General features: G+C 32.7%; 4 protein-coding genes across 9 annotated transcripts; all 4 read right to left on the reverse strand.

The window, feature by feature from the left end:
• Nucleotides 1-7,341: 7,341 nt before the first annotated feature.
• LOC101221531 (glucan endo-1,3-beta-glucosidase 4) lies at nt 7,342-9,610 on the reverse strand. Of its 2 annotated transcripts, none has more exons than XM_031886740.1 (3): nt 9,458-9,610; nt 8,600-8,851; nt 7,342-7,693 (listed from the first exon to the last, which is right to left on the reverse strand). In XM_031886740.1, exons 1-3 carry the CDS (start codon nt 9,495-9,497, stop codon nt 7,659-7,661), a joined length of 327 nt encoding a protein of 108 aa, XP_031742600.1. In that variant the 5' UTR covers nt 9,498-9,610; the 3' UTR covers nt 7,342-7,658. The 2 variants fall into 2 exon arrangements, with proteins under 2 accessions (XP_031742600.1, XP_004140010.1); XM_004139962.3 differs by lacking the exon at nt 9,458-9,610 and adding an exon at nt 9,029-9,292.
• Nucleotides 9,611-12,114: 2,504 nt separating this feature from the next.
• Nucleotides 12,115-22,580, reverse strand: LOC101221294 (histidine kinase 2). 3 transcript variants are annotated; one of them, XM_011658580.2, is made up of 16 exons: nt 21,427-22,580; nt 20,620-20,895; nt 19,813-20,298; nt 18,905-19,180; nt 17,747-17,916; nt 17,428-17,640; nt 17,125-17,311; nt 16,959-17,010; nt 16,642-16,871; nt 16,435-16,533; nt 15,042-15,709; nt 14,020-14,526; nt 13,284-13,702; nt 13,059-13,200; nt 12,673-12,807; nt 12,115-12,594 (listed from the first exon to the last, which is right to left on the reverse strand). In XM_011658580.2, the coding sequence occupies exons 1-13, from the start codon at nt 21,802-21,804 to the stop codon at nt 13,459-13,461; spliced, it is 3,786 nt and encodes a 1,261-aa protein (XP_011656882.1). In that variant the 5' UTR covers nt 21,805-22,580; the 3' UTR covers nt 12,115-12,594; nt 12,673-12,807; nt 13,059-13,200; nt 13,284-13,458. The 3 variants fall into 3 exon arrangements, with proteins under 3 accessions (XP_011656882.1, XP_004140009.2, XP_031742471.1); XM_004139961.3 differs by lacking the exon at nt 13,059-13,200 and having other exon boundaries at nt 21,427-22,579; XM_031886611.1 differs by lacking the exons at nt 13,059-13,200; nt 20,620-20,895 and having other exon boundaries at nt 21,427-22,579.
• A 28,988-nt stretch (nt 22,581-51,568) lies between these two features.
• Nucleotides 51,569-55,319, reverse strand: LOC101221056 (OBERON-like protein). Of its 3 annotated transcripts, none has more exons than XM_011658581.2 (3): nt 54,281-54,465; nt 53,108-54,199; nt 51,569-52,398 (listed from the first exon to the last, which is right to left on the reverse strand). In XM_011658581.2, exons 1-3 carry the CDS (start codon nt 54,342-54,344, stop codon nt 51,884-51,886), a joined length of 1,671 nt encoding a protein of 556 aa, XP_011656883.2. In that variant the 5' UTR covers nt 54,345-54,465; the 3' UTR covers nt 51,569-51,883. The 3 variants fall into 3 exon arrangements, with proteins under 3 accessions (XP_011656883.2, XP_031743548.1, XP_004140008.1); XM_031887688.1 differs by lacking the exon at nt 54,281-54,465 and adding an exon at nt 55,077-55,319 and having other exon boundaries at nt 51,884-52,398; nt 53,108-54,212; XM_004139960.3 differs by lacking the exon at nt 54,281-54,465 and adding an exon at nt 55,077-55,315 and having other exon boundaries at nt 51,884-52,398.
• Nucleotides 55,320-60,704: 5,385 nt separating this feature from the next.
• LOC101220822 (heat shock protein 90-6, mitochondrial) lies at nt 60,705-68,099 on the reverse strand. Its single transcript, XM_004139959.3, has 20 exons — nt 67,811-68,099; nt 67,055-67,240; nt 66,877-66,950; nt 65,731-65,856; nt 65,544-65,637; nt 65,374-65,457; nt 65,143-65,286; nt 64,960-65,073; nt 64,805-64,864; nt 64,610-64,684; nt 64,420-64,524; nt 64,006-64,146; nt 63,817-63,909; nt 63,614-63,691; nt 62,834-63,088; nt 62,569-62,671; nt 61,916-62,090; nt 61,732-61,837; nt 61,566-61,655; nt 60,705-61,088 (listed from the first exon to the last, which is right to left on the reverse strand). Exons 1-20 carry the CDS (start codon nt 67,928-67,930, stop codon nt 60,936-60,938), a joined length of 2,376 nt encoding a protein of 791 aa, XP_004140007.1. The 5' UTR covers nt 67,931-68,099; the 3' UTR covers nt 60,705-60,935.
• Nucleotides 68,100-72,089: the final 3,990 nt, after the last annotated feature.

Genomic DNA, 72,089 nt, shown 5'->3' on the forward strand with positions numbered 1-72,089 from the left:
CTAGATTTATGTGGTATAATCTATACAATATTGATATGAACAATATATTTTTCCTAAATATTTATACTAAGATGCCTTTGGCGGTGCAAAGGTGATCATGGTGATGGAGTGAGATGAAAAATGAACTCAATTAGCAGACATGTGACATGAGAGAATGCTTAATTAACTAATCACAACGTATTGTGCATTAATAGTTCCAAGCGATACGACACATTTATTAACTTCATAATTAAGGTGAGCATTTTTTCAGCATCTTTACCATACTTTCGGGATCCAAATACTTGAAGTTAAGCTATGATTTGTATCCAATCAGTTTGCATGTGTTACAAGTAATTCATCCTAGATTAAGGCAAGCAATCTTTCGGTGCTTTTGCTACACACCTTAACATCTTCGTAACGTATGCGAATGATAAATTTGGTGATGAGATTGTATTAAATACTACAATCTCTTCGACATTTGTTCAGCTAACTATGTGCTTTCACTTGTCACGCAATTGCTAACTCCACGATTGTTCTTTTCTCGAATAAATAATGCTTTGATTCCCGCGTTTAGCTAAACAAAACTTATAAAACGTACAATCAGACTTTCTAATATTAATAACACATTGCATTGTTTCATAACTAATCAAATAGAGTAAACGTGGATATTAGAAGAGAAATGATGGAATGATAGAAGAAATGCATCACTATATAAACAAATCCTTAGACCTCTCGGCCATAAAGTACATTACAAAGCAATACAATAAAAACAGAAAATGAAAATAAAAAAAAAGTGTCAAGCCTCAGAGTTTGATTTCTCTTACCCTTGGCTCTCATTTTTGCCTATTTGTGAGGGAAAAAATGGTAGGGGAGAAACTTGATCCAATCTCTCACCTGAAACTTAGAAAGAAATAATGGAAGACAATGAACTTACTCTCCCGCCAAAAATTGCACACTTGTTATGAAGTAGAGTTCTCGATTTATAGGTGGGGAGTAATGTTAACATAATGTCCACATCTCACTAATTTTTTTTTATAAAGTTGCATCGGTACTGCGCTAGGCTATGAATGATGTGACATCCATGCCTTCTGAATGCTTCTGATACAGTTGCACCAACGCTATGCAAACGTCCTGTCGTCCTTTCTTTGACATTCGTGCCAACCAAATTTGTCTGCTAGTCCATTAAATCGTTTAACTTGATTGCTTGTTACCGCTTGGTTAGACACGTCTCCCTGTGTTATGCTCTATCACCAGATCTACTTCTTTTTGCCTATTATTCTGTGATAAAACATGTAAAGTAAGATAAAACAAGGATGAAGTTCTTTTGTAAAACGCGATAGACAAGTTAATCAAATTATTTACTTTTTCCCATGTTTTCTTTTATTCTTATGTGATAAGGCTTCATTTTTTTTTTACATAAATTAAATGCAGTAATTAATAACTTGTATTTCTACAAGTTATCAACCAAAATGAGAGATCCAACTGAGCTAAAACCACCCAACTAATCCTCCCAACCTCATCAACATCATTCCACGAGGCATTAGAGTTAAACTTCCAAAATGAAGCAGCAAGCGATACCTATAATTCATGACTCTCCAGGCTCTCCCTCCTCCGCTAGGAATGGATAACCTCATCCCCATCCACAAACTCCACGACATAGAGGGAGAATCTATTAAGTAAAACATTGAGCTTTGGCCCATAACCGCTATGCTTGAGAGATCTTTTATAGTTCCAAACATCCCATAGAAGGATGGCAACAATGACCAGATCCTCAACAATATGATGTATACACACTCTAATGCTTCAGTTAGAGAGTCTGAAGATTCATTGTAGAATTAGATTTTCCTAATGAAGAGTTCATTTACCTCTCATGTTTCCTTCCTTCATTATTTATAGAGTTAGGGCGTGGTTGAGTCCTTCTTTCCTTAGATTCTTTCCTCGATCTCCCTATGTTACCTAAGGGAACATTTTTCGAAATAGGTTTCATTTAGTGGCCTTTGACCTTAGCCGTCACTCTAAGAATTTTAGTCTTAGCCGACACTTGACATGTCTTTGGAAAAATGTGGGCAAAGCCTTTGTCAACACTATTCGTGGACATGCATAGTTGTCAAAACTTCATCGTCTTTTCATCTGCCCACATTTGTTGACGTTTCGTTGGTAGAAATGCCCAAACAAATGACGTCGACAGAAAATATATATTTTTTACCCATGAACATCATCGCATCAACATAACTTACATTTCTATCCACGTTAATTTTTTTAAGTAGAAATTGTATCTACCAACAGTCAATGTTTTCGTTGGTAAAACAAAACTTCTTCTCACATTAAATTTGCCAGCGTATATGAATATCTTTCCATGTAAAAAACTCTCAGATAGAAATTGCGCTTTTGGCCATGCATGGTACATCGACAGATGGTGTTTATTTCATGTTTTTCCACGCAAAAAAATGTTATTAGAGCTTTATAAGAAACTAACTTATTCTTTCATGCTACTAAAAGACCAACTAACTTCTTAGTACAAGCCTTTGCAAATGCTGACTGGAAATCAGATTCCAATGATAGACGATCTACCTCAAGCATACGTGTATACTTTGGTGGCAAATTAATTTCTTGGCAGTCAAAAAACCAACACATTGTATCCAAATCAAGTACAGAAGCATAATTTTGTTGCCTTACAAATGCAGTCACATAACTAGTTTAGTTAGCATCTCTCTTTAAAGAACTAAAGATCCATCTACCAAAACCACCAATACTTTGGTGTGACAATCTTGGAGTTGTTCATCTAAATGCAAACCCCATTCTACACTCTAATACTAATTAAACATGTGGAGCTGCTATACAACTATATATTTTGTAAGAGATCTTGTCTTTCAACAACGAATTATAGTTCAACACCTTTTGACATCAGCTCAAGTTGCAGACATTCCAACCAAGCCACTATGTGCACATTCCATCATTCCTCTTAAAACAAAATTATGTGTTGTTAATGTTATGCAGACGTTGGCTTGAGGGAGATATTAAGGCATCCCATTCAACCCTTACAAAAAGACCATTATGTAAAATTATTTTCTTGTTATTCAGTTTATTTGTTAAAACTGTTTCGTGATCCTCTTTCTATTATATAAAGGAAAGGTCTCTTGATCAATACACACGTACAAAAATCCCATAAAGGAAAGGTCCCTTGATCAATAAACACACATAAAAAAAATCCATTTTAATCATTTCTTTCTACTTCCCTTTCATTCTTCACCTTGTTCTGTATTAGTTTCCTTTATATTCTGTACTTCGTCGAATTAAGTACATCCAACCATAGACAGGATATAATCAAGTAAACTTTTTGTAACCATAGTTTTACAAGATATCGACTTAAATTCTATGAAAAAAGCTCGTTAAATCCATTAAAATCCTAGATAAGCATGCATTTTTATCTTTCTTATAGATTTTAGATGTATAAATTATTTTATAGCACTTATAACTTAAACGTTAAACCTATAACATACATCTAGCAGGCTTTATATAACATTTATGTAACCATACATATCATGAGAGATGATATAACAAATTATACAACTATATCACGATCTACTTTACATCCATAATATATATTATAACATACATCTAATGCATGAACCATGTTAATCTTGTGGTGAGATTTTAAATATAGATTACATACATTATCCACAAACAATGATTAAAATAATAGAACACACATACACAATGCATAGTACACACTAAAATGAACTAGTTTTGGTAGCTAAACTAAACTTAAAGCCATGATTATTACGTTAATAATTCAGATCCAGCCTAGAACCTGGATTTTTTGAAATCGCTTGAAGCTTGAATTGGCCTCAAAAGCTTCAAAATAAGTCAAATTTGCCTTCATCCAACCGAGCTAGATCAGTTAGAGCCCTCTTGACCAGCCAAAGCAAGTGCGCGCATCACCATTGCGTAAACCTGGAAGCACCGTGGCACTTATCTATTTTTTAAGGTATCAAAATGAAAGGCGTTGCGGTGCCCTTGAGCAGCATGCATCGTGGCACCTGGTCTCGGGTCTGCACTCAATGTTTTTGCTTCCTTTGCTGTTTGCTCAAAAATCCAAAGCTGGGCAATGCATGAAAATCACCGTCTCTATGGATGATAAGTCAAAAACTTCTTTCTCTACAGATACTCAAATCTAACTTGTATTTTGGTATCGAAACACGGAAATTTAACAGATTGATTGAAGATCACATCATTAGAGAAGGAAGTCTTAGAGGTTTAATTTAGGTAAGCTCCTTGTTCAAAAATTGGTTCATTTTAAATATTACATCTAAAGACTAAACTCCATTTTGTTTTACGATTAGAAAAATGCTGTGCTTTCTACTCTCTATCCAATATTTCTTTTCCTTGCAATTATTCTTTCACCATGAAATTTGAAAATTAAGCATAAAGCTGCATCTACTTCATTTAGGGATCATCATCTGTAAGTCCAAAATGATCTTGTTTTCCAATGCTTTTTTTGTGTATATGCATTCTCTTATTTCAATCTAGGATTTATTTTATGCTGATTTTGAAGATTTTCTTAGAATTCTTGACAGGTTGACGTCGAAGTTATTAGTGTTCTTGGAGGCACATAAATTGAAATGGATACAGCCATATTTTGTGGTTGAGATATGGAAATAAAACAGGGAACACAAGGGCTGTAGTTTTAGTTAAGAAAGGTGATTTTCATGTCCTTGTATTGATACTAAAATAGTATTTTAAGTGTGAGAAGCAAGTAATTAAAGGCAGTGATTAAGAAGGTAAAAGAAAGCATCGGTTTCTCCCTTGTAGATTGCTTTAGTACATATTTTAATTCACTATTATTTATGTCCTATATTGATATATATATATATATATATATATATATATATATATATATATATATATATATATATATATATATATGTTTATTTAGGTGAATCAAATGACATCTTACCAAACCAAAACAGAACCAACAATGACTAACCAATCACGTTACAATATAATCTTGAACAGTACATTGATGATTGTTGGCTTAAGTTTGTAATTACATGTAGGGAATACTTTTAGTATTCATGCAAGCTTTTATCTTTTGAGTTGGACAAGATTATTATTGAATACTCTATTTTATAATGTTGATAGATATTATGGATGGAAAGTTATAGTATTTAACCAACTATCTAAATGTTTGGTCGAATACAAAGTTGAATATCATTAATCCACATCGCTTTAGAAGAGCACAAGGTAGACCAAAAAAGTTAAAAAGAAGAGAGTATGTTTGGTCGAATACAAAGTTCAATATCATATTCTTTATTATTATAAGGTAGTGGTTATCTTTTTTATATTTTTACAATGTTGGAGAAACAAAGCAAGTTCATTATTTGAGACTTTTATTTTGATTTTCAAAATCCTAATTGCTTTATATATTTTGTAGAACTTAAAGATAACCTCATTCCTTCAGCCCCTAAATCATACAGCCAACAAATTTACTAAAAATGATATATATATATTTTTTTTAACTAATTAAACTAAGCAATTGAAGGTGCAATCAGCCACGTAATTAAAATAAATTAATTAAGGTGATTAGGATTTGTAAGAGCACAGAAAGTAAGAAATTGAATGAATGGTTTAACAGAATCACTGTGTTGGAAAGCATATGAATAATATATTTTTAAGAAAAAGATAAAGTATAGAAATAACTTTATAAAAGTTAATTAATTATTAGAAGTTATGGTTATTTATTTAGAATAGCATTATAATTTGTCTCCGACATCAACTGGATTCTAAGAAGATTAAAAGAAAAAAAAAAGATCTTTTGAATATCATATACAGCCCTTTTCATTTATTTGTTTTACAATCACCATCAAAATAATTAAACAAAAACAAAAGTGTTTAGAAAATGCAGAGAAATAGAATATTTGACAAATAAAAAGTTTGTCAATTTCTTCTATTTTTTAAAAAATCCAAACAATCTACTTGTTTATGTCATTATATTTTATTTTTTAAAGAATTTGGGTGAAAATTTAAGTGTTTAGCAAAGAAAAGAAAAAAAAGTGAAAAGAACTCAATGTTATTACTGTTATTAGGTGCATGGTAATATTTGGTTGTTTTTCTTAGCAATTTGTTTGAGTAAATTTCATGGAGTAATTAAACATCTTTTGGGGGTAAAGTTAAAAAGTAAAGAAAAGCTGTCTCTAAATTCAAACCATGATAATTTCTTAATAGTTTCATACATATTTCAACTGTTCTGCACATCTGATAACCATAAAGATCCAGAAAAATTATATAAGATAAAGTAGGTAACATCTAATCCTAACCTATATACACATTAACAAAAGATACAATCTCATCTTATCTTAAGAGGAAAATAGGTAAAGCTACATTTTCATTTCATTATTGCAAATACATCACTTTTAAAAGCATCATAGTCTGGGATCTAAGATCTGGATGCTAATTTGGGATCGGAGATCTAAAACTTTATCAACTTTTAACATAAGAGCTATTTTCTTTTGTTTTGTTATTGACATGTGAAGGGCAGACATATATTCACTTCATTTCATTGGATTTTGACACCAACAATTTTAAAAATCAAGTTTATTACAAAACTTTGACCTCTAATATAATATAGGGTAATTATAATGGTTGGTACTAATCAATGGTATAATAACATTTTTAAAAGGTTACAAAACTAACAAAGTGACTTCTAGGGATGGACCAATCTTTGTATTATATCTAGTGATAAACTTTTATTATTAATACACTAACGTATATTATTTTATATTTTATATTTACAATTTATTTAAATGTTGTTATATATATTAGTACTTTGAATCTATTTGCTATTTCCAATGAAGAAGTCAATCATCCATATATTCTTACACTAAACAAATACTGAAAAACATAAAATAATTATTTTTTACATGTTTTCAAAATTCAAGTGAATTCTTAAAATATCATTGGGTTATCATTTGGTTTTTTAATTCTCTTTTTAAAGTTATATTTTCTTAAAACTATATTTTTTGGATTTATAACTTTTAAAAACTAAGCTATTTCTTACATACTTCTAAAACCAACCCAAAAATTTAGAACTAAAAAAAAAAAAAAAAAAGTAGATTTTTGAAAACTTGTTTTTATATTCACTAATTAATTCAATTTTCTTCAACGTTATACTGTTTTAGTCAAAATAGAAATTTAAAGCAAAGATTAATTAAGCACATAGTTAAAATAGAAATAATAATTGTCATGATCTTTTATATTTTTAGGTGGAAGGTTCCAATTTCCAACTTCCCATTGTTATACTAGAAAAGAAAAGAATCTCAGACACTTTTATATGTATTCTCTTTTAGCTTGCATTCTTAAAACAAAACAACCAAATACCAAGAACGTTGAGCACCAGAGAATCATCAGTAAGAAAATCAATTATATCTTACAAGAATCTACCAGAAAAGGCAAACATAAACACAAAGAAAAGAATATAATGAAGTAAAAAAATTAAAAGAAATAAATGGTGGCTTAGGCAAAGACAAAAGTCTTATTGTGCTATGGTTCAAAGTACAATGAAACAAGGTAAAGAACTTAGATAACAATCTTCCATGGGATTTAATCTCCTTAGTCCTTACTTTCAAACCAATCTCTTTCCTCTGATTTTATTCCCTGATCTCTTCTCATTCTCATTCTCACTATGGAATAAACTCATACTGGCAAGACCCATGACCTGCACCAAAATATTTCCTTTTTAACAACTTCCCTTTGTTCTTCCAAATTTGTTAAATGTTTACTCATGAGATATCATGACTTTTTTTTAAAAAAAACTAAATGATTATCAAACAAGATCTAAATAAATAAATAATCTCAAGTTTACATAGATTTCTTTTCTATTTGTCACAGTGAGAACATACTTGTACGATACCAACCAAAAATAAGTTTAGAGGATCATCTTATGATTTGGAGAGGTGAATAAAAAGATGGATTGTCTCCATTAACTACTTTTTAGTTTTTTCCATCTACTGTTTAGAAACAACTAATTTTCATTTCAATTATAAATGAGGATGAGTCTAGGGAAGAATTCATCTTGAAATAAATGGAAATGAGGATAAGATTTTCAGATTTTCAGAATTTCATGTTTATTTTCTGTGTATTTTTGCGACTTGCTAACTAAATAATAACAATACATTAAACTAATAAAGGTTCAGCTGAACAATGTTTGAGGCACTCGAGGTGATAAAGGATCAAAGTGGTTCTTTTGCCATAAAGCTTACTTTCTTATTATTTTAGTTGAGAATCAACATTGTTGATAAAAAAAATGAAGGAAATGGGATGATTCTCTCCATTGCTCGACAGACATCCAATCTTATTAACCTTTGAATCTTTTTATAATGATCTTTAACCTCTTTTCCCTTGAGTAAATAAGTATCACACAACATGCTGCTTCATGGCATGCACATGGGTTCAAAGTATTGTCTCAATAATGTAAGAAAAAGACAAATGCATGCAATGATGGCAAATCCCTTTGGAGCATTTTCTAGATAGTATAATCCAAAATAAACAGCAGCTGGGTAACTTTTGCAAGAAAGGAAGAGAATCATAAATTAGATATGGTAGACAGTAAAATGTAGCTTACTAGGATCAAGCTCTGTAATGATGGCAGCTCCTTTGAAGAAACAGGATCCACCTTGGTGCTTGAAACTCTGAAAGTAGTTATTGAAGGCAAATGAAGCATGGTCTTTCACTGTATTTGGGTTAAAGCAAGGCTGGTTTGGTTGGATGCTGCTGCAGTTAGCACCTCCTCTTCCACATGCCCAATCCAAAGCCATTTGTAATTCATCATCTGGGGTCTGCTCATCTGCTACACACCATTGCTCAAATTCCCCACCTAGACATTTTAACAAACGCTTGGTGGCCATATTCACATAAATAAATAATTTGGATTGGAAAAAATGGGAAACAAACTTCTCTGATGCCCCCCATCCATTGGTTGTGAAGAGAAAAGTTCATTAATTGGAAGTAAGCAATTATTTAGCTGCAATTTCAAATGGGTATTGGTTGTTACCTGTGTTTTGGTGAATTGTTGACAGTAACAGCAGAACGAGAAGTGTTTTAGTCAACAGAGCAACCATGGCAGAGAAAAAGAGAGGAAGACAGAGATCTATCTAAGTACAGAAAGTATAATGGCCACAAAATAGTGCGTTTTTAGACGCATCTGTCGACGAGCTAGCACATGGGATAATGTTTCAACTTATTGGATTTAATTACAATTAAAGTAAAATAATTGACTCCATATAAATATGAATTTGCTTCAAAGTAGGATTATGATAGGGTTATAGGTGGCTTAAATAGTTATGTTCATCGTGATTTGTAAGTGAAAACAAAATCCAAAAGAAATGCTTACAAACCTAAACAAAGGACAGATAAAGATGAATATAATATTGGCGAAATGAGGATTGGCAAATGGCATTGTTGGATGATATAATAAATTTACCTTCCACAGATGAGGGGGAGACTTTTAGTTTGACACTCATAAAAACATGGTCTATTCACCAGCTTGATGTGAAGAATTCTTTCCCACATGGAGATTCGAAGAAAAACTGTATATATGCATCAACCCATGAGTTTTTGGGATCTAAATCGTCCTAACATGTGTGCTTGTTGAAGTAGTCTCTTTATGGCTCAAGCAGGGTCCGGTGCATGATGCAACCTGTTGCTTATTTTGTTTCATCTCGTGGTTTTCAGCACAGCAGGTCTTATGGTTCTTTTTTTTGTTTATCACCATGATCAAATGTTATGTGAGACCCGTACCTAAGAAAAAATTTGACTAAGTGTTTAAGAGAAAGCGTTCTAGATAGGGTAAGGCGATAAGAAGTAGGCGTTTGGAGCTCCTAGCGAGATAAAGAGGAGGCGAGAAAGCTCAAGTCGCGACTAAGTTTCACAAACTAAAGACTAAGCGAGAAGGAGCAAGGAAACTTCTCGAAAATTTGCTAAATTTACTCACTGGGTCATGTGTAAGCTACGCTTCCACGTGCACCACTAAGAGTAGAAGCTGACAAATTATTAAGAGTTTAAGAATGACTAATAAATTTTGTAATTAGTATAAATTGGGGGTAAAGGTAGCTTATTAGGTGATGTTAGTATGAAAAATTGAAGAGAAAGCTAAGTGTTGAGGTGTTGCTGAAGTGGCTACGCTAGAAGAAGAGATGAAAAAAACAAATGAAGCTTAAGGAAACTAAATTTCCAAGTTTGTGTGTGTTTTCTTTGAAAGTATTTCGTATGTTGAAAGGTTTTCATTAAAGTCTTCGTTCATTTGAAAGGATGATTTTAAATATGAATGTTTCTAATGATATTAATATGAAAACCTTATGCAATGTTTCAAAGCATGCTTTATATGACATAAATGATTATGAAATGATGTTTAAATCATTAATATTATGTGCACATATGTTTAAACCATGCAATCCTTTTCTACATGGCTGCATTTACCTCTTTATGTGCACATAAGAGTTAGCTTAATAAAAGGAATGAGATTATGACTAATGTATGTTTATGTGAAATTAAATGACTATGCGATTTGGTTTGAACAAATGATGCTTATGAAAGGTATTTCATGAAAATGTTTCTTAAAACCTCACTAAATCTTTTAAATTTATGTTTTTAAGTTTCGCTTTCCAGATTTCAGACGTTTAAGGCTAAGGAAATAAAGATGAGAAGCTTGGTAGGCAAGAAGGGCTGGCAAGGTGTTTAGTTTGAAGTTGAAGTGTTCTTCTTATTCAAATTTTGGTTGAAGTGTTGTAAAGTTGGTTGTAGAATGCATAGTGTTAATAATAAAAGTTTAAGTCCTATTACTCCAATGTGTTAAAGTGTTATTATTGCTTAAAGTTTTTTTTTAAAAAAAGTTATAAGTTAAGTTAAAGATGTTGGAATAAATGGTAATGGTTTGTGTTTCTTCATGAGTACATGTATCATGAGTGGATACATCACTTCATAAAAATTAACAACTAAATTATAGAAAAAAGAAGATTTTTCAAATGGTCACGAATAAGTCTATAAATAAGTCATTTTCTATTTGGTTAAAAAAACATATCTTTTCTGTTATCCACAATCTTAACGTTCGGTTGATCCATAAAGTTTTAGACAGGGTGCTACTCTTAGAAGAAAGTTGATCTATTGTATATTGAGAGACAATTACTCTCAAAACTCAAGCACTATGGTAAATAAATTTGTTTTAAGAAGACAACGCAAATTTGTTGAAGTCAGATCTATAATGCATATATGAATTTATGTTTGTTGTGATGATAATATTGCTAACAAAAGAAGCAAAGTCTAAGGACCTCAATCTGAGTTTTTTGATGCTTAACGCGTTAAAATGCTCAAAGTCATACCTCTCTCGCATTGCCAATAAGAACGCGGGCGAAGCAAGGTGTGACATGTTATATGTGGATGGTATCATTGTGATAGCTTCCTCTAATGAGCTACGTCAATCAATTATGTCTCTTCTTAGCTTTGAGTTCGCAAAGAAAAACTTGGGTCGTGTAAATTACTTTTAGGTATTGTGGTTACTTGTGAACTATCGAACATAAGTACATCTGAGATTATTCAACGTGCTGCTATGTCTTCTTGAAAGTCTTCACGCACATCCCTCAACACTAAATCCAAGCTGAGTGCTGATAACAGTCCCAACTTTTGACAATCTATCTCAATATCCCAGCCTTGTGGAAGCTTTACATAGTACATTACCTTCAGACGTCCCAATATTAACTATATACTCCAACTTGTGCGTCTATCCACACATCATCCTCATGTTTTAATCACAAATTTGTGTTTTTTATGTTTTAGAGAAAGTTAAAATTTAGTATCTATAATTTGATAAAATCTTAAAAAACTATTTACGAAAATTTTATCAAATCATAAAAACTTGAGAGCACGATAACTCAACTCCAAGGCCAAATTTGTAACTTGGCATACTTTTTTATTTTTTAATCTGAGCAAGAATCTTAAACTTATGTGGTTCTCATCCTCAGAACTAAAAAGTAGACTAAGAGGCACATTCTCATGTAACAACCCTTTCAAGTGTTACCTGCATCCTGGATCTAAATCTCTATATACACCAAACCTCAACATTAGGTTTTAAACTGCACATAAAAGTACAACCAGTAAAGATAATCGAAGATGCAATAACAGTGATAAAGATGTGAATAGAGGATTTACAAAATATCAACTACCCCTTTACGAAACTGCAGCCTTACAGAAATGATTTACAAATATACATCAGAATATTACAGAAGTGACAACTACATAATTTAAGACAAATTCTTGTATACATAGGAATATACAATACTCTTCAAATATCAATGCTTGGAAACAGCAGCAGACATCTCTTCAAATATGAATTTTTCTGGTGTTTCTGATTATTAGAAGATATCATTAGCGTTCTGTTAAATCTGTCAGAGTGCATACAGCTAGTGAAAAATGTCAAATCATTTGGAGTCAGCTTGGAAAATGGTGATGATTCTATTATCCCCTATACACGACAAAGGAGGATTTCCATAAGCCATATCGGAGGAGACGAGAGCCATCAGGGTTCATAAATGAGTGATGTTGGCAAATCATAACATTTGAGTTTACCTACGTCAAATAAGGAATAGTGTAAATCATGCAGCCTTTCTTGTTTGGCAAATGGAAAATGAAAGGGCAGGTACTTACTGACAAGAGGTCAGGGTCATCTAGGAAGCCATTTGTTAGTTAATGGCCGTTGGAGCCATGAACCATGCATCGTTTGCACGACTTCCCTTTCGGCTTACACCTGCTGCTAAGACTACCCACTCATGGTTGTCATTCCTGAAACAAATAACAAAGAAGAGATCATTTAGGTGGTGAAAGAATAATGGAGAAGTTTCGAAGAACATGAAATGATGGTTTTGAACAAATAGGATAACTTTTAGGTGCCTATAATAACACAGAAGAAAAGGAACTTGCGGCGAAGTGCCATGGAAATAAATCTCGATTTCTCCACAAGATGAATTGCCCTTAATCTTAGAACTCAATGACACTGTACAACGTATAGAACAACGATTCATGAAAGGTCATACATGAATTGTCCTTAATCTGCTACTGGCGGTTGAATATATGTTGAAAAGAGTAGGAAGATTCATGAATAACTGAACTACAAAGTAAATTTTCAATCATACAGCAACGACATTGATGGTGCAGAAGGATGATTGCACTGGCACCCTACCCAAAAAAGACCAAAATTACGAATGAAATTTTGCACCTCTCATCAAGAAATAATATGTAGAGAAAACATGGACATTTACCACAAACTAAAAGATGAGAAGGACACGACCAGATTAACTCCATCCACCATCTGATAGCTGGAAAGAGTAGTCAGAAGATGGGCAGCCATGATCTGGAGCCACCCATCCTAGCATGAGAGTGACCTTTGGGTCAGAGAGGTAAGAAACAGTTATTGCTGCTGCATGCAATACCGTGTCAAGCAGTCTCAAAAAAACGTGCTACAGCCGAATAAAGTTGCTCCTCTTCAAATGGCTTAGCTACATAACCATCCATCCCACACTTCAGGCACTCCTCATTCATATCCTGAATTAAATCTGCCGTCATAGCAAATATTGGTGTGTGCCAATGGATCTTATTGTTCTCAATTGACACTTCTCCAGAGGTAATTTTCGCATTCACCCCACATTCTACAGCACGGACCTGTCTTGTAGCTTCATACCTGCATAATATTTGGTACACATCATGATATTACAGTCAACATGTTATATGGAAATTTAATTCTTTTTAAACAATGAAGTGCTCATTTGTTATTTTAAGTGAACGTCCCCTTATCAAACTACCCCGGAAAAACGAATGTTGGGGACTACATTGATCAAACTAGGTAGCTGAAAAAAGAAGCAATATGATAACACTAGTTCTAGCACCATATTGTAGTATTGATTGACAAGGCCACGTCGAAGAATATAACATCTGTTACTACTCCCAGGCAATATGGTGAGTCATAAAGAAAATACATAAAGGGCAGGAAGATATTACCCATCCATCTCAGGCATCTGGAGGTCCATGAAGCAAGCATCAAAGTTATGTGGAGGATTGAGGAGAGCCACAGCATCCTTTCCACATTTTACACAAGTTACAATGGCTCCATATTTTTTGAGTGCACCTTCTGCCACCCTTATGTTTACTGCATTGTCATCAACAACCAAAATATGCTTTTCTTTCAGCAGATTCCTAAGAGTAGATGGTTTTTTAATAATTACTTGATTCCTCTTCTCAATCCCAAAGGCTTCGCGGAAGCAACTGACCAATGCGTCTAACTGAAGTGGTTTACTTAAGACATTATTTACATGACCAGAAGATTTAAGTTCATTGTGCTCATTGGAGCTTTTGGGGGTTGCCAAGACAAAGAGCTTTGGACCATTCATCTGGACATCTGTCCCACTTCTATCCACATGCTCTTTAAACAAATGATGGAACTTGAGACCCATTTTCTTGTCCCAAATGTCTCTATCTATGAGAATCATGGCCAATTGTGTTGATGCTCTGTTGATTTTGAAAATCAAAATGCATTAGAATGACAATTAATTAACATGATATGGGAACAATACATCTGTTTTAGCCCTTTTTTAAATGTATTTTGACTGCAATATATTTTGTTAAGCCTTAGGATAACATTACGATAAATATACATACTTCCCAATGTGGAAATGGGACTTTAAAGTTGAACAACTACATGATGCCACATGCTCGTTAATCATTTATAAGATTTATAGAAGAAATATGCTGATCAAATCCGAAGCCCGGAGAAAATGGTTTAAATAGTAACCAACTAACCATGACCATAGCTAGACATAAAAAGCATTCTTAATAGATTCAGTGGATGTAATAGAATATTTATATCTAGTGAGTTGATCACCCAGGTTGCATTAAAAAATAAATCTTATTGAGCCTCCAATTGACCTATAGTGCCTCTTCCTACCCAAGAGTCAAGTTGGACACTCAATTTGAAAATTTTTCTTTGATGACATCATAAGATGAACAAAACTAATAAAACTTACCTTGTGTGGGAGGTATTGGATAGGTATTGATAAGCAGATTGTGCACTCAGAGTTATATCAACAGAAATCCCCAGCCTCTGCAGATGATATCTTGTGACCTCTGCTCGAATGCAGCTATTATCAATTATTAGTGCTCTTAGCCCCTGGAACTCTCTAACACCCACGTCATACTGTGGCTGCCTGGTATCCAAAATACTTGTTTCCCCTTTCTGGAAAGATACCGTAAATGAAAATGTGCTACCTATACCAGGCTCACTCACAAACCCAATCTCCCCATCCATGAGATCCACCAAACGTTTGCTAATACTCAATCCTATTCCAGTGCCACCATATGTCCGAGAAGTGGAACTATCAGCTTGCATGAAAGGAGTGAAAATTCGGCTTTGTGCATTTTGGGGAATCCCTACACCTGTATCCTCAACAGTCACGAGTATTCTAATCATTTTGGATTCTTCCACCACATCTGTCCTGCCGAACTTTTTGAAATCTTCCCAGCTTTTCCATCTATCCACCACAGGTAACCCACTGAATGTAGTGCAACTATTGTTTGATGTATCTCCAACAATATATGAGCCTTGTTTGAGCACAATGTCCATGAAATCAACTGTGGCTCTCACTTCATCAGCCAGATGCACTGAGACTAGTATGTGTCCCTTATTATGAGTAAACTGCATTAAAATCAGGATAAATTTGGCATCATTAAATTTAAGTTAAATCCGCAATCTAAAAGGATAAACTCAGCATCATGCTTTTGAACAGCATACATGGTTGAGTAATGGACTTCATGTCGAGCATCAATTTAAGGTGACTGTTAACCCTTGAATCAAAATCCCATTTAAGAAAACGTACCAATGCAGCATTTTAGTACACTGTAGTTTCAGTTGAAAAAGAAATATGGAACGTTTTGCAAGCAAAGGTTACAAGGGTTACAAGGTTCTATGAGTACATGTCCCAACAGTGGAAAAGGTAAAATTGGTCAAAAGGAAAGGTCAACCGATCACAACTAGCTTACAAATCTAATAGAAAATGGGATCTTGAAAATGCCAAATTTTGCCACTGCTAACATTATTACACAAGGGATCCTTAAAATATCAGGATAACAACCTAGCTCTACGTGTGTGTGTCTACCAAAGGGCCGCATACACTCCATGTTCGTGTAATGAGTAATATGTAGAACACTGGTAAGTTTAAGAACTAGAAACATCAAAATTGGTCATGGGAGCTAACATCACAAATTACAAAAGATAAATAAACAAAAAACGGAGTTACAAAAATGAGAAAAAAGAATGATCTACTATTTTTCTTTTTTCCATCTCAAATATGAGATGGCAGTCATCCAGCGTCATGGCATACTAATGATAACATTGGTAAGTAGTTGTAAGTAAAATCTGACCTTGAGTGAGTTTCCAACAAGATGAGTAATTATTTGACGGAAGCGTCCGTGGTCACCAATGACAACTTCAGGCACCAAGTCAGAAACATAAACAGCCAACTTCACATGCAAGGGAGGACAAAACAATTTAACGTAATGTATGATACCCCAAAAATCACATGAAGAAATCAACAAAATGAAATAAAAGAAATAAATTTACCAATTTACCTCAATTCCCTTTTCGTTGGATTTAAGTGAAAAAGGTGAGACCACTTTATCAACTATATCACGCAGATCAAAGGGTACAGATTCAAGTTCAAGACTTCCTGACTCTATCTTAGCTTGATCAAGAACCTTATTTATGAGCGATATCAAATCTTTTCCGCTCTCGTGGGCAGTTTGGGCAAAATCCAGTTGTTTTGAATCAAGGTTAGTGTCCATCAGTAATTTTAGCATGCCTAAATAGAGGAATTAAGCATTGTTATGCAAGATATAAATGTGAGATTCATAGTATTTACTTATCGATTTAGTAGCATTCATATTACCTAAAACACCATTCATTGGTGTTCTGATCTCATGGGATACTGTTGCCAGAAACTGCAAAAGACACTACTTTAGCGAACTTGAGAAACTCACTGTCTCAAAATAATGCAGTGGAATATTGAAAATACTGAGAGAAAGCACGTTCTATAATATTTGCAGTTTATGCACCTGTGATTTTGCCACATCAGCAGCTTCGGCAAGGCTTTTAAGATCCATCATCTTGTGATAATCATTCTCCACTTTTGCAATCCGACTTATAGCTGCATGAAAAATATGGCCAACCAGCAATGTAATGATTAGGACGCCTACAGATGAATTGATAGCTGTCCAAGGAGGTGGAGGTTTATGCTTGAATCTGTAACCAAAGGATATGCTTTAAGCTCATGAGAAGTCAAAAGTGATTTCGTGAAATTGGATCCACAGATAAACAACCATACAGACATGAAGTCAACACAGCAGGTGGGGACTTACCTACAATGCATCTCATGCCTTCTCAAAGGATCCCCAAAATCAAGTTTACTAATATGAAGTAGCCCAGTATCGGTAAAATCAGAACCATACATGTTAATGGGAGCAGATTCATTGGTTGTATCATATACATTCACAACAATTGTCTGCTTGCTAGCAAGCTGATGCAGAAGCTTTTCCACCAGTGAGGGGATATCATATGAGGCACCTAGATAGCTTTGAAGACATGAATCAAAGAAAAATAATTAGGTTCAGCTTGTTAACTATGATATGAAATTTTTAGGAACAGGTGCAGCAACAAGTTTCAAAGAAATAAAAGTACCCAACAGTAGCTTCAATACGCTGCTCAGGAGTAGCATCTAGTGGGAGGTCAGTGCTATAGACAGCAAATGTGAGGACCACTCCAAGGTGATTAGATTTCAAAAGTTTAAAAGGAGATGTCAGCACACCCTTTCCAGAAGCCCTAGCTCGCAAGATGTTCTCACGATCTTCCTGCATGACACGAGCATTATGTTAGTTAATCATTCAAGTGACTGAAATAGACACAGAAACTGTGCTCCAATCTTATACTATGCCCTCATTGCTCAGATAAGAAGGGTTGAGGGGACTCCATAAGGATTAACATATCAATGTCGATATTGACCAATCCTTAATATCAATGTCAGACTCTCCAAGTTTTGGATATATTGTGTTAGTATACCGCCTAACAAGAGGACTCAAGAACACAATAAACAACAGGAACACTAAAAGATAAGATTGTATGGAAATATATTGAAAACATGCTATAATATCATAAGAAAAATTAACAAGGCAACCCATACCTTTCAAGAGGGTTAGACTCTACCAAATTCCCTAATAAGGAAATCCAACAAAATTCTTCACACCCTTCCTCCCAACCCACTCCTTGGATTTACTAATTTGACCCTTCTAATAACCATACTAATTTTCAAATGATAATTGTCCTATTTTCATAACTAGGGTTCTTACCTATTAACCGTCAACGGATATTTTAACCCTTGCTCGAAAGTAAATGAATCATATATGATCACAGTCTTCCTATAGAGCAGTAGAGGATACAGCAGCATGGCAAAGCCTTAGAATTGGACATGAGGAATAGCTATCCTTCAATACCTAAATTACAAGACTTATTCTATTATTTAATTCGGTTCAAAACCATCACATAAGAACTGTTAGATGTGATGGTAAAACAAAGAAACAAGTCACTAAGAACTTTAATTCATAAATACTGCAAGTTGTAAAACCTAACAGGTGGAAACGAGAGCTTAAACATTGCCATTATCTGGAACAAAGAAATGACTTCACTTAAAGATTAGAGAATCAGCAAGAGATTATCAATTGGGTGATTTTATTTGTATCTCCTTAATTAGGAAAATAATTTCAAGGGTATGTTGTAGTAGTAATCTGAATCTAATTACACAATTAAGAGTATTTAACACACGAACCCGCCCTGGGGACTCACTTTTCCAGACATCATGTCGATAGAAACTATATGAGCTACTGTTTCTTGAGAAAATATGACAGGTGCATATTCATCTCGAATTGGTGCAGGTTCCAAATTTTCTGGATTACAATCTTGAACAAGAGTTTGGTCCTCTGTCTCCATTTTCTTTATTGTCCATCCATGCATCACCTCAAAATGCTCCCTTTCTGAGTGATTAACTTTCAAAGCATAAGCTACACCACTAGTCAGTGGTCTTTCAAAGGCTGTTCTTTCTGTATACTCACCAAATGTTTTCTGCAGAGAAAAGAATTCATAAATAATCAGCTAGACAGAAGACTCGTTAGAATGCAATCATAATTTTTTCGGTAAATTTGACTCCTTAAATTAACCAGATTGGAGCTTTTGCAACTCTTCATATAAAATGGTTGTGTACAGCACCACTATTTTGATATTCATATTTTCTGAGGAATAAGTGTTATATGAAGTTTTTTTTAATCATTAACTTCTACCAAAAGAAGCATGTTGGATGAATCAAGGGTCCTTCCGAAATAAAAATACAAGTTTGACCCATCTACTGGGAGATCCAAATTCCTACAACCAGTTCTTTCCTCAATTACAGTAGTCTATACTTTTACATTGAATTTTGTGTGAAAAAAAAAGTTATTTAATAAGAACCTTCAGCTTTCCATCAATATTGTTATCTTGGTAACAGTGCAACAAAAAGTTGCTAGTTTTTTATGCAAACAAATAAACTATTGATCAAATACGTGAAAATTTTAAAACTTAAAAATAATTATGAGAAATGTTCATCAAGGAAGGATTCCTGAAACCAGCTAAGTTGTCATGTTCACTAAAACTTCATTGGTGGTATAGAAACTATATGACAAAGGAGAAACAAAAGAAATGGCAAAAAGAAAGAGCATTGCCTGATCAATGGCAGAGGGCTGTTTTCCATGGTGGAAGGTAGAGGTAAGAACGGCCAATGCATGAACATGGTTCATGCTAACATTAAATTGGTCCTGCAACATCCGGGCTCGCTCATCACACATATTTGCAAGGGTTTCTTCTCTTCTCAAAATGGCTGTCTTGTTCAGGTACCGAAACAACCAAACGGACCCAACGATTCCAACTACAATAAATATTCTTAGAAGCACCTTCCGCCATTTCCCAGCTCCTTTAGGAGACTCTTTGACTTGTTGATGTTGCTTTCTTCGTAGTAAGACCCACTGTTGATGATCCAATGGCTGATTTGACTTTGGATGTTTCTTGTTCCACAATTTTAGATGGAAACCAGATATTTTCTGGAACACTATCACTTCAAGGAGAACGCAAAAACATCCAATCAACAAACTAGAGAAATTCTTCAAGTGCTTTCTTAAAAGGCAACTTAGCACTCCTGCCTGTTCAGTTATCTGATAATGCCCACAGAAGCAAGATTAGTCAGCAACGCACAAATATTATTCACGGACATAATTCTTTTGCACTTGCCAGTGTTTTGTTAAGCATAAGAACTAAAGGTTGATGCATTTAATCTAATATCAAAAGATAAGGATAAATGAACAAACAAACTAAGGTGTATTACATTAATTCCCTACCATGGATAACAATCATAATAAAAATAATTTAAAAAATAGATCTTTAAGCGTTGCCTGTTGGGAAAGATGAAATTTTCAAGACTAGTTTTCGGACACAGAAAACTACATTTACAAATTTCAATATAAAAACTTATCTACCTTTCTACAAAGCTGATTTCCAGTAGAGAGTAAAGAGACGGATAAATTTGTAGCAAATGGAACAGTTATGTTATCAGAGAATAATTGGCTGGAATTTTCAGTGATCTTCTTAGTTGGGATTGGGCACTCCCCAACATTGGAATCTTCACTTCCTTCAGCCCATACATATTCTTTGTGCAAACCTTGTTCCCAGTACAGTAACCTTAGGGCACAGGCAATTCCATTCAACTGTGATGTGTCGGATCCAAAATCATTGGTGCAACCAATGGATGACATCTGCAACAAACATAATCTAATGTAAACCTTTCAATGCAGTTATTTTCTTATCATTCTCCCGTTACATGACTTGGGATAGACGTGAAGGACTCGTATGGTATGTATTTATGAAGACGGAACTGGTAATATGATTATAACCCATACATGGATAGATTTGTCAATTCTATAACACATAAAGCTTGATGTTTCCTAGTATATGACCCCATTTTATGACGCTTAGAAGTGTTCTCAATGATTTCTACCCCACTTAATTTGATGAATTCATTCAAATAATCATAAACAGCCTGCTTCAAACTACGAATTCAACAATCCCCAGGTGTTTTACATAGTCCCAACTCCAAATTTGAAAATAAATGGGAAAAGAAGAAAAGAACATCGATGTTGCATCTATGGCACGCAACTTCAGCGATAATCATTGGATCCCAGCTGATATAGTTTGCCAATGATAGGAGAAATATACACATAATAGTGCTCGAGAGAAAGCATCACTCGAATCAAAAGATCAAGGAATTGAGCTAGAAGAAAACTTACTCGATCTGAGTCAGATAACAAGGAAGCTAAAGCTTGAAGCTGATTCTTGCTTACATTAAAATGCCGCAGCAAAGTTCGAGTTTCTTCGTCGAACAAGTTCGAGGCCTTCTGTTTAGTTCCATTATTCACATTATACCAACGAAAGGAAAACCAACTGCTCAAAACGATAATTAGAACAAAAATCCGATGACAGAGAAGCTTCTTCTTCCATTTCCCGGTAGAATTTAACAAACCCAGATGTTCCTTAGCCTTCTTCAGCTTAAATCCAGCTGGAAATTTCCCGTTAGCACTAGAGAACTTGCAGCTCAAAGACATCCTCAGTAAGTACCTAGAGAGCTTGAGAAAAACCCCAGCTCCACCAGAGCAACCCCTCCACATAAAACTCCGCCACCGGAACACAACAATACAAATTCAACTAGGAAGTCACAAATTAAAGAAATAACGCCGATTCGTCACTGACCCTTCTCATCAAACTCAACATTTACTACAAATCCGCTTGAAAACCTTGAAACAGGAACTAATTATTAATCAACAACCAAAAAGAACCCCGTTCTGTCCTCCAAGTTCTGTGCAGAACTTGAATCCATAGAAATCACTGGCAATAATCGACTAAAAGCTTCATACGAATCATGTTGGCAACAAACTGTATAAAACCCACTCGCTGGTCGAAGCTGTAAAGAGATGTGAAGAAGTATTGGCCCTTTTCTTCTCCGTTTTTCGTCTACTTCTCGTGAGTGGAAGTAAAAACCCAGTTGGGTGATGGCAGAATTTAACTGGAATCAATGATAGGATGGTGGGGAAGGGTAAGTGCGAGGAAGGGGAAGGGGAATTTTTCTTTTTTTTTTCAAAGAGGGTTAAACCCAGTTGGTTCCTCCATAATTATAACAACTGGAATCAATGATCAGATAGTGGAAAAAAGAAAAGGGAAAAAACCCAAAACCAAAATAAAGAAGAAGAAGAAGAAAAAAAAAAGTATCCCCTCTCTTTTTTCTCTCTCTTGTTCTCTATCTCAAAGTGGGTACATCATTATCTCATCATCCAGTGAAGAACGTTAAGCAAAAGCAAACAAAAGCTATGATCAAACAAAATCAACCCACTTAACAACAGATTTATTCAATTTTAACTTTTAAGAACAGAGAAAGGAAAAAAAAAAAAAAACAGAATCCCCTCGACTTTGGCAAAATTTCTTCAAATGGGTTATGGTATTTTGGGTTGCTTTTCTTTTTTTTTTTTTTTTCTTAGCTGAGTGAAAGCTCCCCCTCTCAGCTAATAGGCCTTAGAAGCAGAGCAAGCCGCAGCCCCATCATAGCTTTATTATCCAAAAAAAAAAAAAAAAGAAAGAAAGAAAGAAAGACCTTTCAAACTCGTTTTTGTTCGCCCTCTGCGTCATTTTCACTTTTCCTTTTATTTCTTTTCTTTTTTATTTGGAAGAGTTTGAAAGAGACCGCACCATTTTTTTCCCTCAGTGATTAAAGATGATGGAATTTGTATTCTACCGCTGCATTCTGCAGGCTTACAGATTCACACTTTTATTCTTATTAATTCTTATTAATTATATAATTCAGTAATTAATTGACTACCTCTCTCTTTCACTAACAATTTTCCAAATTTTAGTTTAAATTTAACTAATAATTTTTTAGTTTTTACTCAATAATAATATTAGTGGTTTTATTTAGGTGAATTTATAAAAATCACCTGGAATCTTTCATTTATAACGTTGAAACAACCATCCCATGCCTAACTAAAAGTTGGTGGGGTGAATTAATTATAAATACTACTCTATTATGTTTTCTATTTCTTACTTCTTTTATCTTTTATTCTTTATTATTGTAAACATTAATTTGAAACAATAATTATTAGAACTCATACTAAAATAGTATCTACATCAAATATTAAATGTTAATTATTATTCTATCCATTATAATAACTCATTCAATTAACTTAAACAAGTATTTTTATTTTAATCACACTAATCTTATTTTTATTTTTTAACCAATCATAAAAAAGTGTATTGACAAATAAATCAAGTATTTTTATTTTAATCACACTAATCTTATTTTTATTTTTTAACCAATCATAAAAAAGTGTATTGAAAAATAAGTTTTTGTGTATGAAAAATATTTCGTATATATTGAAATACACTAATCTTTCTGCAATCGACTCAAATGTTTATTCATAAATTGTCACATGAAAACTTTTTTCTTATTATTTCTATAAACGATATGTTTTTATAGTTTTACGATGAAAATGTGCGCATCGAGATGAGTACAGCAACATGCTACACCTAGAAACTACTATGTTTTTGTAACAAATTTTAGTACATACACAAATAAATTTGAGTGGGTAGAGTTAAAAAAAATCATAAATGGAAAAACAAGATCGTGAGCATTGAAATCAAATGTGGGATACCAACCATATGTATGGTTCACACATTATACGTATACATAAATATTTTTAAACTTCAAAAAATTAAAATAAAACTTTTCAAATTTTACAACCTTAGTTAACCTAATCATTATATATATATATATATTTGATAATTTAATTGATTCGGTTTAATTGATTCGGTTAATGTAACTATTATCTTTTTATAACTTAAATAAAGTAAAATAGTTAGTCACATTTTTCCATTTTATTTATTTTTACTTTCAAAGCTCTTAAATGTCTACTAAAATTACCCATTAAATGGAAGAGTTCTTTTTTCTTTTCTCAGTAAAACTTAAAACAGAGTCATGACTCATAAAAACATATTTCTAAAGTAGATGGTATATATCACATGAGATATACAATGAGTTAAATTGTCCTTCACTCAAGTAACTTTTGTAAAATTTTATTCGAAAAAAAAAATTGTTTTACAGGATAAAAATATTAAAAAGAAAAGTAAAATTTTGAATACCACTATAAACTTAGACATCTATCAATGTTTATCACTTTACTATTTATGATCGTGGTAATAAATGTTTATTTGAGAGAACCAATATGAAAAATAAAAATTTCTATATTTATAAATAAGTAAAAAAGTTATTGAAAATGAATATGTTGGGATGGTGATAGTAATTAAATATTTGTTAAGAAATTAAATAATGCAAGCTACGAGCGTAAGAACCCTCTAGAAGGGTTGTATGTGAGTGAAGGAGATAAAATAGAGAGTAGGATAAGATTCTCAAATTACCTGTCTCATTAAAAATAAAATTTTGGAATAAATGAATATTATGTTGGATGTATGACAAAACCCACCAATGTTCTAATATTTATAAATATATATATATAGAAAAATATTACACTCCCTAATTAATAATTAATCTATTTAAAGCATCACACCAATTTTATTCTTTTACTACAATATTGTTTTAGAAACTTGGTATCATTATTACATTTTTTTAAAAAAAAAAATTAACAATGAAAATTCATATCCTTATTTTGAAGTTTTGCTTTTATACAACATATGTTTGGTTATGGTGGTTGATACATCAAAATCATATATAAAAAAACGTAGAATAAATGTCAATGTGTACACGTTACCTATAATATTAAATTGAGTGTGTTTGCTTTGCTATTTTTGATTTAAGATTAAAGAGGTGAGGGCATTTTGGGAAACTTTTAAAAGAAATGGCTCACACTTTTTTATATAATAAGCAATTATAATAAAAGAAAAAAAAAAGGTTCAAGTGGGTTTAAGATAATATTTGACCTTATAAATAAAGCTTTTATGAAAATAATTGTGATTAAATAATAAAATGAGATGTTAGGTGTAATTTGTTTTATCTTTTTTTTTTTTTTTTGATAAAAAAAGAATAATAATTGATGAGTTTATTGTACTAAAAAAAACACAAAGGAAACAAAAATGTCTAACTTTGCATGTGGTATTTGTGTCAGGGTGTGTATATGAAATTCCAAGAAATTTGTGTTGGAGAATAAATGGAACATGTACAATTAAACAATTTCATTAATTGCAATTTGGCCCACTTTCAATGGGTGAAAAGAAATTTCAGCTTTTGTGTGGGACATTTTTGGGTTCAATTTTCAGTGGCAAACTTCAAATAATTATTTAATTACTTCAAATCACATCTTTCTCTCATCCCTCAATTTTGTTTTCTCTTTTTCTTTTTGCTTCCCTTATAAGGTCTATTTTGGTTCTTCTTCAACTTCCATCTTTATTATATTTCAGTTTCTAACCTTTTAAAACCATTGTTTTACTCACTAAACCTTCAAAAACAATTATTTTTGTCTTTTACCTTTTATTTTATTTACCTTTCAAATGTTTCCAATATAACAATTACATCTACGACACAATCTAAAAAAACTTTACAAACATATCAAAATTTAGATTAGATTTTCAAAGTTTATATTCATAAAAGACCATGTTGCGTAAGTGATAAACTATATTGTTGGTAGGAATTTATGAACAGTAAAATCTATCATTGATAAATTTTCTGCAATTTTCTATAAATTTTACTATGCACTTAATTATTACTATGTTGGCAAGAAGAATGACAAAATAAGATATTTACTTTGGATAAGTGAACTTTATTTTTAAATTGATAAAATAGCAAAACAGAAGAATCTAAAGAAAAAAAAATAGATGAAGCAATGTTTTAAATAACTCTACCCAAGGGAAAAACTTGAATTGGTTCAATAAACCCTAAATAGCCTATAATTAAATAAAGCATCACACACATAATTAAAATCTATGAAAAATCTAATTTCCTCCCAAAGAGTAAAAGATAACACATATCACCATAGAAGCTCCATCTAAGCTTTGCAAAATGTTCCATTTCCTTCGAATTGGGCAGAAATTGAGAACTTTCCATTAATTTCACATTTTGAAATCCTAGAAAATTTTGAAACGTTTTTCGATTGCATCTCCAATATCTTTCGTTGCCTATCTTTAGTGATTGTTCCATCGAAAAGTTCCAATATCTTCACTGAAAACTTCCCATTTAATTTCACTGCGATTGTTCCTCTATCTTCCACGATTGTTCCGTTACCTATCTCCGATATTTTAAAGTACTTCATACGTGCCCTAACTTCGTCCATTAACTTTGTCCACTTGAAAATCTTCAATCATTTACGAAAAGGATTCATCCCTTAACTTTGTCCACTTGAAAATCTTCAATCATTTGCAAAAGGGTCCATGAACTTCATCCGCTCAAATCGGTGAGTTCTTCGAGTTCTTCATACATTATAGATTTTTTTGAGCTCTTAATTGGCTAAAAGGTAATAATCAGCCATCACAAGTAATGATAGATGATGTACCATAAAGAAAGCCTTCGATGAAAATCGCAACACAAAAAAGAAAACGTCTAGTGAAAATAAACGTGAATATTAACGTTACCAAAAAACACAACATCTCAAAATAATTATTCTAGTTTGACTCTAATGAAAATAAAGGTGAATATTAACGTTACAATTGACACAAGAAAATAATTTTAAAAAATAAAAAATCAACAAAAATAAGTGGATAATACTAGTTAGCATGACTTTAGGAGATGATAAAAATTATAATTTTTATTTTTATTTAAAATATCTATTATCAATTATTTAATAAATATTTTGGAATATAAAATATGTGAAATGTTGAATTTATGTGCCATTATTTTAGGAGCATGAGGTAAAATTTGAATTAAAATTGACGATTTTAGTGGAGGATATAAAATCTAAATTCAAATTGTTATTAAAAATATGAATTATTATTTAATAATATTTTATAAATAATATGAAATATAAAGAATCGAAAACGATTAAGTTTATCTTGGCCATTATTTTAGGGGTATGCTCTAAAATTTGAATTCAAATGGTTCTTAAACATATCTATCATGAATTACAGAAATAAATTGTTAATTAATTGATTTATAAGAATTAAAAAATATTAAAATATTAATAAAAAATTCCTTTTCTACCTTACAGAAATAAATGTTAATTAATTGGTTTAAATCCTAGGAATGGTAGAAATTACAGTCATATTTTTAGGATATTTGTGCAATCTTATCGAGCAAGAAAATATCATATTTAGTTAATATTTACCAAAGCTAAATGTTGTTTGCAAATACAATGTATTCGTGAATCTGTGGTATTCTACCTCATTTTTTGAACTATGCAAATAGACTCCATAAGAAATGAATTGTCCTATATAAAGGGATACAATCAGGGAAACTGTTCACAAAACCCCACAAATTAACCTCCAAAATTTTAAAATCTTAATAAAATAAGATAATTATGTCAAGAAAAATACCTAAATTTGGGAGTATCATAATGATCCTCAAATATGTGGGGAGTTCTCTAACTTGTAAATCAATTAAAATATACTATATTTTTAAAATAAGATTTATATTGTAGTCAGTCGCATATTCCAACTTATTCGAGAATGTATTTAATAGTGTTACATTTTAAATTAATTATAAATAAGTTGAAAATAATTGTGATTTAATAATAAAATGAGATGTTAGGTGCAATTTGTTTTTGTTTTTCTTTTATAAAGAAAAAAAATCATAATTCCAATATCTTCACTTAAAACTTCCCATTTAATTTCACTGCGATTGTTCCAATATCTTCTACGATTGTTCCGTTACCTATCCCCAATATTTTAAAGTTCTTCATACGTGTCCTAACTTCGTCCATTAACTTTGTCCACTAACTTTGTCCACTTGAAAATCTTCGATCATTTACAGAAAGGATTCATCCATTTAACTTTGTATGTTTGAAAATCTTCAATCATTTGTAGAAAAGATTTGTCCATGAACTTCATCCGCTCAAATCAATGAGTTCTTCAAGTTCTTCATACATTAGAGATTATTTTGAGCTCTTAATTCGACAAAAGGTAATGATAGAGGATGTACCATAAAGAAAGCCTTCGACGAAAATTGGAGTGTCTTTGCAACTTGTGCATTCACCAGTTGTCCATCCTTCTTTTTGTTTGCTTTAATCCATAATGCAACCCTTGTGACCGAAGTTGGATCTGAACTACTATTTTTTCTACAAAATGAAATTTATACCATGAAACCGCATACGGTATGGAAGCAAAATTGAAGTACAGTAACGACATTTACCATCTCTTCAGCTAAACGAGCATACCCTTTTCTACTACATGTATGTGAAAGTTATGTTTTCTTCCTGGCTTTGTATTTTTCACTTTTCAACTACTCAAATAAAAGACATTCATATATATTCATACAAATTAATAATAAGAAAATGTAAGTGTGTACATTTTGAAGTAGACATTTACATACCTTGAAAGTTTTCCCTAGTCTTTTCACTCACAAAGTCCATCCAATCATCTACAGATTGCAAATTATGCTTCAACACTACATCCTTTGTTAGGACATCTTGAATTTGTTTTACTAAGCAAGATTTTCCAGCCCTCCCCATCCACCCATCTTTGGAAAAAAAAACTTTTTTTTTTTTGGCAATCTTCAACATTGTACCTTGAGTAAAGTATAAAATAGTTAAAAATTAAATGTAATGAACTTATTAGAGAAAAATAAATGTGCCTTCAATCTAAGCTTTTTAAGTGAAATAAAGTAACTTAATACCTGGATAGATTTCCATAACACTGTTTTCAATCTTATTGGTAGTTTTAATCAATTCTCTAGATTCACTGGTACAACTTTCCTGATTAATAGACTAAGAAAAGAAGCTAATCATATCAGTTCATCACCAATGGGTTGTCCATATTTGTTGAAAACAAGGTTCATTGTTGATTATTTTTTAGCGACTATTGTCTTCACTTTTGTAGGTTTTTTTTTTTTTTTTACAAAGTTGTCATTTCAAATAAGTGTTCATTGACAACACGATCCTCATTTTCAAGTCCATTTACATTAGAAGTTGTTGCTTGCCTACAAATTGCCAATTTTGTTCGAGTCATCGATGAGTATGGATGGTAAGAATAAATAGAATAAATCGAATAACTCGACAACTCAAACTATCCAACTCATATTATATGGTTTGGATTGGGTTAGTTTAAAATGTGGGTTGGATCGAATTGAAAATTTTGGTTTTTTTGGGTTGAAAATTTTGATTCAACCAAACCCAGCCCAAATTAATAATATATGTATTTATATATTTTTTATTATTTATTTAATATTTGGAATGTTGAACTTTTATGGATGTTTGAAACTTTGAATTTATGGATGTTTGAATTTTTGGATGTGTGTATTTATCGCTATGACAGGTACAACAATTTTAAACTTTACAAATATTAGGAATGAAAAAAACAATACAACCCGATAACCCAACCCTTAAAATATGAGTTTGATTGGGTTAGGTTGAGAATACAATTTGGGTTATTCGGGTTGCTAACCCAACCAACCCATAAATATAGGTTGTTTAGAGAATGTTCCCCAACTCAACCCGTTTATACCCCTACATGATTAACTTCAATTGTTTCTGGTTAGGGTTAAGTGATAAACATTTGGGGTGGGCACTAATAAGAGATCTTTTCGTGTTCTCGATAGAGCATAAAGCAGTATATTAAAGCTAACCATTCCAATTTTCCGCATCCCTCCTTACAAACCCAACTCCCCACCACACATACACAAATTCATTCAATTAAGAACCACTCACCACTAATAAGCTTACTGAGTATAAGTAATAGATCCATATTAATGTTATAAAAATCATATTACATCATCACTTTGATATTTTTCAGCAAGAACTTTAGTACCATAAATTTGACTAACCAAGAAGTGAACAAAGAACAATGCAAAAAAAATGATTAGTGTCAATAACTTTCTATAGATAGAAGAAAATGATGCATCCACCAGGCCTTGATTATATGTTGAGACACATCAGGCAAGAACGAAATATTTAAGACAGAAGGAGTTTTGTTTGAGGACGGTCAAATCTTTAATGGATGATGCCTTTAAGCATCTCTTTAAAGTAGTTGCTTATATATGACGAAAAAATAATGTGCCTTAAATGATGGACAATTAGCCTAAAAATTGTAATGGAGAAAATATAGAAAATGAACGAGGAAATATACCTAACTGAAGAAATCAAGAGGTTTAGGTTGATTGTTTTGTCTTCTTAAAAAGTTGTCCTAAAATTTAAAAAATCTAAAAATGGAGAAACAAGTAAAAGAAACCACAATAGAATTTGGGAAGAAAAATTTGTTGAAAGAAAGTAGAGGGAATTTGATGTTTACCTTGTTGTTAGTCGGGAAAGAAGTAGTAGGTCGACAGAAAAATGAAAGGGGTAGATGATGGCAAACGACTAACGGCACAACTTGTATGAAGAGGTAAAAGTCAGTGGAGGTTGTAAATGAGAAGCGTCTAATTAAGTGTTGCACTCCCCTTGTAGACGATAACAGCATAACAAGCTTGAACGATGATGATGGTTGGACAGAGAAAATGATGTAGGTCATCGGAGACCTATAGACGACAACAAAAGTTGGATGGAAGGGTGGTCGTGTGGCGACAGAACGTGAGTGAAAAAGAGAGGTCGGGTATTGCGGTCGTATGAAGGAAAAAATGGAAGGGGGATTCTAAAATTATACTTGAGTTATAAATGCATTACAAAGAATGATATTCTCTCGAGGGGATATGGAGATGGCCACGCTATCTCAATGCCATCACATTTCACCGGGAGATGTCCATGCTCTTCAGATTCTTTTTCGTACATCTCCCAATGATTGTATGCGTCGTTAGATCTCCCTTTTCTTGTAGTGATTTCTTGAAGTGAATGTTGTTAATAATGGTGTATGAAAAATTATGAATATTGACCAACTTGAATAATCTCATTCCCTAAAGTGAATGTTGCATGTAATCAAGGTTGTGGCTGTAGTAAAAGGAAGAAATAATTATTTTTTCGTGGTTAATTGTTATAATCATCCAAATTTCAAAAAAACCACATAAAAACATGATTATAAAAGAAAAACATAACAAGAAAAGGGAAAATGTGGAATAAAATTTTGCATATCTAATTAATCATATACTTGACTCATCGAGTATGGCAAATTTGGATGTGGTAAAGTTTTAAATCTATTGAAGAGAAAATTGACATATTTGATAAAATTGCAAGTATTTTCTTTATAAATTTATATAAAAATTAATGTCTTTTGTCTTTCATTTTTTTTAATTATATTTTAAGTTTTGTTTCTCTCATTGTAATTATTTTCTTTAATGAAGAAGCATGAATAATTTTTTTGTATTGAATAACTAAAAGACGAACAATGAAGATATATGTCTAGCAAATAGTGCAACTAAGCACAATACCAATAAGAATATTGGAATCAAAAGTAAAGACAATATTAGGTTATGCAAATCTAATTAAAGGATTTGAAAAACATTTGCAATTGTGAGAGCCAAGTTTCCAATATATGTATGAGACATGTTATTTTGGATGTTGCATCACTTGTGCGTATTAGGCTAGCAGCTTATCACAAGTACTATTCGTCATTACAATTAGCATATGGTTATGAGTCAAATATTTCTCATTTAATTATTGCTCCACCACAACGCACTAAAATGAATCTTCAAAGGAGGCTAAGAATATATGTTGATTTTAATTTTCCATCATTTATTAAATATATTGAACCCCTAACAGATGACGTATATACTACATGATTTGTTGATTGTCATTTCAATAAGACAAATTTTCCAATATTAGGGAGAGAAATTCAGAAGTTGAAAAAAAATTACATGGAATGTGTCATTATAGTCTCATTTAGGTCCTCGTGCATATCAATGTAAACTTTAAATAAAAAATAATTAATTTATAAAATATATCAAAATTAGTTACTAGATGCATTTTGTAGATGCAAAGAAATTTCAATCAACTATGTTGTGAAAGAAAATAGATGGAACTGAACTAATGTAGTCGTTGATAATATTTGTTCATACAATGTTGTTGTCACGTCTCGTCCCACACTTGTCCTTAACCTTGCTATATGGAATAGAAAGCGACTTGAGCAATCCTGGTGCCTCAAATGTAAAACGCCAAAACGCCGCTTAAGTCCTTTAAACTACAAAGCATAAAGAACACAACCATAACGCAACAAAATAACAAACAACACAACTTCACTTTTACTAACTTAAGCTCATGCGCTCTATAATCACAATAATACAAACATCCTTAATACAAGAACTTAACAAATAAATCTTAAACACCTTCACAACCTTCAACCTTAAACAACCTAGTTTGCTTGCATTCTTTAACCCAAAATTGGCCTCAACACCTAAATCTTGGGGAAGGAAAAACTTAAAATAATAAGTCGATGACTTAGTGAGTGATAGCTTTTGAAATCATTTTTGGGAATACAATTCATAAAACATTTTCATTTCATAAACACAGGCTCAATGCCTCATTTCATAAAACATACATCACATAAGCACACATAGTCTCACATATTCCTTTCTGCTAAGTACATGAACCATTTTCTATGCTAAGACTTGACATCTTGCATTTAGATTACTATGATGTCCTTTTCATCAACAATATCCAAAAATTTCTCTGGTTCATGTCTCATTGCTTAGGCCACTAAGCTCAATACACTCATTTTATGCATTCGTCAACTTCACACCACCATAAAGCTCTTTTCTACATGACTGCTTTTACTCCTTATGGCACATAACAACTAGCTGATGGATAGGAATACGACTAATGATTTACTCTTAAACATAGCATACAACGCAACCAATGAAACATGAACTTTAACCCTGAAACATAACATCAAAACTTTCTTCATAAATCATGCTTTTAAGGAAACATGCTTTATAACACGATTCATGTAAACTCGATATTTTCTTGGTCAATTTTATTTTATTTAATATATGTGAAAGAAGAAAAATGAAAACTAAGTATATATATATATATAATAATTTATTAGTCTTTATTAATTAAAATAAAGACAAAAGAAAAGAAAGAAGGAAGGAGGAAATGCAGTGAATGTAATTTTTTTGTATGTTATAAACCCATCCAGAGCCAAACTTGTTTCAATTCCTTTCTTCACCATTTCTGCACCAAATTTTAGAGAGACTTCAAAGGGAAGAAGGCTGAGAGAGGATGAAGAAGAAGCTCAAGAAGTATTGTTTGAAGAACACAAGGAGTTTGCAAGATCAACTTCTCTATCGTTCACCAAACACATCTCTGTTTGTTTATGGATTATGAGCTACACAAACAGAATTAAGAGGTGACATTTAAATTTACTGAAAGCTAATTCATTTTCAAACAAATTTTATAAAGAAAGCTTGAGCAAATTTTGATGTTCATTGGGTGAATTTTGACAAAGAAAACATGGCAAGTGGTATTCATGCGAAATCAGGATGTCTCTGGTTATTTTTATATTTCAAAGTGTACCGATGGAGTTAGCATCTCTATTTGACATGGTTGGAATTCAACTTACTACAACTTTTATGAAGAAACCATGAACCAAAAATGACTAAAAATAAGTGAAATGGTAGGAACAAGTTAAAGGGGTCGTGGTACGCGCGATTGTTGGGGTGGTTAAGTTTCGAGGGATACATGAGATTATACACAGGGAATCAGATTTATATATCTTGAGGTAAGTTTTAGAGGATCTCAAAATGAAAATTTTGACATAAAGAAATCTCATTTTGGTTAAGTAGTGGAAGAGTTATGATCAGTTGAACTTTGTGCTGCGAATGTGAATAATTCTGAGAAATGTGTAGAGTATGGATTACTTTTTTTTAGGATAGACTTCTTTAGCATTATCCTTAGTGAGTCATGTCAAGCATAACATTTGAAGATCATTTCTAATACTCGGTTCTGGTTGTTTGACAGGCTAAGAGGAAATAGGTCAGATTTACACATCGGAAAACTAGTCTTAGACTGGGAATGACCAAAGCAGTTTTGAAAATATTTTTTTTTCTCGTAATTATTAATTATTATTAATTGGTCTACAAGTTTATTTGCAAGCTTTGAAAATCCTTTCAATTCCATGATTATTTTCAAGTATGAGTTTCGATACTAGATTTTTTAATGAAAATTTATACTAGCACGTGATTATTGAATGTCTGGAAAGTATTTGAACCACTGTGTTTCAAACAAAGCATGAGTTACCAAGTTTTGTTATAAGAACTACAACTTTTCACGAACAATCTAAATAAGCTTGAGCTTTATGAAAAATAAATATAGCAGACATGTTTTAATGTTTTCATATGATTTTTTCGATGTTCTTATTAGCTACATGACTGAGGTGTTGAACCCGAGGCTATATGGTACCGTGTGCACACAAGTTGGATTCCGTTGTTGATGTTGAGTGTACTCCGTAACAATGATGTTGTCGTGAGTGCTGGACGAGCCCCACTATGACAAAGACGATGGGAGTGCTGGGTGGGTCCCACTACATCGTAGAGCTTGAAAACCTTGTTGTACTGGCCGTGGTCTACACAACGTAGATTTGTCATGTTAGTTAAAATATTTGATATACTTGATATGCCTTGCTAGATTTCAATGACGTATATATTACGTATTTGAGGAAGCTATTCTTACTATTATATGTCTATGTTTACAACCCGTATAAACAGATTTATATGTGTAAACTTTCACGTGCTCTTACCTTTACATTTCTAGTTTTAAAATGAGTCACTCACTGAGCTTTATAGTTTACCCTTCCAAAATATTATACCCACTATCTAGGTAGAGATCGAGTTCTCGGTGCCTGATAAACTGCCTTAGTCTGCTGAAGCTCCGATATCGATTGTCAATATGTGGTTGGAGTTGTGCATAGAGTCTATTGTGTTATGATGTATATATCTTAGTATGATATAGATACTCTATAGTTTATGTAAGCTTTAGGAGTTGCAGTTGTATAAACCTTTGTTTTTTATGTTTTGGTTAAGGTGTCTTCAGGCTTACTCGTGAAATCACTTATTTTTGGGCTACACTTCATATATGTATATGATTAGTATAGGATCTGTTGTGTTATGTTGCATGTACGATATTTTATATACTAGATTAGCAAGTTTATCACGTTAAAGATTTCAACAAAGTCGACATATATAGGTAGAGAAAAGCATTGTCTGTTGGCATCATGCCGTTTTTCGATCTAATCTAATAGGTAGTCCAGGAGGGGGTATGACAATTCAATTAAAGAAAGAGCTTTAGAAAACTTTTCTTTTTCTTGGAAAAATCCTTCATAGTACTTAGTTCCCCTTTTTCTCAAAATGTCTTGCTTCTTCTTCTTCTTGCTTAAAACTTCTCGGTAATATAGCACAATCCTTAAGTAATTTCTTTACAAAATTCTCATAATAACACTCACTTTCATTTATCTTAATCTATTATTTATATTAATCCTAAATTGGATTAGTCATCTCTTAAGTTTCCAAAACTCGTCACCTCCTGCTTAGCCACAAAATATAAGAATTCTATTTAAAACATTTGGATTCCAAGTCCACCACACAGTTAAATTATAATGCTTTAGGTCACAATTAGTTTGAAATTAACTCAAAATCACCAATTAAATCATTCTTTATCTCTAGTCTCGATTGGTATTATCATGCTCTGCCTCTACTTTCACTCCATGCGACCTGATGGAAACGTGTCGCCTAGATATCCATCACGTACCTTACTGCGAGATGACACGTTGAACACCTAGTAAGCAGAATAACTCCTTTCACTTGTCCATTCGCAAAGTTTTTAACTTGAACCTTGAAGACCTTCACAACTCTTTGCAGCAGAAAGTAACTCTTAACTTAGCTCCATTGCCTAACACTTAACACTTAGCTCTAAAAAACTTTTAGCTTCTAGATGATAAGCACAAAAGAAATACAGTGAAATGAATAAGTTTCTTCTATTTATTAACTTAATGTTTTACACGGAGTTCTCAAATTATAAATATATATTTTTTTATTTCTTGCATAGAAATAAACCAAGTCTGATCTACACGCCTTTCTTCTTCCACCAAGGTGCTGCTCTTCGAGCCAAAGTGTTATGGAGTGTAAGACGCCTTTTCTTTCTTCCTTACAAAAAGTTGCTTCTTGAGGTAGGGTACCTAGAGGTGTAAAGACTTCCTTTCTTTCTTCGTCTCGGTCGCCCAATAACCCAACTCGAGGATAGCATTTAGGGCTTCCTTTCCCTGACTCGATTCTTTAGCTCTCTTGTTCTCTGGGGTTGGCCTTACCATCCTAGGTGTTGCACTCACCTTTCTTCTAAACTGAGCCATCTGCATCAAGGAGCGATGTGCTTACCAATCGACTTCTTGAACACGAGGTATAATGACACAGCTCTCACACTGCACAAGCTTACATAACAACCCTAACTTCCTTCCTTAACTTGGCTTTCACAATTGAGATCCATCCTTTACTTCGCTTCAATGCCTAACAACCTTGGGACAGAAAACTTAAAACGTAAGTCAAAAGGACTTAGTGATTGATCAGTTTGAGAAACTAAAACCCTTTTGGGGAATACAATAAGTTAAAATAATAATAGCAAAAGCTCATATCATAAACATATGGTTGTCATCGCATCCAATCACAATAAATCAAACCATCATCACAAAAAACACAATAAGATCCACGCATTCAAGTTATGTCACACTTCAAACTCATCATTGAGATCTGGGATTCTCTCCTCGCCTGCACCTGGAATTCACATTCGATTAACGTCATGCAAGTTACTTGAGATTTCCACTAGCAACTCACCACATTCAATCTTTTCCTGAGACTTTAGATTCACATTCAACTAGAGTCTCATAGATTATTCCTTGCCTAGATCTGGAATACACACTCAACCAACATCCAACGTCAAGGACACATCATAACTTTCTCTGACCTGGGATTCTTCCCTCCCCTAGACTTGGAATTCACACTCAACTAGTGTCTTGCGAGTTACCTGGGATTTCACTAGCGTCTTACGATATATCATACCACACTACAACGCACAATCCACACAATTAATAACAAGGAAGTATTAGCTCACATCTTATGCCTAAGAAAGATTATAACAAAAATAACAAGGTCATGCAATAAGCATAAACACGAGGTTACGAAAGAATACTGGTAACACAACATTTATAAAACATTTCTTTCCAATACGAAAATCATAAATACAAACATTTTCATTATAAACAATCGTTCCTTCGTGTCGAAATACATATTTTACTTTAGGAATAATCACTCACAAACATTTATTCATTTATAAGGGTCATTCACAAAAAATATTTCGCCTTAACTCCTTCCTTCTCTACTTTCAGCTTTCTCTTCTCCATTGGCGGTCCTCTCAACCTGTTGTTCAACACTGAAAAACTATCCCTTGTTATTTTTATCAGAAAATATAACATCTTGGGCTCCTTTTTCCTTCTACTTTTGGCCCTATTTTTAGTGACATTTCACATCCAAACGTCATTTCCACGCTTTACACATGTCACCTTACTGATTCGTTGCACCATGCTACCAACCCAAACTCGATATGTATGCTTAAATGTCAACAGTGATTGGACGTTTCCTTGAGACATCAACCTTATCTCATTGGAAAAGCAAACTTTTTAATCGTCTGCCTCTTCCTATCTTCTGAGGAAGCAACAAACATTTAGTTTCCTCGGAGGGTCATCTAGTTATTTCAACAAGACACCTATTTCTTCGCCACACTCACTTAGGTGTAGGTACTTCTCCCTGCATTACTACGTTAAACACCTAGCTCTTGGCATCCAAACGCATGCTTCTTCCTCGTCTACTATTTTTATTGTGTTGCTTATCTTAACGAGATAGACCTTAGACGTAAACATTTCTCTTTGTGTTGCCTTTTCTCCTCTTCCATTCTTCCTCATAGAATGTCCCATCCTTGCACTTACCCGAAATAACTTTCTAGCAAGGCTCTTCTTCAACATGACTCCTTCTTTTTCGAATCAAGGCCTCACAAGTACAACCTAGAGATAGCCCCAAGATCCTTCCAAATTTCTCTTTTTAACTTCAATCTTGGTCGAACTTGTGTCTAAGATTGCCCGTGATCTCCTTAGACTTGCTTCTTTACGTTCATTCTCGACTGAACAAGCATGAGATTACCCTAGAATGAACGTTTTGCCTTCCATCTTGCCAAGGATTCCACATGATTGTCCAAGTTTCTTTAATAATTTTCTTGTTGGAAAGTTATTTAATATAAGTGCAAGTACGAAGCATTCTATGAAGAAGGATGCGAGAGGAGAAAATGTGACACAAAAAGAAACGTTTGAGTTTATTGAGTGCTATTTTGAGTTATTTGAATGAGAATTATTTGGTTTTGTTGAAACTGAAATTAATTCAATATTTGTTTGGGTGAATATTTAATTAATTTCAGTTTCAACAAATCCAAATAATTGTCATTCAAATAACTCAAAATAGCACTCAATAAACTCAAACGTTTCTTTTTGTGTCGCATTTTCTCCTCTCGCATCCTTCTTCATAGAAGTAATTAGTGAATTTAAGTGTGTGGCAGAATTATGATTAATTATATATATTTATATATATAATTATAGAAAATTGCAGAGGGTATAACATTTTGAGAATATGATATAGCAAATATACTACATTGTTTTAGAATTTTGCAAAAATAGGAAAATATTTTTCATCTTAAATTTGTTATTATTCCTAAACTACCATTCAATAATTTATTTCTCTTCATCGTTTTCATGCCCTACTCATTATTTATTTATTCTCCCACTTTTTAAGATGCTGATTATTTATTTATTCTTATACGAGAAAAATTATTTGTTCTTTCTGTCTTAATCTTGATTTTAGAATATCAATAGTACAATAATTGCAATATGAAATATAATGGTTGTTGACCAAAGTAATTTAACTTCATTTGTAATTATTTTTTTTACTTTCTTCGATGTGTATTTTGAGTTGAATCTGATTTCAAATGATTTTGTTTTATTTTTTTTACATTGATTTTGTTTTGGTTTTATTTTTTCTTAATTTTGTATATCAGTGTTGTGATATTATGTATTAGTTGGTTAATATACTTACTACGTGAATTTTATTTTTTCAAATTTTATACAGTTCATTATTGTATTATTAAGTATATGAATGATATAACTCAGTGTATCATTATCAAGTATATCAACAATATATTGTTAAAGCATACCAGGAAAGTGAATCATTAATAAGTGTATATCAATAGCATATCAAGTGTATAAGTATGATTTCAAGCATATCAAGTATATTTAATCAATCAAATGTATAAGTGAATAATACTAAGTGTATATGCAGTACATGAAGTGTATCAAACATATCATGTACATAAAACGTATAATACTTGTTGAGTGTACCAAGCATAACAAGTTTATTAGCGGTGTATCAAGTGTATTAAACTTATAAGTGAAGCCTTTAAGTGTATCAAACTAATCAAGTGTATCAAGGCCTAAGGTGTATCGAGTGTATTAAGAAGCAGAATCAAATATAACAAGAAGTATTATGTGTATCGAGATGTTTCAAGTGTGTATCAAAAGGTATCAAGTGTAACGAAGAGTATCAGGTGTGTATCTATCAAATGTATCAAGTGTATCAAGAAGTATCAGGTGTATCAAAGAGTATTAGATGTATCAGACGTGTATAAGGTGTATGAAATGTATATTAGTAATGAGAGCATTTGTGACATTTTACCTCTTGATGTGTGGACTCGACTTTGTTTTTGTCATTTTTGCAAAAATAAAGTATGTGTGCTATGAACTTAATTATTATAACTTGTTTTGTCATTTTTGCAAGTGTCCCTATAATTATTATGGAAATGGGTAAATATAATTTTATTCATGAAAAATTAATTATTATGGAAGATAATTAATTATTTGGAGAAAGATAAATATTGATTGAGGAGAGAGGTTGATGATTGGGTAAATGAAGAAAAAGAAGGAATATGATTTATTTCAAAGGAAAATTGATAACTATATATTGGAATATAGTTATTAGAAAAAGAAATGTAACATACAAATCCTTAAGAAGTTTTTACTAATTATCTTAAATTACTTGGGTGTTATCTGGATGCTAAAATTGAATTATTGGGTTATGAGACCACGATCAAGTTTGCACTACACGTTAAGATTACACGCGGCGAGAATGAGTTATGCGATAAAACTGTAAAACGTGAGGGAAGATGGCAAGTGGAAAGTTTGCAAAGTACCTTGCATATCGTGTTCTAGAAGCTATGCATTGAACTAGTATGGAATATGAGGTTCCTTCACTTGGAAGTAGCTGACGTCATCCTTGTGTAAGAAGGTCGATGAGCTGATTTGACCTTGTCGCCCAATTAAATTTAGGATAAAAAGGTAGCAATAGCACGTGGCATTTTGTTATTAGTTGAGTCTCACCTCTAGGCAAATGTAATCATTTGGGAAGTCTCATCAAAGAAAGAATTGGGAAAATTTAATTATGTCCAACCAATTTTTAGAATTGTTTTACCTTGTGTCCACTTAAGAAATAATTAAGAAAACTTAAAAGAGTTAGATTGTTATACAAAATTTGTTGAAGAATATCGATAGAGAAAAATTGGTCTTTGTGGAAAGAAGTAAATGAGGTAGAATTAAATTCTCTTTCAAAACGTTATGTTTTAGACCAATAATCTAAACATTAAAAAGTGCCAGACTTGTGGGATACAAATGAGTATTTGTGAGAATAATGAGATCACAAGATACAAAACAAAACTAGTTGCATACAGTTTTTCACAAAAAACTTGGTATTGATTATGATGATACATATTCTCCAGTCGTGGATGCAATCACATTAAGATTTTTAATTGACTTAATTGTGTATGAAAACCTAGACATACATCTTATGGAAGTGCTCACAGCAAATTTATATCAATCTTTTGATAATGACATTTATATGAAAGTCCTAAAAAGATTTAAGATACCTGAAACACATAAATCAAGTTTTTGAGAACTATATTCAATAAAGTTATAGATATCATTATATGATTAAAATAATATGGACGAATGTGGTATACTTGCATGAGTGGATATTTTTTTGAAAGAATGATATCAAAATAGTCCAATATGTTCATGTGTTTTTCAAAGCAATCACATTCATGGTTTGTTATTATAATTGTATATGTTAATGATCTAAATATAGGGATTTTTGCAAAAATAACAAAAAAATTTATGATAATAGAGTCTATGTCCAACATTTCTAAATTTACAAAAGTAGCAAATTTAAAAGTGATGACCATCTGATAGCCCTATGATTACCGTTTAATAGCCCTCTGATAGCTTATGGTTACTGTTTGATAGCCCTCTAATATCACAAATTTTTTCATATTCTCAATATGTAAACAATTGGTGTCATGAACTGTCTTTTTCTAAATGTTTTGGTCATTTGATACAATTTTCCTTAAATATAATTGGAACTTCTGAAAAACTTTCAAAAGCAATAAAATATCTTAAGAAATAATTTGAGATGAATGATTTCAAAAAAACAAAACCTTGCCTTGGTTTGCAAATTGAGTATTTATCAAGATATTTGTTCATCAATTAACTTATACAAAGAGAATTTTGAAAAGATCTTATATGGAGAAAACACATCCATTAAACATTTCAATGCAAGTTTGTTCACAAGATGTGAAGAAAGATATATTTGTAGTTCGAGATAATAATAAAGAACTTTTTCGTCCAAAAGATCCATATATATCTTTATGTAATTGGTACACTTATGTAGCTAATAATAATACTAGACCAAATATTGCATTTTCATTAAAATTTCTGAGCTAGATACAGTTTAACTCCAACAACAAAAAAACAATGGAATAGAGAAATATACTTCATTGTCTTCGAGAAACACTTGATATGAGTATTTGTTTAAAGAATAATGTAGGAGAGTTAGTTAGACAACCATGACCTATTGTAGACTTAAAAAAAAAAATGGTAGAGAACGTTAGAGATGTGAACTAAAATTTAAATTATTAGGATGAAAATGTTAGGGAAGGAAATAATAGTGAGAGAGATAGATAGAGAGTGGGAGAGGTGGGTCGGAGGTCACAAAGTGCTGCTATCTATATGCTATAATGCTAACACTTCCCCTTCCTTCTTCCCTGTAACCACAAAAGAAAGGAAAGGAAAGGAAAAAGAAAAAGAAAAAGAAGAGGCAGGGGGTAGCAGGGGGTAGCGGCGCGTAGCTGGATGGCACGTCATCAACAAACCATGGGACCCACACCTTTTGTCTCTCTTCCTATTTTACTTTTCTTTAATCCTTTTCCTTTTCCCTTTCTCTACCCTCATCTTCTTTTACTATTCTTATCTTCCTTTTCTGTATGCTTTATCTGAAAGTTAACAATACATTTGTGAGCAATATGAAAGTTAACAATACATATGTCCACCGTGTAAAACACTAAAATTACTCGTCAACATGAGATAAATTGGCCACACGCATGCGATACACGGTCATGTACATTTTGATACATGATCTTGGACATACCATGCTCTGAAATGTCCAGATTGAAAGAATCATGTCTTTAATTCATTTGATATTGAGTATACAATGCACTAAGATGGTCCTAGATGAAAGAAAGAAGTGTAGATCTACATGATCTTGTCCTTTATTTTAAATGATGACTTTCAAATTTAAACGTTCGTGTATCAATCTCGGGTCTTAATTGCAACGAGGTGTCCTGGGATAAATTTTTTTGTCTTTAATTCATTCGATCTCGGGTCTATAATGTCTCGAGATATGCCATGTTGAAATAATTTTTCTTTAGTTATTGGATCTCAAGCTTTAGTGGCACTGAGATGGTCTGGGATAAAGGAATTCAGACTTTATTTTATTCAATCTCTGACATACTTTGTTTTGAGATGCCTCAGAATGAAAGACTTAGGTCTTTAGTTATTCGATCTCGAGCCTTAAATGCATCAAGATCACACGAGATTAGTAAATCGAAAAAAATGTATAAATTGCAAGGACATGAATGAAATTTATGAAAAAAATAATCGCTAGTCATGAACTTTTCTTATTTTGTTATACGGGCCATAAATATTTTAGGTTTAGTTACATATATATATATATATAAATTACTCATTAATAATCACCATTAAACAATAATCACACGAAAATTAGGACAAATTTTTTAAAAATAATGACTTTTTTTAAGAATTGTCAAAAATAGGATTCATTTGAAATATATGACAAAAATAAGGGAGAAGAGCACTAGTGTAAAAACTAGAAGTGATTTTTGTGAGGATGAAATGACTCTACAAGATTTATTGTTTTTATTATTATTTAAAAAATGAAAAAGTAGATACACAAATTTAGCCATTATTAGAAAAAAAAAAAGTCAAAACTTTGTTATTTGATTTTAAAATGCATAAGTTATTTCAAAAGATACATCTTTAATCTTGCATTGAATATAAATTCTATAAATTTTTTAATGAAATTTAAGTTTTGGTGACATAAAACAACGCTAGATTTCTTAAAATTTTATTACAAAAGAAAAACAAATGAAATTTATAAATTAGAAATGAAATAATAATAAAAATCGTAAATTTGTAACTCTATCCTTGTCTTACAATTTAAATTTTAAATTAGATAGAGATATTTCTTTCTTAGAATGTAAATTTATATTAGTTGAGTGTATATTTAAAAATATATATAAAAATAATTAAATAATTGAAATAATTGATTTTGCTCAATTAGTACCCAAAAATTTAATTTGGCAAAAAAGAAAGTTTCCAATAATTTGTTACAAGTAAATTAGAAAATAAAACCCCATTTTACATTATTTATGTAGCAAATATAATTATAAGAGTTTTTTCAAACATATAATAAACTGACAAAATATTTACACTCAATTTCGAAAACAGAAAAAGTTCACAATGAAAAATACCAAATATGCTCCAGTCAACATGTGATTTATTGGCTACTCATGCACGTAATTTATTGGCTACTCGTGCACATAATTCTTTTTCTAAACGATCATGATACACGATCGTGTAGGAAACGATACATGATCATGTACTAAATCTAAACGATCTTGGTTGTTTAGAGTTAATACACGATCGTGTACCCAAATTTAAACGATTGTATACAAATATCCCAATATATTTTTTTGAAATCGTGTACCAAATAAATATCCTAACGATTTTTTTCACATTGTGTACCTTTTATATTTGGTACACAATCTTGTAAATTCCTTTGTATTTGCTACACGATCGTGTACCCAAATCTAAACGATTATGTACCAATATTTCAACGATTTTTTTCAAGATCTTTTATATTTCGTACGCGATCTTGTATCAATATCGTCGTTTAAATTCAGTACATGTTTATGTAGTCAAATCTAAAAGATCGTGCACCAGTATCCTAATGATTCTTGTTCAAGATCGTGAAGCAAAATCTTTTATATTTGGCACACAATCTTGAACCAAATAACACTTTTAAAAAAATAATACTAGATTTATGATTGATTGAAAATAAATATCATAATTTCAAAACAATATAAATGAAAAATTGAAAAAGAAGAAGAGAAGAAATAAGATGGAAAGGAAGGACAAACCTGAAATATTTATAAAAAATTGTTAGCTACATGAACTTTTTTATTTTGTTACACAGCGGTAAATATTTTGGTATTTTGTTATATTTATAAAAATTAATCATAATTATATATGGTAAATTGTCTTAAGTAATGAGAAAGAAAGTAGGATAATGATAGAGGCACTTGCAAAAAAGACATAACAAGTTATAATAATTAAGTCCATTGCACACAAATTTATGGTTTGCAAAAATGGCAAAAACAAAGTTCAACCCACATATACAATATGTAAAATGTCACAAATATCTTTGTTACTGATGTACATTTGATACACCTGATACCCTTGATACACACTTGATACACTTGATACACATCTGATAAGAGTATTGTGATACCTTCCTACTAAGAGCATCAGCTACCACATTCGTCTTGCCTGAGCAATACAAAATTTCACAGTTATAATCCTTTATTAGCTCAAGTCATCTTCGTTGTCTCCTATTTAACTCCATCGGAGTGAAGTATTTCAATCTCTTATGGTTAGCAAAGATATGTTTCTTCTCACCATACTAATAGAGCCTCCAAATCGTTAGTGCAAAACTACTGCTGCTAACTCTAAATCATGTGTAGGGTAGTTTTGCTCATGACTCTTCAATTGACGAGAGGCATACACAACCCTTTTACCTTGATGCATCAAGACACAACCCAATCCCTCTTTAGAGGTATCACTGTAAATCACATAACTTCCAAATCCATCTAGCATTGTAAGGACTGGTGCAGTAATAAGTTTCTATTTAAGATCCTGGAAACTACCCTCACATGCTAGGCTCCAAACAAAAGAAGTTCCTTTCTTGGTCAACTGAGTCAATGAACTGGCTATACAAGAGAAACCTTCCACAAACCTTCTGTAATAACCTGATAAATCTAGAAAACCACAAACTTCATTGACTGTAAAAGGTCTAGGCCAATTGGTAATGGCTTTAATCTTTGTTGGGTCCAAAGAAACTCCCTCACTGGATATACTACATGAACAAGAAAAGACATATGTTTTAGCCAAAACTCACACTTTGAAAACTTAGCATACAACTTATTGGCTCTAAGAGTCTCCAAAACCTGATACAAATGTTCCTCATGTTTAAACTTTGTCTTGGAGTAAACCAAGATATCATAAATAAAAACTATCACAAAATGATTTAAGGAGTCCTTAAACACCCTGCTCATCAAATCCATGAATACAGCAGGAGAATTTGTCAAGCCAAAAGTTATCACCATAAACTCATAATGTCCATATCTGAAACAAAAAGCAATCTTAGGAATATCGCCCCGTGGGAGGGAGAGTAAAAAATTAGCCCATATTTCAGACTGAGATAGGAAGACGTACGAACCTTGGCGCTAGCTAAGATGCACGAGGCTAGAAGTAGCTCGTCGTAAGGAGGAGAGGCTATAAGTTCGTTCGGGAGAAGTTAAGACTTTTTAATTAATAAGAAGTAAGGCTACTCTCTCTCATTATTCGTTGTGGAAGTATTAGATCTTTCCCTAGATCAGTAGGTAGGACCGGGGCAATAGCTCACCCAAAGAAAGGAATAAGGAGTTTTTGTGGTTATGAAATCGATAGGGGAATTCGTCAATATTCTTTTCACTTTGTCGTGGAAGAAGCAGTTCTTAATGATAACCTGAACATAAAACAATCTTAGAGAACACAATGACTCCTTTAACAATAAAGCTAAGGACATACTTTCTAATTTTACTAACTCTAGTTTAACAATAATGTCACTGTTTATAACTTGCTCCTTTGTCCACTAGCCCTTAGATCAATCCATATATTTTGTGTGTGTCATTTTCACTATTTTTTATTAAGGGTTTGAATTCCATACTTTTTGTTTTTGATGTATATGTAAATTGTTTCAAACTTGATTGAAAATGTTATAGTTAAAGTTATGGTTGTTGTTCTCATCTGTTGTGTGTCATTTTCATTGTACCTTAATTAGCTTTAAATAGAACCTTCTTTTAGGTAATGTTCTTTAGTCATACTCTAAAATGATATTTTGTTTTCTTACTAGGTTTGGAAGAATCCATTAGAGTAATGAAGCCAACATGGAGCAATGAATTGATATAAAAAAATTTGTATGGTTGGTAGAAAATTTTTGGTTCCAATGTATTAATTTTAGGCTTGTTCATACCTAAAGATGTTAATGCTTATTCTTTTTGTGTAAACTACCTTTAAACAAAAAAAAAAATGGTTATTAGTCATTGGGTGTACGAATATTACAAAGTGTATTATAACATATATATATTAAGGTGTCAACTCTTTAAGTTCATATGGGTGTGATGTATTAAACATTATTGTCATTGAAATGGTTAGTGTAATGGCAGAGCAACAAGAACATGGAAAAAATGTAGTAATTGAGGAGTATACGGCAGGAAAAAAATGTCATAAAATACGAATTCGTGACATTTTGTAACTGTCAATAGCGAAACAATGACATTTGCTTTTATAAAAAAATTGTCACGATTGACATATCCTTGATAGGGAAAAAATGTCATAATATACAAATTGTAACATTTTTGTAATTGTCGTCAATATCGAAAAGATGACATTTATTTTTATAAAAACTGTCACGATTGACATATCATTGACAGATAAAAAATGTCATAATAAACGAATTTGCGACATTTTTGTAAATGTCGTTAATATGCAAATAATGACAGTTATTTGTTGTCATAAAACAGTAATTAATGACATTTATTTTATGTCATGAAAAAAATTATTGTGCCAATTTTTGAAAATTGTCATGGAAGATCTTTCCACAACAGACAATACTATAACTGTAAATAATTGTCACGGATTTTGTTCGCGACAGAAAATAACTATTGTCATAGACAATTTTTGTTGTAACGACTAAAACACTTCTTCTAAATATATTTTTAGTAATTAAATACTTAGTTAAAGAATTGTTTTCATGGTTTAATAACAAGCAGTAGAGATATCCAATTTTTCCCACAAACACGAAGGTTGGTTGATTAGGAAGAAAATGTGAAAGGGAGGGAGGGAGGAAAGTCTTCCATGAACTAAAGGGAGGATGCATTCTCTTTTCTTCTCGTCTTTCACCTTTATTTATTTATTTAATATTACATTTTAATTATTAACATAGTTTTCATTTTCTTTTTTTTAATGTTACTAGCTAAAAATTGGATATAATTAAATATGAATAAAAGAAAAAAGATTGGATATAATTATGAATGAGGCATCGTATTGGAGAAAAGAATCAAATTTCTTGTTTTCTTTCTAGAAAAGAAAACAAATTAAATATGAATTTTTCTTAATGTTTTCTATTACAATAATAAAAGAAACTAGAGATTAAACCTATTAATATCTTAATTATGAAACTTGTGAACAGTGTTTGACAGGTTGAGTTGAGTTACATTTTATAATTATTTATTTTTAAATAGTGCAGAATTATAATATGAAATCCTTTAATACATATCTAAATAGAGAAAGGGTAAACAATGAAGTTGTTGGAATAGATGTGAAAACTTAAATAATTAACAATATTGAAGTTGACTTAATTTGGAAAGGTTTGAATTTAGTTTGAGGAAAAGACAAAGTATAAGTGTAAGACTTGAATACTTAAATCTTTCTTTTAGTCATAAAAGCAAAGTTAACTTTTTTTTCTTCTTTTGTTTTTTACTCTCTGGGAGATGGACATTAATTTAAGAATTTATAGAGTACTCTTCATCAAGAAAAGTAAAATTAGCTTATTTTTCCCTTTCTTTATTTTGTTGCCTTTTTAGTAGTTGATTAAGTGCTACAAAAACCACTGAAAGTGGTTGAATGCAAGAGGGTTTAAGTGGGTGATTTGATTATTTGTTGAGGTATTAGATTTGACTTCAATCCTAACATGTCTACTTCAATCTTCAATGCTTTAATTTGCTCTCTCCCTTTCAACATAAATTACTCTCCAACCTTAATTTGAAGATTAAAAATGAAAAAACTTATTACTCTTTTACTTTAAATTGATATAACTTCTAAAAACCAGTATTGAAATCAATACAAATAAATTGATATAATATTAAAAGTTCAAAGGAAGATCATCTAGGAATCAAACAAGATTTGCTACAAATGACCAAACTTGTGGCTTCAATCATCATTCTTTCTTTCTCTTTCACTCTTCTAAATAGTGATCCATAGTTTCTTATTCCACGTGACCAACTTGCCTTTGGTGGGGGCAATTGGGGAAGATAGAGATTATATTCTTCTCACTTATAATTCAATTACTAATAATAATAATCATGGTTTTCATTTTATTTTATACAATTTCATCACTCTTTCTTTCTCTCTTTTGTATTTGTTAATTATTATTATATTACCCCAAAAAGAAATCTTTATAGAGCTTACTTTCGTTTAAAGCCTACATATTTGTAATATAGTTTATGTTTTGATACCCCATTTCAAAAGTTGTTTTTTTATAAAAAGAAATTGTAACTTTTTAAATTTACACTCTAAGAAGATGGGAATATGGTGACATTATTTTATTGAATATTGTTAATGAGACACAGCCTACCTTAGTTAGATTCCCACATTTATTCCAAAATAATAAGAGTTGTTTTCTCTTTTCTACCATATATAACTTTACGCCAAAAACATTGTCTTGTAGATTATTTAACAAACTCCCTTTTTCTGGAAAGAATCTTGCTGCAAATTGTTGTTCATGATTTTCCTTTTTAACTTAGTATACAAATAACTTATGTAAATACAATACCATATATATATACACACACACCAAAGTCAAAGAGTACTATGTTAAGTCATATATTGGGGTGCCTCGTTTTAATTAAATTTAGTCTAATTTATCATAGTTAAACTTTTCAGCTTCTCTCTCTCTCTAATTAGATCACCTCTTGCTTCTGGAGAAAGAAAAACAGAAGATCATCTTGTACATGAAACTACTTTGAAATCCTTAACATAGAAATTTGCCATCATATGCTTATGATCAATTTTAGGATGAGAATTATGGGTGTAATAAGTATAATTATCTGTTGTTTGAGTGGTTGAATTATCAACTTGGTTAGTACAATTCACAGCTTCAGGCCGAAGCTTCAACAGCCATTGTTTGGGATTGAAACTGTTTTACCCCACATTTCTTAGAAACAATATCTCAACAGTGAAACTTTTATTAAATTTGTTGTTGATTAAGTTGTCGATAGCTACTGTATCCGTTAAATCACCTTTTACATTAGTCTTAGTATTAAACAAACTGAACTTGAATGATAAACACTATCAAAATTCATATTTTTATCTAATTATTACACTATTTTCTTCATCATTATCTATTTTTTACATTTATCTAAAAACTTTATCATTTTTTCTTTTTCTACTTTTCACACTTATCCAATAATTTCATCTTTCAACACTACACCTCAAACATAAATTTTCTAGCTTTAACTTATTAACTTCACCTAGTCTAACAAAATTTTAGATATACAAATTCTCCATATATTCTCTTTTTTTGTACTAAAAATATACTAAAATTTTAACTCAATTGTTTGTCGATGACCTTCACCATTTTTTTTTTATAAATTCATTTTGGTTAACTCATGAGTTTAGTCTCCAACTAGTTTGTTTCATTTGGGTAATTTGAAGTGTCTAAGGTTGAATAAATTAATGAATTTTAAAATTTATACATCTAATAGATTTCTGGTATTAGAGAATTTTAAAAGTTAATCTATTACATTATCATGAGATTCTAAATTTTCAGTTTTATTTCTAATAGAGTTATGGATGTTAAGAAAAATGTTGGATAGGACAGTGATTTAAAAGATACAAATTTACAACTTAGTGGCCTATTGAATACAAAATTGACCATTTTAAGTACTTATTTAATCTTATCCGTAAATACTCTTCAAAATTTTGGTTGGAACCAAATTGACAAAAACCCAAAAGCTCAAAAAGAAAGTTGAGGATGAAAATGACTGTCAATATTATATACAGTGACTAATGGCTAATAGCCATTTGCATCTCTTTTGCAAAGACTATGAACAACAATTTTTGTCCTCAAGTATACTGACTTAGAAAGCTTCACAAGTTTGATTCTTAGAATCTTCTTATTGATGTAATTTCCTGCCTTACCAAAGTCCAACAAGTATTATGCACTTGTCATATGTCAATTTTACAGTTTCTAAGAAGTTATTTGAAAATCTTGTTTTCAAAAGAGATATTTTCAATAACTGTTTCTAAAGATCCAGAAAAAAAGTCTACTTTTTCATGAAAGTACAACTTCAATAGCTCCTAAAATGGTAATCGGTACATAGTAAGAAGAGATAAAAGGAAACAAACATTGAACTAAACATATTTTTTCTAAACAACAAATGAGGATATTTTTGTAATTACCTGCTTTTATGGTCCAAGGAAGAATTGAGCTCAGCAACTTTCTGAATACAACCTTTATGCCAAACAATATGAACAACTAATTTAGAGTGCACTCATACTATCTCCAAATCATACAGGTCTACTGCTGAATTGATTGCTGCATATTGGAGGTGGGTTCCATTAGAGAGCACTCCTAAAAAGGATGGGAGTAACAGCAGCTGTATGGACCTACTTACAACTAAAGCAAAGGATCTGTCCATTCATAGTTGGGTCTAATCTCTTTAACGTCACTTTTTGTTTCTCTTTTCTGCCAGCATTACCCTACACAATCTCAGTGCTCACTGCTGCAGAAACCACAAACTAGTTTCATCAAACCACAAAATTGTTGGAGGTTGATAGTTTTCTGTTGCAATCAAACACAAATTAGTGTATCCTCATCTTACATAAATGAAATGAAACCCAGGACAAGTTTCAAATGCCTTGACAGGCTGGGACTTTGTTGATATCTAAACAATGATCTACAGATGAAAAAACAGATAACATTACAGTCCCCTAAAACAGATATATAGTAAATTCCAGTCAGCTTTATGGCTTCTTCCTAATATGGTATATTCTTCAAATATATTTCCTCAGAGGGTGACCATCATTTTAGTTGGTACATGGTATACAGGTACAATACAAAAAGATATTTGAAAATGTGTGTGGAATAAGGATCTAGGACTGATCTGCACCGCCACTGCCCTGTGAACGAAAACTTTCTTGCAGCTTAATCTTCTCTAACAAAAACTGTTTCTCTGCCTCGGCTTCCTTCAATCGTTGTTTCAGGTAACTACTAGCGTAATCTTCCTCAGATTTTTCGGATTTGGCTAGAGCAATCATCTGGAGCCTTTCTGCCTCTCGTTTTGCCTCATTTGCTTTAAGTTGGAACATGTCAGCTTCTGCAAGTTTAAGCCTCACAATTTTCTCCAGCTCTTCAATTTGTAGCTTCTTTCTCTGTTTCTCCAGCTTTAATTCTGCTGCTTCCCTGGCCTTGTCCTCGACCTCACGCTCAAATGCCTCAATGTCCATTCGTGCTTTTTTGTATCTCCTCTTCTTCTCATCAGCCACTATTTCCATTTTTCTTATAGCCTCCTGTACCACATCAGCAATGCGGGTGCAAGCCTCCTGTGGGGCTATCAGTCGTCCACCTTCCCCATTTTCCATGCTTCTTGGGGAGTCTAACTCAAGTTCTTCATTACGAGAAACAAGAAACAGAGGTATTTCATTAAAATAAAATATGCATATTTACTTTGAGTCAAATGAGAAAACTGACGGAGAAAAACATGTAGCTTCCGCCCAGCATATTGCAATTGAGTTTCTTTTTATCAAATTCATAGCAATATGAGTAGCTTTTTCCACATGAACAAGGTCAGAGGTAATCTACAGATGCAATTTAGTTCACTCCGAATCCTCAAATCATGATTGAATAATAATTTATCTAAAAGGGTATGCCTAGAATAAGATAGCCCAATCAAACGACGTTTATAAGAGCCTGTTTTGATTAGTAAAATACATTATTTCCTGCCTCAATACCCAGAATAACCTTTTCTTACCTGTCTTGTGAAACCTCAAAAAGAGACTTATACATGGCTAATATCCATAGAAAAGAGTCGGAAGTGATTTGACTTCCCTACTCTCTAAACCTCACCATTCACTACTTAAATATCATCAAGTAGATAAAAAAGACGAGAAGGTTGTTTATATACAGTTTGGAACCTTTCATGAACAATTTTTAAAGCTGTTCTGCGGGCTTTTAAGTTGAAAATATTAGGAAAATCAAAATACACCACTAGTAAATAAAACCACTATTATGTCAACAAGGAACCAGCAGAAGGAAGTGGCCTTCCAATATATGATCAAGAAATGAGAAAGTAAATACACAACCGAATAGTTCTTTACCTTGGAAAATTGCTAATATAGTTCTGCATGCCACTGACAAGTCCACAATCCCATTTTTCATATTTTCTTTAAGATCTTCACACTTCCAGAAAAGCTTCCTCCCTCTGGTGTCCTCACTTCCACGAAATATTCTACTAACATAGTCGAGTTCCCTTGTCAAAGCATCCAGGTCCCAGGCAGGTGCACAGTGCTGGAAAACATCCTTAACCCAACCCAGCAGCTCTGACGTTCTATTGCAGGCTTGGCACCTGAAAAGCATTTCAGTTTGCCCAGGTGCACTCTTGGCAGATGAACCCATGCAAATTTGTCCATCACGAATGGCACAATCCGTGTGAGTCCAATGGGAGCACAGATCACAACCAATCCAACGACAGGTATTTACTTCAAAATCAAACTTATTACATATTACACACATGCAAAGATTACAGAAACCATTTCTGTTGGAGCATAGGTCACATGTACAATCATCCGCTGGCAGCTGATTCTGACATGCTATGTTCCTGCACCTCTTGTACACAAAGATTTCAATTAGAGTAGTCTGTGGGAGGGTAATATTTGGGTGCAAGAATGCCTGAATTCCAGTATTTATTGCAACAAGGATCTCAAGTTGCACCCGATTGGCAATAAGTAGAGTCTTAGCTGTTAAATCAGTTCTATTCTGAACAAGCTTCTGCAAAATGAAAATCTCCTCTCTCTGCTGTGAACCACCATTACCATCAAGGATAATTCGAAGCCCAGTTTTCAACTCTTCAAGAAACTCATCGGGTAATCGATGCATCTTTTCAGAGATTAAATCTACTCTCTCCCTTGCAATATCCCTGAGGGATATCTTATCAGCACTGGAAAGACGGTGAACAACTGAATGCTCAGCATTATCATTCTCTGTCTTCCCATTTTCCATCTTCTTTGCCAACATGGCTTCAACATTAGGCCAAGTTTCTCGAGAACTGGCACTCTCTGTTGGGGACTCCCGAACTTGACCAGAATTTGATCTAGGTTCCTCTTGGGGTAAGCGGCCATCTACTGGCACAAGGGAAAATGAAGTTTGCAGTGTGCCCGGCTGAGATTGCTGTCGTGGAAGCAGCATTTTTTCTGCAAGTGGTTGCTGGATGTAAGAACCAGAGATTGAACGCATGAATGAATTGTAATAAAACAAAAGAAATATCTGTCTACCTCTACTTAATAACCAAAACAGTGCACAAAGACTGAAAACTGGCGGGGTAAGAAAGTCAAGCATGAAAGGTGGTCTCAAACAAAACAAAGAGTTCAAACGGAAAAGGGGGAAAGTTCATAAAAATAAATCATAACAAGTACCAAGTTAGAGACAGGCATAATTCCCTCAGGGGAACTTTCAAAAGCATAACAAATATATCTTGAATTTCAAAAGCACTTGTATCACAAAGAAACAAAAAAAAAAAAAAAAAACCGTTCGAATTATTGTTGAATAAACAATGGCAGAGATGAGGGAATTAAATCTCCGATTCCTCAAAGAAAAAAGACATGCCAATTAACATTCACTTAAGTTCACTTTGGCAAAACCCTCTGGAATAGTTCAGCTTAAATCACAAAGCAACTCCCAACGAAAAAAACACCTTTTTGAGAAAGAAAAGAAAAGGAAACCACAGGGCTAGGATCGCTCAAATCCTGTTAACAGATAAAAAGACACCTTGAATTTGGACACATGCGATATCATAACGAAATAAGAAGATCCTGAAACAGACTGTTTTTGAAAGAGAGAAAAAAAAACCAATTTAACAGGACTAGGATCACTGAAATCCTGTTAACAAATCAGAAGATTAGCAGAGAAAGCAAAGCTGCGCAAAGGATTTAATTACATAAGAAAGCAATAAAAGTATGAATAAAAGTAAATAGGGGGAAAAGGGTGGACAGAAATGTTTGGTCCAGCCGGAAATTAGATACTGATAGAACACCTAGAAGTGGGAAATTAGTGTGTTAAAAAGGTACGTACCAGAGGTAAGAAGTAGGAGCAGAAGAAGCAGTCTGAGGGGTCAGAGATGAAGAAAAAATCAGAAGAAAGGAAGATGAGAGGGTTGATGGAAGGGGAAGAGAAGAGGGTGGAGGTGGGTGAAGCGATGGACGAAAGAGAGAAGAGAAAGAGGAGATTCCCAAAAATGATTTCAATTCTGAGTTCTGTAAGTACCCTATAATGACAAAACAAACATAGTCAACGATCTTCACCAGTGGAACTCAAAGTAAACGCCAAGGAAACTCCAACCCACATCTCTTACTTTTGACTCATTCAACCTTACCCTTCAAATACCTAAACCCCCCACCCCCTTCATTTCCAAATTGTTATATTTAAAATCCTTCTAAATTTATTCTTCCAAAATTTAATATTTATCGAACTTGGTCAAGTAATAATAACAATAATATTCATCCAATAAATATAATAGTTTAATCTATTTTTAATTTTAGAGTGAATATGGAAAAAAAAAACAACAAACCATCCGTAAAAACCGAATCTAAATTTTTTTTAAAGTACAAACATTTAAATTGAAGTGACCTTAAAGTATTGAGGAAAAAATGGTAAAGATTTCTTTTTAAAAGTATGCGATTGGTGCAGATCGATCCAAAATTTATTTCAATTGTAATTAGGAAAATTGTAAAAATTGCTTAAAATGTTTATAAAATATAGCAAAATATCAAATGGAAACGTGCCGCCTAGACATCCATTGTGTAGGTCCTCGCAAGATGACTCATAAACGCCTAGTAAGTAGAATAACTATTTTACTTGTCTCTTCGCAAAACTCATTCTTTAAGCGTTAGAGACTTTCAAAACTTCTTGCAGTGGAAAAACAACTCTTCGACTTGCTTTCATCGTCTAGCTCTTAACACTTAAACTCAACAACTTGTAGGCAATAAGCGCAAAGATAAACACAGCGAAATAATAAATTAAATTTCCTCTCTTTATTAACTTAACACTTTTACAAAGTTCATAAATTACAAAAAATACAATCGTTTTCTTTCTCGCATAGCGATAAAACTAAAACTAATCTACACGTTCTTCTTCTTCCACCAAAGTGTTGTTCTTCACGCCAAGGTGTTCAAAAGTATAAGACTTCTTTCCTTTCTTCACCGCTAAACGTTTCTCCTTGTGGCAGGGTACCTAGAGGTGTAAAGGCATCACTACATCCTTCATCTCGAATGCCCAACCTCCCAATTTCGTGTACAACATTTAAAGCTTCCTTTTTCTAACTCAACTATTTGACTTTCTGACTTCCCGGGCTTGACCTTACCAACCTCGATGTTGTAGTCACCTTCCTTATAAGCTAGGTTATCTACACTAAGGAACAATGTGTTTTCCAACTAGCTCCTTAGACACTAGATAAGATGACACAACTATCATGATGCATAAGGCTACAATGTAACTCTGCCCTCCCTTCTTAAATAAACTATAACGCCTGAGATCCATCCTTCGTTTGGCTTCAACGCCTGACAACCTGGAGAGGAAAAAACTTAAAACGTAAGTCAAACAAACTTAATGAATGATGAGTTTGAGAAAACCTTTTTGGAGAAAACACATCAAATTCAATAATAATAAGGTCAAACTGCAACATATAATTCTTATCGCATCAAGCCACAAACAATTCAACCATCAATACTGTTGAAATTTATGTCATAAAACTCGTAGATTGTAAATATAATTCATTGATCGTTGTTAATAAAGTGTTATTATTGTAATAATTGTTATTGATTATATTATTAGTTTTGTCTTAATAACTCAAATTCAATAAACTAACATCCTAAGTTGTTTAATGAGCCTTGAAAATTATGTAGAGGCATACATGGATCAATGTTCGAGATCAACTTAAAGGGTCTATAGTATACGGATAAGGCTGGACACCTTATTTTGGTAACATTATAGATACAAATCATTTTATATTTGATACAAATGCAATGATCTAACGCGTTCATGTAGTTGACATGCGAGTGAGGATTTCATATACAATGAGTTTGCATAAGACCGAACCGCAAAATAGTAACCACTAGATGTAACTCCGTTAACTAGTTAGGTTTCTATTTCATTAGGATGACCTAGGTAACTTAGTCTTAATTATGCGTGTATTATGAACTCTTGTTCACGAGGGATGTACGGGTGACAGTGGCTAGATCATCGACTCAATAAGCTATTTTGGGGACAAGACCGAGTGGGGAGCTAGGAACATAATTACACAAGATGAAATTTACTTCTTCTCTACTTTAGGGTAAATAGATGAGTGATGAGTGTTCCCTTAAATGGTGTCTTCATGACTTGAAAAAAGGGCCCTACCCTCTCTATGACCTAGAGGAGGACTGATATTTAAGGATTAAAGGTAACTTAGAGGTAAAACGGTAATTTGACCCAACTGGTGTTATGAACACTCGTGAAGGGTTAACTTACTGTTATTGGTTTATATCCATGGACACCAAAATATATCTACAGTGAGAAGAGTTCAGATGTGAGTCGTTTAGTGGAGTGTACACACAGTTAAAGAATATTGATTAATGTGGTTAATGAGTTTAGCCAACTATTCTGAGATCGTTGTAGCTTCTAATTTGTAGGTTCATTAGATCTCATTCCTAGCTCGTAAAGGATAATGAGATTTATTTATATTGGTTATAATTATAAATGTTCAAAATTACTTTGGGAATTAGTTTAATGTGTAGTGATACATTATGATATAAAGTTTATCAAACTTTATTATATAAATTTAATTTTGGATATGATTCAAAATTAATTTATGGGAGAGAAAATATTTGAATGAGTTCAAATATTAATTCAATGTGAATTGAATTCATATTAAAATTATTGGTTAGAAGAGAAACTTATATTTGAATATGATTCAAATTTAATTTAAGTTAAATATTATATATTTAATTTAGCTATTAATTAATTGTAGAATTAATTAGTACTTTTATTTTATTTTATTAAATTTGATTTAATTAAATTAATATAAAACTATAAGATATTAGGAAGATATTCATTAAATAAGATTTAAATGAAATATTAACTAAATATAATTTAATTAATTATTAACTAATTGATTAATGATTAATTAATTAATAGATTTGAAATTTCTATTACTTTAATAGTTTTTAAATTAATAGAATCATATATTCTCTCCTACTCCATTTCCTATTCAAGAAGGAAAGAGAGTTAAAAATATTAGAAGAAAATAATTTTCTTTAATCAATTAATCAAGAAAAAAGTCAATGTTTTTGCTTTTTGCAAAAAGAAAATAGTTTCTAAACAATTTTCCTATCCCAATTGGTTCTCACAAACCAATCTCATCCTAGACGATAGAAATATCTCCAACATGTGATGTCATAATTTGGAGATTTACTTTGTAGATTTAGAGACATAAACAAATATGTTTTTCTTTCTATAATCTATAATTAGAAAGCATGTTTAGACTTTAAGTCTTAATAAGAAAACTAGTTTCTTATTATGTTTGTCAATACTGGTATTTTGGAATTCCCAAATTAATTTGAAGAATGGTTCTGTAAAATCTTTCGTTGTCATGAGCCTTTATCCCTTCAAATACAACAAGCATTGCAAGCACCACGTGCTTAGATCATCTCACAAATCATGCTTATCACTTATGTGACACCCCCTCCCGAACTACCTGCTAGCTTAGCCCGAAAGAGGGTGTGAATTCGACTAACATCGTTCTCCTTTAATGACACTTGCTGACTTTGTTGAACTCTTGAATTTGATAAACAAGCTAATCTTATATATAAAATACTTTACACGCAACGCAACATAGCAAAACTTAGACAATCTATAGACATACATGAAGTGTAGCCCTGAAATGACTCACTTAGCAAATAAACTTGATGAAGACATCGTAACCAAAAAGATGTCCAATAAAAGTTTACACAACCACAACACCTAGAGCTTACACAAACTGTAACTTATCTAAATCTTACAAGATATATACAACATAACAAACAGACTCTATGTACCTTCATCCGCGTACTGGCTAATGACCCAGGAGCTCGATCACTCACTAAGGCAGTCTATCAGACATTGGGAGCTCGATCTCTACCTAAAAAGTGAAAGAAAAAAAAAACATTTTGAAATGGTAATAAAGCTCAGTGAGTGACTAAATTTAAAATTGTAAATCTTGAAATCAAAACACATGAAAAACTTCACATATAAATTTGTTTGACCAAAATCTTAAATATAAACATGTAATAATAACAGCTTTCTCAAATACTCAGCAAGTTTCCATTGAAATCTAGTGAGGCATATCAACTATTTTAAACATTCTAACGGACATGACAAATATACGTTGTGTAGAGCATGCCCACTACAACCAACGTTTATTAGCTCTATGATGTAATGGGACCCATCTAACACTCATGACAATATCATTGTTACGGAGTACATTCAACGTCAACAACAAAATCTAACTTGTGTGCACACGGTATCATAGAGCCTCGGGCTCAACATCTCATTCATGTAATTAACAAAAATCTTAGAAAGTCATATGAAAACATTAAACCATGCTTGCTTATCTTTATATTTTGTAAAACTTAAGCTTACTTAGCTTGTTCGTGGAAAGCTAAAAATCTATAAACAATACTTGCTTAAAAGAAAGTCAATAACAACGTGCTCATATATGAATTTCATTTTAAAACCTATGCTTGAAATTATGTATTATCCATAAAATCATATGCAAACATTGAAACATAATCATAAATAGAAGTTTTGAAATCTATTTGTCACACAAAGCCTTAGGCTAGTTCCCTGGTAGGTAGACTCGACCTATTTCCTCTTGGCCTATCAAACAAACTAAAATCAATGTTAAGACCTTAAACAGTATTTTCTTTTCATACTAAACTTAAGATGTCGTACCAAAGATGACATTCATCCATTCTAAACTTAGACATAAAAGAACATTTCATAATTTTTTACAGAAATTTCCAAATTCAATAACCTTACTTCAAACAATCATAACTTTCTCACCACTTCACCAACATTAATGTACTTTATATCAAACTTTTCATTTTAAAATCCTCTACAACTTACTTGAAAGAAAGAAAATAAAATTCTCAACAGATTGGGGAAAAAGAGATGAAAGATAGAGAGAAGATAGAGAAATGACAAAAAAAAAAATTTAAAAAGGTGAAAACAATCGCAAACAAGAAGAATTGAAAATACACATCAATCCAAAATTCAAAATAAAAAATGAGAAGGCATGATAAATTTAAAATTTATGAAAATAGAATCCCGTCTCGAACTTTTATTTATTATTACACAAGCTGTAAATACTTTTAAGGTTGGTTTCTTAATACGTAAATTAACCAAATCTATTTTACAAACTTGTCCACTAAAATCAGACATTATTACTATTTAAAGAAATCAGACACTAATTGGATTTAAAATCTACCATTCACTTGTATCAATCTTAAATGAAATGTCCAACCGTCCAAACGTTCGACAACACACTAATTATTAATCCAACGGAACCTTCAATACTTGTGTCCAATTTCAATGGCTATAGATTTACTTCCTGCCATAACTCAACCATAAATATAATTTCAAAAAGCTTGTTATTAGAAAGAATTTTGAAAACTATAGCAAAGAAAATCAATTAAGGAAATTTTGTTAGAAATTTCTTAGTAATATTTCGAATGGATGAGCATTAAGAAGAAATGGGAAAACAAAAGAGATCAATTGATTCCAAGGACAAAACTAGCAGTTTGGAGTGGAATAATAATTAAATCCTCCCCCCTCCTACAAACTTCATGGACAAAATTTCTCGTACATCTTTTAGTACTCCCCCATCCTACATACGGTCCACTCTCCTATGTCTAGTATTCACTTTTGGTTGTCAGCTTCGACTGGTTCAACTTCTGCTTCTAATGGTTCTGGTTGCGATTGAGATTGTGGTTGAGGTACATACCATTTGCCGGAAAGTGCCATGCCCATCATCTCATATATCTTACCACCCAGCTGGGCCGGATTTTCAGGCTGCACAAACATGGAGTTAGATGGTTCAGTTCATGCAATTCAACAAACTTTTAGAACGCCCAAGCACATTTGGTTATAACTAAATGTCTAAGCTAACAGATGAAGCATGATGGTAAATTTAAGATTTTATATCATCCAACATTCTCCGATCATTGGTGGACTTTAAATATGTAGAAGATCCAACAAATACAAATTAGAGGAAGTAACATCGAATGGGTATGAGCATAGGACGGACTTCCTAAACTACCTCTTGCTTAGATATCATGTAAAATGCCCTTAATAATTATATGATATATGTTACATATTATATTAAACTAGCCTTCACCCATTAGCTTAAGCTTTTGAGTCCATTGTTGTTTTTTCTCCAATTAATATTAATTTCCACTTGACGGACGTTTCTCCATATTTCAAAACCACAAATGAGGAGTGTTAGATAATATATACACATTACAATTCGTAGGTGCATAGGAAGTTTACCGTAAAGCCACTGGAAACTAAAGCTGCATCATACAGAAGATCAATGGCTCTCAAAGCATCTTCATCACTGGGGTTACTCTTGCATGCAGCCTGTGGTTATTTGCATAATGTCAGATTAACATGAATCCAAAGAAGAAAGTACAAGTGTACCTCTGCTCTTACTTACATCCAGGTTTTTAATAATTGGGTGCTCGGCGTTGACTTCAAACACCCTTCTACTTCTCATGAAGTCAAAATTAGAGGCATTGCTGACACTTTGTGTCTTCATCAGCCTTAGAAAAGAAAAATGAATGAGGAGCAACACTTGAAGTAGAATATATATGTTTTGTTTTGACATGAGAGACACTTACTTCTCCATGTTGGCAGACCAACCAAACTTTCCAGCAACAAGAACGCAGGGTGAAGAACTTAGGCGACTTGATATCCGAACACCGGCTACTTTGTCTCCCAAGCGTTTCTTAATCCAATCACAAGTTTGGCCGAACTCCTGTTTCATTTCTTTTTCCTTCTCTTCGTTCTTATCACCTAAAAACACATTACAATTATTCTTCCTTGTTTTCAATTTCACAAAGTAGATCAATAACGAGGACAAGGGGCCATCCAATAATTTTGGATGTGGAAGCACTGTACACATGCACAATTTGCGACAGTGGGATCATCCTATAAATTTACAAAATAATGAACTTGACCCTAAAAAATTGTCTTATCTTCCATGCATGTATTCAGTATTCAGTATTCAGTTCAGTCAACTAACAGTGAGGGCCAAAATCAAGTTAGTAAAGAGAAGCAGAAATAAAATAAATTGTGCTTGAATAAACTGTAAAACAGAAAAATAAAAGTACAAACAAAAACAAAGAAATATATAATTAAAATAAAAAGATCAAAATCTTAAACAAAGCATCGTTTAAAGTTAAAAGATGTAAACTTAAGAAATTCAAGTAAACTAACCTAAATTCAAATAGGAGTTAAAAGATGTGAGCTTGAGAAAGTACAGTTAACTAACCTAAATCCAAATCTTCCTTGCTAATGTCAACAAAGTTTTTCTCTTGGTACGATTTCAAGTTCTGGATGGCAACTTCATCAATTGGATCAACTAAATATAAGACCTGCCATTGCGAAATTTCAACAATTTAACAATGAACAAAAGGAGTAAAAACGCAAAAGGGAAAAAAGTAGGTGAACCATTAGCCGCAAATGAAATTAGAGAAACGAAAGAATTGCTTAGAAACAACTCGAGAGAATAAAATGAAGCAAAGTCAAGCTCTTACTTCAAGACCCTTTTCAAGAAGTTTCTCAAGGAAGGGAGTATTTTTTGCACTAGTGACACTGTCAGAAGCAATATAATAGATATCTTTCTGCTCTGGTTTCATGTTTGCAACATATTCATCAAGACTAATCACATATTCTTCACTTTGAGAAGAGAAAAATCGAAGCAGTGGAGCAATTCGTTTATGATTCTCAGAGTCCTCAATGCAACCCAATTTCAAATGCTTTCCAAAATTATCCCAGAACTTATCATAATCCTGCCAAATAAAAACAGATAATTAGAGAACGTGACTAGTGCAAGTATAATGCTTGCAGTCAGCTGGCTGCATCAGTGAAAGACGACTGGTTCATTCATATTTCTAGAACTCAATTTCTTAGAAAAGGAATATATTGCTAAAACTCAAGGTCACTATTGTACAACTGATATAACAGGTCTACTTAAAGAAAAGTCAGTGGCTGATTTACACATATAAACCCAGCCATATCATTTAGTGATCTACAAATACAGATCACTTTGTATTCTACATATTAATATAATCGTGCTTAGGTTTCAGTTGAAGAAGAGAGGAAGGTAGATGCATAACACACACACATACACAGCCAACTAGAGGAAAAGCTGTATTGCTAAAACGTTAAAATCATCGAGTATTATTAACAATGTTCCCTATGTTTAATGCAAAAATTCCATTCAATAGTGCATCCAAGTTCATTAAGATAGATCATCTTTGAAAAAGACAGATGATAAGAAAAATGTATAAGAAATCAACTATTGAACGTCATACTTCTTTATTCTCACTCATGGAGAGGCCTAGAATCATGTCAAAAGCTTTCCTGACCAATCTCTTCCTCATGATTCGTACCTATAAATAATGAGAGTGAATATCATTACATTGATAAAATAAATTAAACCAAAAAAAAGGAAGATGACTATTATACCATATGTTATATCATACGATAACAAATTCTTCAAATAAAAAGAACTTACTATTCGACTCTCTTGAAGGATTTCACGTGAAACATTTAGAGGAAGGTCATTTGAGTCCACAACACCCTTGACAAAGCTTAAGTATCGAGGAAACTAAAAGGAAAAAGTTAATTAAGATCGTCAGCATTGTCAGCAGTGAAACTGAGCTTCAAAGCACAGGAGGGTTATTTCATTTAGATAAAATTTTACCAATTCTCCATCAAAATCATCTGAAATAAACACCCTTTTCACGTAAAGCCTAATATTTTTAGTCTTGGAATTGAAAAAATCCTCCTTTCCCACAGGCGAAACAGCTGGAACATAAAGTATTGACCTGAATTCTACTTCACCCTGCAAATTCAATCAAATAGCTAAATGTAAATCCAAATGTTTTAGAATTTGGTTGTAATCTTATCATTTTGACAAATTAGCTAACAATTATTTGATCTTTTCATCATCTAGGAAACAAATTTGTAGATTCCTTTAAATAGACAAATTAGTTAACAGGATGGTACTCCTCATCCTCCCTGGACTTCAAGCAGACAAAAGAGGTCTCAGACATGCACAAGCAGATAAAAATGGACTCTGAAGGAGAGGAACACGGTAAATATGCATTAAGCATACCTCTGTTGTGAAGTGAGATGACGCTAATGGATCCAAGTACTCATTAAAAGTTTTTTTGTAGAATTCATTGTAATCCTCTGTGGAGACTTCCTTTGGGTTCCGAAGCTGCAAATACAAATAGAAGTAGAACCCTCCTTAGAAGTAAGGAGTAAACCACACAACTGGAAAATTAAAGGAGTTGTGAGCTAACCCATATTGGTTGGGTCTCATTAGTGAGTTCCCAGTCCCAGTACTTCTCCACAACAGTCTTTGTTTTCTTCTTCTTCTGCACAGCAAAATCATCAATTAGATTACTATTAATAGAATATTTCATTGTGCACAAGTTGTAATCCCTCAGTTCCCCTATAAAGTGTTGGAGAATTGAAGATGGAAGAAAACAGACTACCTCAGTTTTTCCATCCTGTCCGTCCTTGCTAGCTTCAGTTGGATCCTCCTCAACTTCTACCTAAAAGGTTGGAAGAAGAATAGATTTCCCAGAATGAATATTTTAAACTTAAGAAAAGTTTAGAAATTAAGAGGGCGACAAACCATCATCGATACCTCTTTAGTGAAACCCTTCTCCTGCCAGGTGTATATTGGAAATGAAACGAACTGTGAATAGTTTTTCACAAGCTTCTGAATGCGCTCTGGATGAGCAAAACCTTTGTCATCACGCTGAAAACAGGCAACAAAGAGAATGTAAGTAAGTAAAAACAAAGAATACTACAAAAATATTCAACTGACCTTTAAATACAATGTAAGGCAGGTTCCTCTCGGGAGTTGCTTCTCAGGATCTGTTTCTTCTCTAATAGTGTACGAGCTAGCATTTGCCTCACCTTCCCACACATATTGCTTATCAGACTTGGGGCTCTTTGTAGACACAACCACCTACAAAAATTAAGAGATGTTTATTAAATGCTATAAAAATATATTTCAACCCTAAAAAACATGCAATTTTCTTCAGAAAGAGCATACCCGGTCAGCAACCAGAAATGCAGAATAGAATCCAACACCAAATTGACCTATTAAATTATTGTCTCCACCAGCATCCTTGCTATCCTGTTGTACAAAAGAAATTTAATTTAGTTTAGAGCACACTAAAATAGCACTAATCGAATTAAATCACTTCATTCTGTTCAGAAGACCTTCAGCGCTTTCAAGAACTTTGCAGTTCCACTCTGGGCAATAGTACCAAGGCAGTCAACAAGTTCTTGCCTAGTCATGCCTATTCCAGTATCACTGCAAACAGATAGAAACAAGTTATCATAGTCATATCAGCAAGAGAGGAATGGGGCAAGTGGGACAAGTGGGGCAAAATAACACAACCCTTACGTTATACTTAAAATTCCATTATCTTTATCAGTTTGGATGCGTATATCGAAATCAACTGCTTCCTTCAATAGTCCAGAGTCTGTAACACTCAGAAAGCGCAGCTTATCCAAGGCATCACTTGCATTGCTGAGAAGGTTGAAGAGGCAGGAATCATTAATCAATTTAGGTACCAAAAGTCAAGATTCTAAAAATAGAATTATTATACACGCCAGAATAATACTTCAGAAAATTGATAACATAGAAGACAGGAAATCCTAAAGCGGTTTTTCTCTTAATAAACATGGTCATGTATTAAGAACCAGAAAGGCAAAGACTAAGGGCAGGGTTATAGGCCACCCCCTGCCAAAGAACTAGTAACATGAAAAGCTTCCAATCATGAAGAATCGTGGAGATGGTGTAATAACAAAAGAAATTTGCTTTTTGTCTAACACCAAACAAGAGGTAGTGAATTTAACCAGACAATAAGACAAAAGTTCGAAGCTCACCGAACTTATCTCAAAAAATTCTATAACTTCTTTCCAACCAACAACTCAGCACAATCATAAAGCCAAATTAAAGTCAAAAGCATCGACATCATGAAACCTTTTTAAGCCAAAGTCATTAAAATGACTCCGTATTTCCTCAGTTCATGGATTAACCTGACATCAACATGAAACTTCTACCTAGAGTTCTTGCAAAAAATTAAGCAACTGAAGTTGGGATGAAAACATTCTGCCTAATTTGAGTATGATGGATACAAGGAAAACAGGAAGGTGTCAATAGAACAACTAATGCCAAGTTTAATGACTTGGGGGTATGGGTACGGTAGAGGAACCCACAGAACTGAGCAGGAGGTACAAATTTCCGTTTAAAAAGTTATAGGGAATGAGGAAAAAAATCAAATACTTCAAATTAAAAATAAACTAAATAAAATGATTAAATAAAACAAATAAAGAAAGCAATGTTAACTGTATTCATCCACTGGAAAGATGCAAACTAACACGCACCATAAGTTCATTATATAATAACTAGGATCCGATTATCAACCAGACCCAGACAACTGAATGACACTTTCTGTGTACTGCGTAGAGCATCAGCAAATGACTAATCCAGAATAATGATAGATGAAAACACAACAAATTATAAAACAATAAAATAAAATAAAACCTTATAAGCTCCCGAAGAAAAACTTCCTTGTTGCTGTACAAGCTGTTAACAATGAGGTCCATGAGACGACTCACCTGCCATGGAAAATGGAACACAAATATAAAAGATGATGGTTGAACTTAAAAATTAAGATCTTAGCTCCATATGAGTAAATAGTTTCTTATTCCAAGGGACATGCCTCTGCTTGATACTCGTACTTCTCAACTGGAGGAGTAGCTGATGCATCAGACGCTGTGGCAGTTGATTCAAATCGGGCCAATGAAAAAGTATGCTTCAGATTCAATTGAGAGGAAGGTTTTGCCGAATCCAACTGGCCAACCGTTAACAATGAGTACCGTCTAACATTAACATCACTCTCAACCACCTGAAAACTTTTCATCGCATGTGATTACCCATTCCATTATTCAGAAAACTAACAATCCAACACAAAGATCGGCACCAAAACAGAGAAGAAGCACAAAAACAAACTTTTTACATAAAGCACGATAAGGAGGCAACAAGGAGAACTTCAAACTCTAAAACATGCCATCTGCGACCAGGGAGCATAAAACGGATTTTAATCATCAAATATAAACGACCCAACAAAATATCTCAATCTAGAATCGGTTAGGAGAGGCCTTCTAATCACGAATACAACATTGAACTAAAATGGAACAATAACCAAGAAAACCTACCCATATACGGAACACTATTACTATTTAATCGCAAAAAGGTTGATCAACATTCAATTAAGGTATTACGAACTATCAACTTTGAGAAATGACATAAATGGAAGGAAGAGGAACACTCCAAGTAATTATGCCTGGTTTCAGAGCACTCCCACACAGAAATGTTGGATTTTGAAAGATTTAAAAAATCAAATCGCAAGCATCAAATCACAAGGAGAAAACGAATAGAAACAGAAAATTTCATGTTTTAGAGAAGGAACACAGACCGAATGGGAGAGGTGAGAGGCATGAGTAGCCGGAGGCAAAGCGGAGGCAGCATGTCGGTGGTTGTAAGCTCCACCAGAGCGAAGGATGGCAGTGACGGAGCGCCTGGAGAGCTTGTGCATAGCGACGAAGGTTGAATGAAGCAAAAGAAGGAAGGGATTGAGATCAGTAGTAGAAAGGAAGCGTCGAGGGCGAAGAATGGGAAGGTGGAAAGGGGTTTAGTAGGGTTTTGGTCGAAGCTTCTGGAAAAGAAGGATCCTTCAGCATTGTCACAAATTTTACATTGAATCACTTTTATATATAATCAGGAAGTTGTGAAAATATTTAGGGGAAGGGCGTCGAGTTTGATTATTAGAATTTGTAGTTATTATAGTCAGGTTATTAAATTCAATTGGAAGTGCATATTAATATAGTTTGTATTATTATAATTTGTGTGTTTGGAGTGCACATTATTATCATTTGAGTTATATTAAAAGTTGTTGTTTTTACTGTCCTCTTTTGCAATACACATATTTTTTTCAAAGTTATTTTATTCAATCTTGTTAATTATATTGTTCATTTAATAAATTTAACTATAATCTCCATAAACTAATTTTCTCATTTGTTTAGGTAATCGTGTTTGAAGTTATGTTAGACAGACATTCTTACAAATCGAGAAAACAACACAAAATTAAACTCTCCAATATGTGCTTAGTGAAATATAAATATATAAAGTTCCATAATATTTGTATCTAAGCCCTATGACAATACAAACCAAGATAACAAGTTCACAAAATAAAAGTAGAAAGTCATAAAATCAGCAACTGGTCCAACATTATCTTCCAACAGAACATTGCAATACTCCAATTTAAGTTCTGTTGGAATCGGCAAGAATCTCTCTATGTGATTCACACTACAAATTATGATTTGCATAAGCTTTACCTTCTCTCGGCTCCGTAGATCAGAGATATCTTGCAACTGTTTTACAACTTCAACACACAATTCGACCTTTATTTCACGTTTGTCTTTTGGCCAGACTGCAATTGTCTTTATAAATCATTTGCAAATTTCATTGCATTCCTGATCACCTCTACTGTTTCATAATGTTGGTCACCTCATTTCCTCTTACTTTCACTTGCATGTGTTCCTAACATCTCATCTGATTACATATCCACTCCTTAGCTATACATCGTCGAGATGTCTTGATCATATAATCACCAAGAGGAATATCGTCAATTAAATTGTTTGGCACATAAGATCTTACATCAGCAAAGGTCTCTAAACGTGCTCTTATTGCTCAATCTTTGCTGAAGACATAGCACAGATCATTATAATATGGAAATGATTTGTGTAAAAGGCCTTTGGCTGCAGGATGACTCTATACAAACATAATTTAGACAGAGTTGTTGATGATTGGGATTATAAAAGTACATAAAATTGTACTGTCAAATTAATACCTTGACCCAACTATCAAACAACTTTCGCTCTACAATTATGCAATGATATTCTTCGTTCCATCTAAACACACTATACGATGCTCCCTCATTTTTACAATTGCATGGTAGGTTTTTTTTAAAGAAATTTCACACGACAATGTATAGTCGACAATCCTTAAATATTAGTGTCGGGCAACTTCTCTGCCATCATCCGTTGTAATTGGGTCAAGTACTCAAGTCAAAATGTCCCATCATCTGACCTCCGTCCACCAAATGGAACCAATTCCACATAGCACTCAACCAATTTTGCTTCTTCTTCTTTAGTCTATGTGTGTTTGGGTGCTCTTGAAGAACTTGTCATTATATTTCATATACATACACAATTTAATAAAGTGAAACAAGAGGTGTTAATATTCAACATAATTAATTGTAGACAATCGAAATTATGTATTTAGTAAACATCACAATAAGAACATACATGAAGAGTGTTCCTAGTGCATACATTTCACAACACATTAGCAGTTTAGAACAAATGACAAAATAATTTTCAAGCTTTGACAATAATTAAAAGAGTATTAAGGCACTACTGGTTACGTAACTCTTAATCACTAAACATCGTATGAGCCAATTGATCCCTCCATTGACTCCATTCATTTGAAGTCTCAATGCAATTGATCTCATCACATCTAGTTGTAGTGTAGGTTGAATCACCCTTGTTCAAATCGTCGGTTATTTTACTGTTAGTCATCTCTCTTTTGATAAGATTGTGTAGAAGACAACATGTCATGGTAGTTCGACATTGGATTTTGAAGTATGACTTTTCTCTTAAAATTGTCCACCGATCCTTCAACAACCTGAACGCTCTTTCAATGACATTTTGTACCGAAGAATTTTTCATGTTGAAGAACTCTCGTGCTATTGTTGGTGCATTAACTCTTTTACGCCACTCTGAAAGATGATATCTTTCTCCTCTATAGGGGCCAAGAAAGATAATAATACCATGTTCAAAACTCGACTATTTCAATTTCCATCCTATGAATATAAATAGTATGAAGAGATAATACGTCTACTTATTTACCCTTCGAAAACTTTAGTCTGTTATGTCTTGAAATTGCATCTCTAAGAATTTAGGAATCAGTTGCTGATCCTTCCCACCCAGATAAAACAAACACAAAATCGTCTTTTGTATCGCAAACATCTAGTACATTTGTTGCAACTTCGCCATTTTGTGTCCTATACATTGGACTTGCACTGACATTTACCTTAATGATGCACCATCTAACACGCCAAGACAATTTCGTGGTATAATAAAATTACAAGTATTCGTACCCATATGTAGGCAAGTCCAACTAACATCCAGACAATTGGTATTTACCTCAAACCATTTCCATCTCGGGTCCGTACACGAGTTTGTTACTGGCTAAGGTTTTTTCAACAACTCGTCGAGTAACCATAAAAATTCTAACAAGACGAGGTTGAAATGTCTAGAAACAATCTCACTAGACCGTACAAATTCCCTTTGTATTATTTAATTTTTCATGTCATGAACTAATATATGTAAGAATAAGGCAATCATCTCCTCCAGATCTATAACTTTTGTTCCAATTAACTCAGTAGTCGTCCTAAGTAAATGGAAAATCATCTTCTATCCATTTTTGTACTTTGACGATAGCAAAGATCGGACTCATGGATTAGTCAAAAATATGCTAATTGTCTAATATGATGTCTACTATCGAATGATGCTTGTTCTATTCTCTTATGATCATTCAATAACAATTCTAGTGTCACAAGTAACTGATGTTGGAAAGTTGTCAATATTGTAAGTATCATAACTAGTTCTTGTGGATCCATTATGTGATGACGACTGATTACATGAACATCAAAGATAGATCGCAAGACAACAAACAAGTAAAAAATGTGTTTACTCTAACTTGGTCATTTTCTTATAATCATTCCGCAAAAATAATATCAAATCATTTCGCAAAAATAATATCAAATCATTTCGCAAAAATAATATCAAATCATTTAAACATACCGACAAATCATTTCATTTCACATAAATATTTCTTTATGCTTAACAAATCATTTCATTTCGCCAAGGATCCTGAATCATTTTCTATGCTCGGTCACTTTACCTCGCGTTTAGACTATTGTATCAATAGCATCCAAGAACATATAGATTCGTCCTTATTGCTCAGGTCGCTAAACTTTATACGCTCATTTCAATGCATAAGTCAACTTCTTATCACCATGTAGTCCGTACACCCCATGGTGGCATTGACTCTTTATGTGCACATAAAAGTTAGCATCATCTCAAAGAAACAACTAATGGTTTGAAAACCATTTTATAGTTTTAAAATCATAATCATCAAATGAAGCTTTAACATTATAAATCATGCTTAAAAACATAACTTTTCATAGAAATCTCTTTTAAATATTCTCATTTGAATTCTTCTTACATATCTTTGAGAAATCATAATAAAGATTTTAACATAAATTCATTTGAGAGAAAAACACTCACAAAACTTTACTAAAGAAGTCATTCTTCTTCTTTTTGCAAGCCTCTTCTCGAGTGGCTAAACTAACAACACTTTTACATTTCAACAAAACTCTCATCATCCCCTCCTTAGTTACCAAAATCATCTTATTTATAGAGTCCTTAAACTAACTTAGTCGTGCATAAACTCTTACCAGTTCGTCAGCTTCTGCTTAAAACTTTACACATGTAAATTTAGTATTCAACTTAGTCATGCTTAAATCTTTAATCTTACACGTTAACCCTTGTCAAATCATATTTGACATTTTTTTTCGTCAGACCTTACTTCTTGCCTAACCCAAACCTCATGGCGTGGTTATATTTTTACTA

The sequence above is a fragment of the Cucumis sativus genome, chromosome 6 (assembly GCF_000004075.3).
Source record: "Cucumis sativus cultivar 9930 chromosome 6, Cucumber_9930_V3, whole genome shotgun sequence".
In the NCBI taxonomy this organism is placed as follows: domain Eukaryota; kingdom Viridiplantae; phylum Streptophyta; class Magnoliopsida; order Cucurbitales; family Cucurbitaceae; genus Cucumis; species Cucumis sativus.

Bases quoted from the DNA above. Each gene is read 5' to 3' on its own strand.
- LOC101221531 (XM_004139962.3), bottom strand. From the start codon at position 9,095: ATGGTTGCTCTGTTGACTAAAACACTTCTCGTTCTGCTGTTACTGTCA. The intron at 8,852-9,028 runs GTAACAACCAAT...TAAAATGTCTAG, and splicing joins AACAATTCACCAAAACACAG to GTGGGGAATTTGAGCAATGG. The intron at 7,694-8,599 runs GTAAGCTACATT...ATTTTGGTGCAG, and splicing joins CATTACAGAGCTTGATCCTA to GTCATGGGTCTTGCCAGTAT.
- LOC101221294 (XM_011658580.2), bottom strand. From the start codon at position 21,804: ATGTGGAGGGGTTGCTCTGGTGGAGCTGGGGTTTTTCTCAAGCTCTCT. The intron at 15,710-16,434 runs GTCAGATTTTAC...ATTTTAATGCAG, and splicing joins TTGTTGGAAACTCACTCAAG to TTTACTCATAATAAGGGACA. The intron at 14,527-15,041 runs GTAAGTTTTATT...CAAAATCAACAG, and splicing joins TCCAATACCTCCCACACAAG to AGCATCAACACAATTGGCCA.
- LOC101221056 (XM_011658581.2), bottom strand. From the start codon at position 54,344: ATGCTTGACTTTCTTACCCCGCCAGTTTTCAGTCTTTGTGCACTGTTT. The intron at 54,200-54,280 runs GTAGACAGATAT...AACCACTTGCAG, and splicing joins GTTTTGGTTATTAAGTAGAG to AAAAAATGCTGCTTCCACGA. The intron at 52,399-53,107 runs GTAAAGAACTAT...CTCGTAATGAAG, and splicing joins TATATTAGCAATTTTCCAAG to AACTTGAGTTAGACTCCCCA.
- LOC101220822 (XM_004139959.3), bottom strand. From the start codon at position 67,930: ATGCACAAGCTCTCCAGGCGCTCCGTCACTGCCATCCTTCGCTCTGGT. The intron at 64,525-64,609 runs GTTAGCTCACAA...TTGTATTTGCAG, and splicing joins ATGAGACCCAACCAATATGG to CTTCGGAACCCAAAGGAAGT. The intron at 61,838-61,915 runs GTAAGTGTCTCT...TTCTTTTCTAAG, and splicing joins TGGTCTGCCAACATGGAGAA to GCTGATGAAGACACAAAGTG.